The sequence below is a fragment of the Cavia porcellus genome, unplaced genomic scaffold (genome assembly GCF_034190915.1).
Source record: "Cavia porcellus strain 051 isolate PalLab524CR breed Dunkin Hartley unplaced genomic scaffold, mCavPor4.1 scaffold_15, whole genome shotgun sequence".
In the NCBI taxonomy this organism is placed as follows: domain Eukaryota; kingdom Metazoa; phylum Chordata; class Mammalia; order Rodentia; family Caviidae; genus Cavia; species Cavia porcellus.
This window is the reverse complement of record NW_026947498.1, coordinates 7,381,652-7,452,911: the sequence shown is the minus strand read 5'-3', so window position 1 is coordinate 7,452,911 and position 71,260 is coordinate 7,381,652. Positions and strand designations below refer to the sequence as shown.

The following is a 71,260-nucleotide window of genomic DNA, read 5'->3' as shown; positions in this document are numbered from 1 at the left end:
AGAAACCCCCTTTTTGGTTTGGTTTTTTTTTTTTGTTTTTTAGTATCAAAGATCAACCTCACGACCTCATGGTTTCCAGACAGGCGCTCATACCACTGAGCTCAATCCCTGGCCCTAGGAAACACTCTTTAACAGTACCTTAAGACAGTTCTTGGTCCTTCTGACAAGTACACAGTACTCCACTGCTATTCAAGTAATTCCTTTTCCATGAAAGATAACAATATTTCCCATATTTTGGTGTAATAAATAGTGTAACGAGAGTCGTGCTGTGTTAGTCCAGGCCTCGTTGTAATAGAGCCACAGACCTGGGATGGCCAGGCCCAAGGCCAATAGGAATGCAGTCCCACGAGATCTGGTCACAGGGTCCCACAAGACACTCTCCAGGGTGACAGGCTTTTGCACATGAACACTGGAGTGATTTCCATAGCGCTGACTGGGCCAACCTACGTTTTTCCTGGAACCCTTTCTCTGAGTGATGCCAGGGTCAGCCTGGCAAAGCCACGGTTCAATCACTGCTCATAGAGCAATGGGTACAGTGCCCGGGACCTGTTGGCGGGGACACACAGACTGTTGACAGAGGACTGAACAACAAGGCAACGGCTGAGTAGGGCCTCTCTGAGCCAGGGACACCCTTAGCTCCCCAAATCTAGGTCCAGTCACTCAGCTCTGCTGTGTCCCTATTCTCAGTCTGCTGGGAAATCTCAGAGAAAATCATTTCCGCCCAGACAGACCACCTTACCCGACCCACCTTGGTCCTCAGGCCCTCCCCGCACAGCTCTCGGGAGGTGGAGGTGCCCTGCACCCACAGAAGCCCAGGACCCAGCCGGCCAAAGATCACAGACCCTCTGGCTTCTCTGCGGCCTTTTCTGTCTGCTCATCCCTCCTCCACGACTTCATTTCAATTTTTCCTCCTCTGCTGATTTCTTCCCAGAAACTTAGGGCAGGGAGTGTTGGTATGGGGTACTCTGGGGATTGAACCCAGGATTTTCACACTGAGCTACATCTGCAGCCCTTATTTTTACATTTTTATTTTATTTTATTTTGGGACACAATCTCACTAAGTGGCTAAATTACCCAGACTAGGCTCCAACTTGCAGTCCTCCTGTCTCAGCCTTCTAAAGTTTTGGGATTCAGCGAGTGTCTCCTCCACACCTGGCTGCTGCTTCCATATTTCTTAATTCCGTGCAAATGGAACTTTTACAATTCCTGCTTGCACAGATTGTTACCCTCAGCTTCCTTGCTTTCAGGTTAGTCTGCCTTTAATGCAAACTACATAGAAAAGCCAGAGAAAGTTTCTTTTTATGTATTAATTTAAATTACCTAATGGCTATATATACACTACTCAGAATCTACACATATGCTTTAGAACTTTCCTGAAAAATACCTTTCTCTCTTCATTGCCCTGCCCCTTGTAACTCAATTTTCTTTCCTCGCTCTCCAGAGGTAACCTCTAGTTTTCAACTTTTTCTTGGGCATTCATGGCCCTTACTTGGACACATAATTTTTAAAATCCTGTGAAAGACCTTGTTGGGGTTCATGTTGAAATTATATTGAATATACAGATGAATTTTAGGATAAGTGACATGTACTTTAGGATAAGTGACAAGCACCAAATGACCCGCCCCTCTCACTTATTTTTATTTTGCTCTTCAACTAAGATTCTTGATTTTCTTCATAAACTTCTGGCATATTTTGCAAAATTATTTTTAAATAATATAGTTTTGTTGCTTTTGGTAAAAGAATTTCTTAAATTATAACTTTTAAAGAACTTTTTATTTTGAAATGATTATAGCCTCATGAGAAATTATAAAAATAATACAGAAATATTATTTTATTGTTTCTCCCCTACTAGGGATTGAACCCAGTGCTTTTTTACTGAGCTATGTCCCGCCATTTTAAAACTGTTTTATTTTGAGACAGGGCCTCACTAATTTGCTAAATCTCCCAGGCTGGGCTCAAACTTGAGCTGGGGTTACAGGAGTGTACCATGAGACCCATCAATGTATGATATTTTAATGGATTGCTAGTAGGTTGCTGATTTATGGATACTGGGCTTTATCCAGCCACCTTTGAGAGTGTTTTCGGTTTTTTGTTTTGTTTTTGGTCTTTTTCGGTACCAGGGATCGAACTTACGACTGCCTGCTTGCAAGGCAGGTGCTTATGCCGCTAAGCTAAATCCCCGGCCCCTAGAGAGTGTTTTTGGTTTTACTAGTGTTTCTGAAAAATGTCTCTGGAAATCCAAACCTGTGATTTGCAAATAATAAGCATCTTACTTTTTCATGTTAGTCCTTGTATCTTCCTTTGTTGTTGCTCTGTGGTGGTTCCCAGATCCCCCAATTTAATGTTGAGTGGGTACAGAGGATGCAGAGTCTTCACCTTTAAACTTCCACTGTTTAAAACAGTGTTCCTCCGTCTCAGCACTGCTAACCTTGTCAGGAGGCACCATCCCGAACACTGCATGGGAGGTTTGGTAGCATGCTGGCCTCCACCCGCTATGCAGTAGTACAACCCATGTCCAGGCTGTGACAACCAAAACTTGAAACAAAACTCCCAGCATTATCACATGTCCCCTGGCCTTTGTCCAGAAACACTGCTGTGAACATAGTGCTTCTAACATTCTGCCATTAAGTTTGATTTTTTGCTATGTAGATACCAATTAAGGTTTCTAGTTACAATCAACAGAACCTGGCTCAGGCTAAACTTGTAACACCACAACAGTAATATCCAGTTTCTGCTAGAATCAATGCGAAGTCTGCCTAAGCAAACTCAGAGACGGGGCGTGAGCCCAGGAGGGCATGACAGAAACAGGAACACATGGCACACTGCCAGAGCATCCCAGGGAGGGCACTGGCCATGCTCTGTGCATCTGCAGCCCGAGAGAGCCTGAGATCAAACTGCTGCTTTGTGATACCCACTGCCGAAGGAGGGGGAGGCAAGGCAGAGCAGCCTGTTGATGAAGCTTGGGTCATGAGGCAGCTGGGGAGTGAGTCATGGGCTTTGGGGCTTCTACTTTAAGAGATGGACTAGATCTCAAATCCCACTGAAACTCAGAAGTATAAGTTTCCAAAATCAAAAGAGGAGACTCAGATGTCAGGCTGCCTTAAAACATGCACGGCAACTGGCTCAACCCTTCTGATCCCAGTGTGGTTTTGGGAACGTGAAGGGTTTGAAGGTGAGTTCGATGTGTCAGTTTAGCTATGCTAGAGTTCCCAGCTCTACAACCAAACACTAACTTAGGTATGCTGTGGAGGATTTGCACTGATATAGTTATTATCTATTATGAGTCTACTTTGGTTAAATTAAGAAGATTATCCTCCATCATGCAGTGAGCCTCACTCCATTCACTGAAGGCCTTCAGGGCAAATCTGAGGTTTTCCAAGAAAGATGTTATCAAAATTGCAACATCCATGCCCTCCTGAGAGTTGCCATCCTATCAGCCTGTCCTGCAGACCCAGAGCTGGCAGGCTCCCACAATCGTGAGCCAACTGCTTGAAACAAAGTATGTAAAACAAATATTTTTGAGTGTATGCATGCATCCATAAACACACACATGCATATTTTAAAATATATATTGAAAAAAGTGTATAGTGGTCTGAATCACTGGAGGATTCTGATACAAAGGGTGTCTCATTTTATTGAATTGTTTTCACACTTAATGATAGAATCATGCACACCATTCTCTCCTTTGGAGTGGACATAGCTGGTTTCCTCTACCATCTGTCCTCCTTTTTTTTTTTTCATATGATAAGCAATTTCAAGACAATTATGGCACTTAGTCCGTATGTGTTCCTACATCAGAAAATCACAGGCTGGGTAATTTTTGAAGGACACAGTTTATTTCACACAGTTCCGGAGGCTGAATGTCTAAGATCAAGGCACCAGCGTCTGGCGAGAGCTCTCTCTTGCTGTGATCTCACAGGGTGGCGGTGGGAGAGCAGAAGAGAGTCCTCCCCAGACCTGAGAAACAAAAGTCTTTTCTTCTAGAGCACTCAGTCTGGTATTCCAGGATGGCCGCACGAAAAGACAGACATTGGTACAGAGAACAGCAGGGCTGGAACAAATACCCAGAAAGTCAAGAGGCTTCACCACCACACGATGGCGGGAGACTGGGAAAGTTTGGGGCTGACGCTGGAAAACCTGAGTGAGCAATGGGGTGACTCAGAAGGGGGAACCTGACTCCTCAGAGAGTTACCTAAGTGGCTGTGACCGAAAACACTGCTCTGATGAGGTCCTACAAAGCATGATCAACGATTATGGTAAGTGTTTCCATTTAGAAATTTCATTACTGTATCGGAGGCAGAGGGAGAGCGAGAGACCAGCCGGGCAGGCTCCGTGTGAGCAAGGAGCCTGTGTATTTTGCTCAGGTGCGAGCGGGCTGAGTCTGACAAGAGTCAGCACCATGGGTTTTAAGGTGGCTGCCCGGAGCTGGGCAGTGGCCAGGCACTACTCTGGGGAGCCGCTGCCTGGAGCAGTCTGGGGTAGAGGCCACAGGCTCCTCGGAAGGGCGGGCAGTGCAGATGTACCCAGATTTCCTGGAACCGAGGAGTGTGTCATTGTACCCAGAGTTCCTAGAACCAGGTCTTTCCCACCAGGAAAGACCAGCTTTGATTTGCAAACAGCTTCCCCATCATGTGACAGTTACACTAAAAGGCACATCGCCGTGAATCCCCCTGACAGTCCCCCTCCTTGCTTTGAACACTTTCCCCGTTGTCCTGGCCACCTTCTGCAGCAGCTCTGGAGTCCTCTTTCCAGGGTGTCTTTAGCTGTGCCGTCCTGAGTGCCTTGTGTTCTGTCTTTCTCCTCATCATTGTGACTTTGGGGAAGAGCTGGAAGTCCCATGGTCACCGATCCCGTGAATGAGGAGGACAAGGGCACAGTGTTGGTTTATTTCCAGGACTGGTTCGTCCAGTGATGAGGTCAATAGGATAAGTGTGTCTCGGTCACTTTCTCATGGCCAGGACAAAATATCTGGCTCAACCTGAAGGAGGAGAGGTTTATTTTGGCTTGAGTTTTCAGCCCAGGAACAGCCAGCTCCACGGCAGGAATGGCACGGGGACAGGTCCAGCACAGTTCACACTGGGGTGTCCAGGAAGCAGCGAGAGAAGGATCCAGGAGGGAGATGAACTCTTCCAGGCCCCGGCACCAGCTACCTACCCCAACCAGGCCCCACTTCCTAACAGTGCACCCAGCTCTGGGATGGAACAAAGGTGTGAACCCCAGATCCCATCACCTCCTGTAAAACCCTCTCAATGCAGGAAGCATGTGGGGAACATTTTAGGTCTAAATCATGATGGTGCATTTAAAGCAGGGTGAGAGTGGGTTAATGGCGTATTTTATTGTAATTTGTTTTTAGAATTCTGTACTCGGTATGAATTTCAATCACACCTCATAGACGGAAAGGAAGAACCAAGTATTGGAAATCAGAGGAAAGGTCTCCCTGGCTATCATGTTACAGACAACTTGACCCAATCCTGTCTGGGTCCTGGAGCATTATGAAGGCAGAATTTAAGAGCAGTGAACTAGGACATCTGGCAGAAGATATCGCTAAGCAACTAAAACTATGGCATGGCTCTGCTTAATCCCACTTCTATAGTAACATGAGAAGAGAAAAATATAAAAGCAGAATTTATAGATAGGGGAAGCAGGATGTAAAGATTTGGAAATGATTCAGCTTAGAATGTAAAGAACAAAACAACCGTGTTTAGGAAAAATTGGTCAAAGGACCAATTGCTGAGTTGAGTATATAAGTTCAGTTCTGAGTGTAGATGGATGGTGGATGGATAGATGGATGGACAGGTAGATGGAAAGATGCATGGACAGATGGAAAGAAGGATGGATGGAAGGATGAATGGGAGACTCAGGTCTATTCATCAAGGCCCAGCACACTTGGGAACTTGCCTGTTGCCGGTGGGGGACAACATGGGTCTCTGCTCCCCAAACTCCGCCAGCCCAGTGTACTCCGAGGCTGAAGTGTGACTTGTACCCCCACTTGAGGCTAATCCTACAGGCATGCAAAGTACGAGACCTGTAGAGAGGTGGCATCCTTCACCCAGATGTGGACTGATGGACCCCTGGGCAGAACCACTGCAGACAGTGCTCAGTGGAGTTGTGGGGGTGGAGGAGACGCCATAACCATGGAGCCACCAGCACACAACTTGAGTGTGAGGAGCCACAGGCACCCAAACTCCTGCCTGGGGTGGTCTCTGGGCCCTTGGGCATCAACACACCACAGTGTTGTGGAAGGCAGGACATGAAATTAAAGATTAAGTATCAGGTTCTGTCCTAGATCTCCGATCTCCCAAACAAGTGTATGGCAGATGTTAAATAAAAAGAGACAGATTGTATGATTTTTAGGGCTCCAGGAGAGTCAAAACTCTTTAATTAAGCTTGAGACTTTGAGGGTAAAGACAAAGGATTCTCTGGGTCAGTCCACCTATATTAGGACCAAGGAAAAAGGGCAGAGAGACTGAGAAAAGAGCAGGCAATGAGCAGGACCTTGGGAGTCACTTCAAGGACGTCTCCAAGTCATCAATCAAGTCAATTCAGTAGCACTGTCATATGAGGAAGATGTGGTAGAAGTGAGACTGTAGGAGTAATCTTTGCAGCTGCAGCCTACCTTGTTAACTGAGGTTGGAGCCAGAGTGTCCACAGCTGTGGCCTCATCTTGCCCTTTGAGGTCTCTCTGGCCTCACAGGCTACACTACAGGCCTCAGCCAGGACCAGTGACTCATAGAGGTTCACTTACTATGAGTCAGCTCCCATCGACAGGCAAGGGGCCGGGGCCTAGGACAGACTCACAGATAAACACAGAAAGCCAATTAGTAAAATTTAAATCCTGCCCACAGCCACTTCATAGTGGTCTCCAACAATTAAGCTTTAGATTAATCTTTGGATTAAAAATAAGCATTAAGCCTGAGAATGTAATGCTGCTTGTTCCGTTGGGTTTTAGACTGACTGGAGACCTTCCCCTCTTCCCTCCCAGGGCTCTGGTGTGGAATGGGAGTGTCTGCCCAGGCTGGGTCCATGGTCCTATTTTGGAAGGACATAACTTGTTCAGTTGCACAGACTCCTAGCTGAGGAGAATTTACCTCAAGTTGAATCAATCCCTGTATTTCACGAGATTGAGGTTTAGACACAACCGTGAATTTAGATGTTAGAGTTAGTTTTGGGGTGGACTAAGACTTCGGGGGTAAATGGGATGGACCTGTAACGGCACAGCTATAATAAAGTCAGGGCACACGTGGTAGACTGAAGACTGGTGGTCAGCTGACCACGAGCTGAACTGAATCAGCGAGGTGCTAAGTGAGGGCCTGCCTGAGGCTGCTGCCAGCACAAAGGCGACCTGGAGAGGAAGTTGTTTGGTGCTGCTGGTTTTCCTGTTGCTGTGGGTTCTCCTGGGGCAGATTGCTGAGCTTCTCTCCTGATATGAACTCGGCTGTGCTCGTCGTCAGAGGAGCTCGGGGTCTTGTCACTGAGAGTGGCTGTGGTTCACTTTGGGGAGCTCTGGTCTTTATTCTGAGCATCACTTCCTGGCTCTGAGGGGAAGATATATGTTGTTCAGTCTCCAGGAGAAGCTTGTCACACCAGCTTCCTGACATGAGCTTGGCTGTTCTCATCATCGGAGGAGCTCAGGACTTCGCTGAGGAAGGCTATGGTACTTTTGGGGGGAGCCCTGGTCCTTATTTTGAGCATTGCTTCCTGGCTCCAGTGCAGAACCCTCAGCCTGCAGGCACAGATCCTTCATCCTGCTGACACAGACTTTCTAGCTTCCACTGTTGACCTTGGGGCCTTTGCAGCACAGATCTGTGAAACCTTGTCTGAGCCGTTGTCGTGGGCTCTAGGCCTCCAGATGGACTCGGGTGGGGTACTGTGGTGGCTCTGGTTCTTCGGCTGGGCTCATGTGGGTTATTGCCACAGGACCCAGACCCTCAGCTGTGTTCTCTAGGTCTTTAGTGCATGGACAGATATTCTGTACTTCATATATTGACTCTTTGGGTGACCGTTATAGACAATACTATGAATTATGTGTCCTATATATAATCATTTTCCTTGCAATCCTTGACTACAACAACAGTTCTAGAACAGCAAACTCATAGACACGTTAGAACAAGGTGAAACCAACGGTGCTCTCTGCCTGTGCTTCTGCTGCCCAGCACCCAAGCACCCCGCTGGATTCAGTGAGCCTTGACTGTCCGAGTCCAGCCGCTTTTCTCTTGATAAGGTGCTGGGTCACTTTGACTATGTCCTGCTCATGTTTTCCATAGTTAGAAGAGTATGGATTATTCCCCGCCTGCATCAGAGGTCTTTGTGTGAGACAAAAGGTTCAGTGAAGGACACCCTCGACTGCTGGCTCCACTCTCAACCCTCACTGTCCCCACGATGTTCCTACATTGGGGTAAACAATTCCTTTTAAGTAAACCTATTTAGAATTAGCTTGCCTGACAATATGTGAGTTAATCCAATTTATCGAACCAGTCTTGTAACAACCCGCCACCAGCCTTGCACTTCCCGCTTACAAACTGTCCTTAGACTGAACCCTAAGCCCACTCATGGCTGGTGATTTAGACTCCGGTACAGGGCCTCAGCCCACCGGCATCAGCTCAGTAAAGATTCCTCAGTGCAAAGAGTCTTCCTTTCCTTTTGATACTGATTTTTCTGCAACGGAATGAGTGTATTTTGTACCTAAGAAGGAGGTGGACATTGAGGAGCCAAGGACAGAATATGATGTTTGAATGCGTCCTCTCCAAAATTCAGGTGTTGCTAATATGCGGATGTTAAAGATGGGGTCTTTAACAAATGCCTAGAACAAGAGATTCCTCTGTCACTAATGGAGTTAGAGCTCTTTTAAAAGAGCCTCCATATTTGATCCGTAGCACAAATACATAAGTAGACATATACATACACACATGCATGGATGTGTACAGTCATGCTTTCACTCAGTGTTGGACACAGCAGGTTGAAGGAGGAAGGACCAGGCCAGCTGCTGGTGCCTTGATCTTGGGCTTCCCAGCATCCAAATGAGAAATAAATTTTTGCTCTTCATGAATTACTAGTCTCAGGTATTTTGGGATAGCAGTGCAAAGGAGAATAAGATACATAGTCACTCAACACACTTTCTAAGTCCCCTTGCTGTAGGTTGTGGCCGATCAGCAAGGAGGAAGGAAGAAGTAGGTGTGGTTTCTATGCTTTGTCCCTCCTCACCGCTGGTTCCCTTCTCACCCGCTGGACACCTTACAATGGCACACACTTGGCAATTTCAAGTTATCTCCCAAGCACTGCTGAGATATTTTTACCTTCTGTTGTCACGCTTTTAAATTCCAAGAAACCCCTTTTGTTCGTTTTAATCTTCTCTATCTCTTTTAAGTCTTCTGTCCCTGAGAATGTTAATTGTAACCAATGACCATTGTCTCTCAAAGTTTTCCAGAAGTTCCTGCTAGATACATTTGGAATTTTTAAAAATGTTATCTTTCTAAAGCCCCGTATTTTTTTGTTTTGTTTTGTTTTTTGACATTTGGATGGTGTGCTGCCCCTGTGGCTGTGTCATCAGTTACTTAGCAGCTTACAACAGTCCTCTTTATCACCTCTCGGTTCTGAGGGTAAGAAGATTGGCATGGGTCCTTTGCCAGGGCCCCCACGGTGTCTGCCAGGCTAGGCTGAGCCAGGAGTTCTGCATAAAATTCGCTCCCAAGTTCAGCCAGAAGCTGAGTGTGTGAGGTCCCCGTGTCCCTGCTGGCTGCTAGCGGAGGATCCCATGTTCCCTGCTGCTCAGAACAGCTGGGAGAAGGCGAGCATGCTGGACCTTAATCCATCTGGGGATCTCTGTTTCCTCTCCTCGGCAGCCAGAGAAAGCTCTGCCCTTAAGGAGCTCACAGTCCAGACTCACCAACTCAGGAGCCCTCTGATGAACTCAGACCTAGCTGATTAGCTGTCTGAATTACAGTTGCTAAATCTCTTTCACCATGCCTATGGTGTAGTCACAGCTGCCACCTCTCCTGTACTCGGTCCTAGGAACGAGGGCAGCACACCCGGTGGGCCACTTAAAACTCTACTCACCGCATCTCATAAAGCCACTTACCACCCGGCTCCAAAGCATCCACTCTTGTCTTAGTCAGTTTGGGCTGCTGTAACAAGTAGCACAGTGGGTGCTTAAACAAAGGGCACTTTTTCTTTACAGTTCTGAAGCCTGCTGGAGGTCGTGGTGTTGGTGTTTGGTTCCTGGGAAGGGCACTCTTCCCAGTTCACACCACATACCACTTTGGCCTGTGGAAGCCCTGATCCCATCTAGAAAGGGATGGAACTTCAGGACCGAATCACCATCCAGAGGGGCTCGTTTCCTAAGAGGGCCACACAGAAGGTTAGGCTTCTGCTGTGAACGGGAGACACAGACACTCAGCCCTCAGCAGGACTCCTCTGTAGTACTGCTCAACATTCCCTTCCCAGCGCACCATGCGTCCGCCCAGTCCCTATGCTGGCCTCTCCCCTGGAAGCCATCCTGCTCCGTCCATGTGAACCTGCTTCTGGTGTGACGTTACTTCCTCTGGAAATCCTTTCCAGCACCCAGAACACAGTCGGCACTTGCTCTGCATCAGGAGCCCACAACATCCTCAAAGCCACACTTACCCACCCTTTTGTTTCTAGAAGATAAGTTCCATGAGCCCCGCGTTATGGTTCCTATCTAGCTGTGCCCCAGTGGCCTCATATGCTGACAGGTGGGGCTTTTGGGAGGTGATTGAATCATGCTTGTATGACAGGACATTAGTGCACTAATGGCTTTACAGCTGGGTGTGATGTTGGGAGGTGAAGCCTGATTAGGAGAGATAAATCAAAGTGAGTGCACCTCCTCCCTCGATGCCTCTCTGCTTGCTACCTGCCATGCCCAGCTCTTTCTCCTCTGCCTTGGACCCAGCCAACCATGGACAGAAACCTCCACAAACTGTGAGCCAAAATAAAACTCTCCTCCTTAGCTTCTGGGTATTGGGTGTTTTGCACCAGCAACATGAAACTAACTAAAACAGACAGGAACTTTGGAAGGTGTTATTTGAATGAATGCATAGCAATTTCCAACTGATGTACTACTGGCAAACAAAGTGTATAATTACACCAGACCTCCATGAAGACATATAAAGCTTTGCCTCTCATTTGAATTCCAGATATTAACTCAGCAGCACTGGAGCTAGAATTCCAGGACCAATTTTCACCTATGTGACTTGAGCAAAATAAACTTCTGACTCCCTAGAGGGACAGTTTTATGCCTCAGGTCTCTCCTTCCATACTACAGAATAAACAAACGATGCAGGAGGGTGTTGGTTTTTAACATAAGACCTTAAATGCTATGACCTAAGTTACCATTCAAAATCCAAAACACTTCAAAGTATAGAGAAATCAGTACCAAAGCTTTTTTTTTTTCTGGTGATGTCTCCAACAGACAAATGAGCTGTGACTCAGTTTCCCTGTCTGAATAACAGGAAAGCTGGACCAGCTCCTTTCCCAGGTCTTTCCCTTCATGATAACCCTGACTTTTTCTTTTTTTTACCTGAGCCGAGAAAGCACTGCCCAAAGCACTGCTGCTGAACACACTAACAGCCATGATCTAATTTGGGTACAGCTGGCTCTCATCACTGAAAGCAATCTAATTGCTGGGTTCCAGTCTACAAAGGCCATGCTCCCAGAGGCTTCAGGGTCACAACCACAGCATTTAGACAGTGAGAAAGCCTCCATGACTCTTCTGTTGGTTGTTTGCTGCTCTGCTTCCTGGGACAGAAGAGCTGCATGACCCCATGAGCACACTGAGCCGTGTCTTTGTCCACCCTCCGTTCTGTGTGACTGGAGAAAATCTCCAGGCCAACTGAAGGCAGGTGCTGGCGTCACTGGTCACTTTTCCTTCAGCTTCTTAATAATCCAATTCGGACCACTATGTCTGTTTAAGGTAGGAATAACTCTAGCCATCATTCAGATGGGAATTAAATGAAGGACTGTCCCCACTCAGTTACTAACACACAATAAATAGCTGTTTTTAGTGGGCTATTTAAGATTTTTAGGACGAATGGGCTGATGGAAAGAAAAATTAGACAGCCATGTCAGACGTATTGAAAATGTTCCAGAATCTTATCTCAGAGATGTATACATGCCACACCCATCTCATGGCCATTGGTTCTGTTATCAGAGCTCTGCCCAACAGTCTCTGTGAGCTCACACTGCTGGGTTAGAGTTACACTCTTTGTCCTCAGGAGGAAGTGTCCCTCTCTCTAATGCATGTGATCTGCTGAGACAGGATAACACATAGGCAGTCACACTCCAAAGCCACAGGGTTACAGGAGAGGCTCCTCCACCCCTCTGCAGCACTGACTGACCCTGGGTGGGGCTCTGCAACGTAGCAGGCAGGACAGCTTCCTGGGGACTGGACCACAAAAGGTGGTAAGGAAGCTCTCTCCTCCTGTGGGTTGGGCACCTGGACTCCATGGTCTCTGCTACTGGGATTCCTGGTAATAGTAAAGTGTTAGAGGGGAGCATCCTTGGGGCCCTCTCTACCAATAGCTGGGCTTTCCCTTTGGTGGGTAGGGTCACCAGGCTCCTGGCCAAGTAGATGAACCAATAAGCTGCCTCTGTGATTACAGCTAGTTGAAGTTGTTTCTTTCTCTCACCATTAAAAATATCCCAGCTATGGCATATTTTTCTCAAATTCTGATATTTATATGAGGAGTTTAGTCTGGATCCTCATTTACTGATAATATCTGAAGAAAGTTTATTATATTGAAGTAACACCCAAGTATGGGTCCATGCAACATGGTAAGAGATTTTTAAAGGCTTTGTTGGAAAAATTAAAGTCCTAGAGACCCTGTGTGAGTCCCTCCAAATTCAGAGTCTCAGCAAAATACACTGTATTCCCATGTGGTTCGTGAAATTCCTTTCCCTCCTATCTGTCCTCATTGAAGAGGGGAAGGATGATCTTCATTTGTCTTTGAAGCAGCCATGTTGCCTTGGGGTAAAGCTCAGAGAAATGAATTCAAGTTCAAACCCCAAGCCTATATCACATCAGCAGGGTATGCTGGTCCTGAGTCCCCACCCTCCCATTCATCGTACCAAGACCCTAAAGGTTACTGCCCTTCCTCCTCCTCGCCTCTCCTGGGTGGCAGCATCCAGAAACTCCCTCCATTTATTGCCAGCCATTAGAGTTCCAGGTCTACTCCCCGGCCCATAAAATCCAGCTCTGTTCTTTCAAACTACAGGCTCATAAACGTGGCCATTTCTGAGAAGCCCTGCTGTATGTACTATGGAGCTATGGACCAAAGACACAAGCAAAGCGCTGTCAGTCTCTGGGGGGAGAGGATGGGTAGGTGGAAGCACAGTGCCACATGAGAATGAACGATGCAAAGACCTGGAGGACAAGGAAGGAATGGTCAGATGGGGAAGCTGTGCAGAGGAGATGACCCTTACAACTGAGCTGTGCTCCCCGGAGTTCCTAACCACCCAGGGCCTCAGCATGTGACAGTGTTCTGAGATGGGGCTTTATGACAGTGACTGAGGTTAACCAAGGTCCCGTGAATGTGCCTCCATCCAACACCGACTCATAAGCAGAGTGAGCATGAGAGCTCATTATGTGCTGAGAGAACCTTCTAGAAGGGAGGGAGTTCCAGGGATGCTGTGGGAAGGGCAGAGGTGATGGTGGGAACAGAGTCTGTGTCCACAGGAAGGGGAGAGGGGGAAGCAGACAAACAAGACTGCCTTTTTAGAGGACCAGGGACAGCCCCCATCTTGTCATGAAGAGAAAGTGAGACCAAGATTTTCTGGTCTGCTGTACCGTAAGAACTGTGAAAAACACACATTAAAGCCCAAAATAGTACTAATAATCTGCTTCAGCCTTTTATTTCCTTTGAATGACACTTTGACAGAGCAGGGATCCAATCTGTACTTGAAAGATGACATCATTAAGACTCCAAAAGTCCAATCAGATCAACTCACGAGCCTTGGTTTCTTAATCTTAAATGATAGAAAATATACCTGAGAGAACAAAATTCCAAAGGGTGCCCATCTCATGATGTCCTTGACTTAGGGTCCCCATCAGGAGCCCTGTAAAGACCTTGCAACCGTAAAGCACCACTGCATCGCTTCTAGATCCAAGGGAAACCAGAAGTCCTCACAGCTTACAAAGATTATCACATCGAGATTGTTCAGCGTAGTTTCCTACACATATAAAACCACAGCTCAATTTAAAAAATACTTCTCCTAACACAAAATAAATATAGAAAATATCAGTGTGAAAATAAAAAAACATGATCCGGTTTCAATTGCACACAGCTGATTTTTGGGGGGACGAACCAAGACTATCACGGATATTTACAACTCAAAAGTACCCGAGTGAAGAGCATGATCCTATGTCAACATTTTCATTAAAGATAAATACTATAGCGAACAAATCATAAATAAATATGTATGCCCACTCCCAAAAGTGTACCTAAGACTCTGAAAGATTCCCTTAGCATACAAGGAAATGACATTATTTAAATATCATTCCATGACATTTCATTTCATTTTCATTTCTTATCTTTTAGGAAAAGCAAAATTTGATGACAAAGACCTCCTGTTGGTGCCAATTTCCAGTGGTGTTGGATCTTTATGATGTCACATTTGCCCAAGTAAACGAGGTCAACCCCACAAGTATTTTCATACAGCAGGATATAACCACAGGTGTGACTACTTCCTTGGTTTTTCTTCTTTGGGGACTGAAGGGTGAGCCCTCTGTGCCAGCATTCCTGGCGTTTATGTCCCCAGCTGTCTGGGCACCATGCTGGCCACCTACACTCTGCACACGTGGGAACTGATCTCTCAGACTGGTGAAGGGGACAGGAGAGAGGATGGTGCAAATGACACGACCCAGTGTGGCTTAGTGAGACAGGCTTGGGGTTCGGGCCCAGCACCAAAACGCAAAAACTGGAAAGAAACGAGCCAGGTGTGGTGGCACAGCCCTGCTGTCCCAGCGCTCTGGGAGCCTGAAGCAGGAGGATCGCAAGCTGGAGCCCATCCTATCAAGTTCTTGTCTCAAGATTCAGAAATAAAAAAGGAGGGTGGGCTGGGGTGCAGCTTAGTGTACACGCCCTGGCTCCAAGCCCCAGTATTGAAACACACAAAGCAAAACAAAACAAAAAACCCATGCTAATGAAATCAATTTCCTTAATTCTATTTGCTCAGTTAGCTTTACCCACGCCAGACAAACATTCTACCACTGAGCGGCCACCCCAGTTCTTCTCTATCTATATTTAAAAGCAATTGATTGTGTCTGACAGGCAGTGAGTTTGTTTTGTTTTGTTTTGTTTTGGAGACAGCGCCTCACTACACAGTTCAGGCTGACACTGAACTCACGGCGGTCCTTCTGTCTCAGCCTCCCAAGTGCTGGCATCACAGGTGTGTGCCACTATTCCTGGCAAGTGTCTAGTTGCTAAATGGATGAAAAATGAGCATTTTGTTCAGATGCATCCCAGGGTGACTCTTTACCCTACACCAGAGAGGATGGCTCCGCTCTTCACCTCAGGGCTGATCTGAGGGCACCTGACAGTCCCATCGTGGGCCCTGAACTCCAAACACAGAAAAATGGAGAGAAACTCATGTTTCTGAATTTCCAGCACCCACAGCCACAAAACCTTCCCGTACGTTCTCCCACAGAGGACAGAGGAGCCTCTCCCATAGCAGAGGGCTTATCCTGAAGAGTTTATTCTAAATGTACCTGGCATGGTGCCTTTTCCTGAGGGCCGCAGACAGGTCTGGGCCACAGAGAACAAAAGCAAACAACTTTCAATCAGAGGCTTCAGGAAACAACATGGAAGGGACTTAGTGTCACTGCTGGCTGGCCACTGTCACAGATGGAAGCTGCGGTGCCGGTGTGGACAGCTCCTTGGGGACATCCCCAGAGGACCCAGGAGCTGACAGCAACTCCTTCCTCTCTGGCAGGCCCCTGAAGAGACACCCTGAGCAAGGCAGAAAGCCCCGGAAAATCGCAGCCTGGAAGTGCCTAACCTGCCACTCCACTATGACAAAAGCTGAAAATTAATTCTTAAAAACAAACAAACAAAAACACTTCCGGATGGGAGACACGGGGTAAAATGCAAACTTCATCTCATCTATTTTTAGCTCGATGCAGGGCAGCTGCAGGATTAAATCGGGCTGCTGAATAATTTCCTCTATCGAAGAGCCGTGGGCTCTTAGCACGTGACCTCAGGGCTGTCACTGCAGCCTGGCTTTTCTCTCACAACTGTGTCCTCAGGCCAAATGATGGAGAGGACTGTAACACAAAGCTTTTGCTGGTGGAAAACACACACCTGCTCCATAGATGTCGGATCTGATTCGCTTTATTTCAAGCGAATATGAAGTGTCTGAGCCTCTCCTTGGCGGGTGGGGAACCATTCCTGCAGGACCACTCTTTGTCCTGTAAGTGTGCAACTGCTCGAGCAAGGGGGAGGACCGAGGAGACCCTGCAATTGCCACCCTGAAGCCCTCAAAGGGACACACTGATGGCATCTGGAGGTAACCTAGGGAGGTGAATAGGCCCAACCAAGGTCATGAAGGCAATGTCCCTGTGTGTCATGAATGGTTCTATGAGAACAGGAAGAGAAACCCAGAGTGGCATGTGCCTGTGACCCTCTGGGAGACCCAGGAAGGAAAACACGAAGCTGGAGTCCAGCCTGGGCAGTCTGAGACTTAGCAAGACTCTGCCTCAAATTATAAAAAACATAAAAGGCTGGGATTGTTTCTAGAATCATGAGCCAAATAAACTTCTGTTCTTTATAGATTATTGTATTTGGTTATAGCAACAGAAAACTGACTAAGATGGGCTTTTGCCTCAGCTTCTCCAGTGGGTGCATTGCAGCCTGGGGTCCACGTCAGCCTTTTCTGGAGGCACTGCAAGGATCACCCTGCACGGTCCCTGTGAGGGCCAGAGAAGCCGGCTGCACCTCCCAGAGAGTGAGCTGAATCCACGCTCTGATCTGTGACCACTAGGGCTGCCACATGCTGAGTGTGTGCACACACGTGTGTGTAATGCACACCCAGGATCCCTTCCACTTACTTTGCTGGCTTAAGTTTAAAGCCTGAGAAAAAAATTTAATACATTACTTTTTAAAACCAAAGCAAGCCTGCAGATAATTTTTCTACACAAAAATAACCACCTTTGGGGGAACAAAAAACTGGCATGAAAATTAATTGATTTTGTCTGAAAACCCATTTCAGCTCTGTGCCAGCCCTTTGGAATAGCTGGAGCAGTCATGGGTGCCGAGTAGGAATTGGGCATTGCTGGGCTGATGGTCCACAGACAGCATGGCCACAGCAAGCTCTGTGAGCAGAAGTCACAGCAAAGCTTATTAAATAAGGCAGGACATGAGAAACTGCTGCTCCTGGCCACAGCACCCTCCTGCAGCCTGCAGCAAGGTGGCCTCCATGCTTGCTAGTCCCAGGCCAGGAAGCAGCGCTCCAGGGACCGGCACCTGGGGTCCAGCTACTCAGCTTCCCTGGTTCTCTCGGTGTCCTGATCTGACTTCTGGTTTAAACATCTGGAGGTGAACTGGGGGACAGATCGGAAGGTGGAATGACATTGCCTAGGGTCTGGTCGAGAGGAAGTGGTTGGGTTAGGCTGATCTAAGGTGCTGACCTAGACAGAGGTGACTGGGGGGACATGGAGAAGAGAGGCCAAACCCACAGGAACTGGCCACAAGGATGACCTTGGCCTGCAGAGCTGAAGGGACAGATAGATGGATGGTGGTGACATTTCTGAGACCCAGGACCGGGGAAAGCTGGGTTCCAGGGAGGAATGTCTGGAGTTTGGCTTCAGACTGTGGCTGTGTGTGCCTCTGGGTGCCAGGAGGAGACACAGCCATCTGTGGAGCTGAGTCTCTGAGCCCAGGGTGACTGCTGGAGCTGTGGAGAAGCGATGGAGACCCGGGAAGGGGCAGCCACTGTGGGGAGTGCAGGGTGAAGGTGACTCAAGGCAGAGCCTGCAGCCTGTCCTGAGAGGCCTCCACAGAAGGCTGGCGGGGCCATGCCCTGGCAGAGGGAAGCCACAGGAGGGGGCAAACATGAAGTTCAGTGTAGGATTTGTTCATTAGGCAACATGAGGTAGCCACCAGGACAGGTGAGACTGAAGAACAAGAGGATGCTCTGGCTGGGGAGGGACCAAAGGGCATCGTAAACACAAGGAGGACATCGAGATGGGGGGCACGTCGGTATGCGGCCCTGAGGACTGAAAATGAGCAGGTGGGGTCCAGGGACACCAGGTTCAGATGGTCAGAAAAGGGCAGAAAAGGGACCAGCAAAGGCGCATTGGCCAGGACAAGGGAGGCCGAGGACACACATGGTCACAGAGCTGAGCGAGAGGGTGTTGGGGGCAGCACTGTCCTGAGGATGGGGAGTCATGCTGGGTACCAGCATTGCAGGGTCACCGCCCCCTAAGGAGCCATCTGAGTGGAGCTGGGATCCTGAATGGGACTCAGAACAGGGTGTCACTGGCAGGCAGGCTTCACTACGAGGAATCAGAAAGGCCTGGGGGAGGGGGGGGCAGGGAGGTGAGTGTTGGAGGAGTTATTTTGACATGGAAATAGCAGCTCTTTGTGTATTAAGGGGTGACCTGTGGGTGGGACACTATTGGGGGGCACGAGTGAGGACCGGTGCAAGGATTTTAACCTCAAGGCTCCCAGAGGAGCTGGGAGACAAGTCCAAAACCCCGAGGGGCTCTCTGTAGAGCCTGAGGCGGGTGTCATGGCTTGGGCACTCGGAGAAAATTCCCCCAAATGCAGCTGGAGTAGCTGGTGTCATGAGTCCCACAGGCCCGGGGACACTAGGACATGGGGAGGCCAGGGCAGGTTTGTGACAGGCACTTTTGCTACTTTTTGTTCACAGAACCTGTAGCTCCACCTTACCCTCTGCCTCAGCCTCATCCTAACACCAGGGATGTTGGTGGCAGCCTCCCCAACAGAGGCAGTGCGCAGGGAGCCCGTCAGCTCAGTGGCACAGCAGGATGGCATCTGCTTCCTACTGGATCAGTCCCAGGGCTCAGTCACAAGCTCACCTTGTGACAGTGCTTGCAAGGCTGCAGGAACTTGCACAAACACACCACACGGCCTTGGGAAACAGGCTCACAGGCATCTCCAGGAAGAGAAAAAACAACTGCAGGCCAGGGCACTAGCGGCTCCTCACCATGCTCCAAGCTCAGCACGTGACCTGGAGCCAGGCTTGGGACAGAGGCACAGGGAGCCAGCCCTGGCCCCTGGTGCTTTGCGCCCCATAAGTCCCTGAGAGCAGCTCAACCCAGACCCGTGGAAACCCAGAGAAGCCCTGGCAGCCTGTATAGATGGTGCCTGGAGCCCAGGTGCCCTTTAGTTGGAGTTCAGGAACCTGAAGTGCTCCCTCAGTGCCCATCAATGCATGACAAAGGACACCAGCTATCCAGAGACCAGCTGTGCCAGTGGCTGGGGAGGTCAGCAGTACGGTCAAGGCCAGGCTTGACAGTGGCTTCCAACCTGGCATGTGACGTTATCAGTGCATCTGGAGCCGAGGACAGGGACAGAGACTGTGGGCAGACAGGTCTTCTGAGACATGCTTCGGGAGGTACAGCCCAGAGCTGCTAAGGGGGACCCAGCACCCAGCATCCAGCTACATCATTTCAGTGTGGGGAGTGGTTGGTCCCCGGACTCAGCACTAAAAAGGCTCCGAGTAGGAGCAGGAGCAGCTGAGATGCTTCCTCAGAGTCTGTCACTAGCATCCTCTCCCAGGACACCGTGGGCTAAGCTGGGGGCTGCCAGCCGGACTCAGATAGCATGGGTTTCCAGTCCCGCCTGGGCATCTGAGGGCCATGAGTTTTGGGATGAGTAACTGTGCCTCTTCGGCTGGTTTTGCCTTATCTGAAAGAGGAATGACAGAGTCCACAGCTTCATACAGACGCGAGCCGTAAGTGAGCGAATGCACGTGTGTGTCAAACACAGACCTCACGTGGGTACTCTGGAGCCGTCTGTGCTGGGTTGCGGGTGGGAAGCCACAACGGCTGCATGGAAGTGCATTCATTTGCTGCATCTGGATGCCCAGGGTAGAGGCACCCAGGCCCCGGGGGCGATGCCAGCCAGACCTTCCACTTCCCCCAGCCATCCCCATGGGTTCCCTGAAGCTTGACCACTGTGCCCCAGCCCCTCCCCTCTCAGACGTCCCTACAGTCTTCCTCCTTGGAATCCTCCAGCGCCTGCCAGTAGACACGTAGATCCTGAGACTTGATGAAGTGGCAGGCCACCAGCTTCCTGAAGCGGCAGGCGGAGAAGCTCAGCCCCCCGGGGAAGAAGGTCTGCTGGGAGTGCAGCTCCTCCGGCTGGATCCCCAGTTTGGCCAGGCAGAGCCCCACAAACACGTCTTCCAGCTTGATGAACGGGACGCTCTCGGAGATGTTGTACACCTGACTGGCCACGTCGCTGGAGAAGACGTAGGCAGTGCCGGAGCAGAAGGGTGGGTACTTGCTCCAGGGATACTCAAACTGACTGACGTACCACTTACTGAACTTGTTCCTGATCGGAAGGTCCTTGGGCTTCAAGTAGCCCGTGAAAAACCCCACCGTTCTGTTTTTCTTCAGCAGGAGCTCGGTCAGATACTTCACGTTTATAAACATATCCGTGTCTGTTTTCATCACGAAAGCCACCTGAGGGCAGAAGCGGTGGATCCATTCCATGCCCATCATGGTCTTCAAGGTCAGGTTGAAGTAGACGTCCTTGAAGTCCTTCTGGATGATGTCCCCATGCTGCCGGTTCTCCTGGGCCACCGCCATCATCTCGTCCTCACTGGCCGTGGTCCCCAGGAGGAAGAACGTTCTTACCTGTTTTCCTCTCACCTCCTGCTCACGGCCCCATGTCTCCCGGATGGCCGTGCGAGCCATCATCTGCTGAGGGGCGGATGTCACCAGCAGAAGGAGGAAGGGGGGATTCTGCCTGCAGTTGATATTTGGGAGCTGGAGGAATTGCCCAGAGTTTTTCTTAAAAATAAAGGGCCCTCCTTTAAAAGGATCCAGGTTGAAGCACACATACAGCACCACCGTCAGCAGGCAAACATACAGGAGCCTCTTCGTTGGCAAAGCCATCTGGAAGGAACATGACAGGAGGATCAGCCCATTAACACAAGGGCGTAGGCTGGGCAGAAGCAGGCACAGTTCGGGAGGAGGGATGAGCTCTGGGGTTCCACAGCAGAGCTGGGAGACCTCGGTCTACAACAATTCACCTGTGTTTTATAAAGAGCTGGAAGAGGGGACTTAGAAGGCTCCTGATTGCAAGGGAATGAAAGATTAGGGAGACAGAAATGCTAACCTCCCCGTGAAGTCCGATGATCTTTCTGTACCTCATGAAATATATGATTAAAAAATGAAATCAGTGGCAGGGACGTAGCTCAGTGGCACAAGCACCTGCCTGGCAAGTTCAAGGCCCTGAGTTCAATCCCTGGCACAAAAAGGGGGGGGGGGGCTCAAAAAAACAAGTCATTGTTTAAAGCACGAGTGTTTGCTGTGTGTGACCAAGTGTAGAAGTCTGTACTCACTACTTACTGGAGGGAAGGGCCGTGGCTGAGCTTGGATCACATGCAGAGAGTTGGACCCACCTTGGGCCCTGGGGTCCAACAGGGAGCACTGGGGTTTGAGCCCTGGTCCTGGCTCTGTGTCCAGCAGCCCCCAACCTGTGGGATTCCAGGTAACTTGTGCACACGTGCATGGGACCAGGTCCCTCGGGAGCACCTTGGGGCTAGGATAAGGTACAGGCAGGCAACCAGGAAAACTAGAAGCTACATGGTCTGAAAACAATCATGGGCTCCAGGATCAGGCTTCCCTGATGTAGTCAACGGCTCCCCAAAGAAGGAAGTCAGTTTTCTGATTTGCACAGCCACCTTGGAATCTCACCCTACTAAAGACTATGATTTATACTTCAGGTTGCTTTGAAAGGTCTTCTAACTTATTTTGTTTTGCCTTCCACTCACCCACCTCTGCTATTTGGGGCAACGCAGAACCACCCATGGTAATGCTGTAACAGTAAGAAAGCAAGCAACTCACTTCTGTGTGGGTTAGAGACCCTCTGGTTGGTAACCTCAGTCACAGCTCAGATGCTAAGAGGTCTCCGGGGCCGAACAGCCATCAGCATTCCATATCGTCAGGTTCGGGCTTGTTTGTTGGTCAGAAATGATGATTCTGTCTCTCAGGAATCACTAAGAGAAAAAGACTTGTGTTCAAATCACTCATCTCTGACTTCCAGGTTCTCCCAGTCCTGTGTGTCTGTTGTGCTGCTTTCCTGTGTCACCTTGAGCAAGCACCTGAGCCCCACTCCCAAGGTCACCTTTCTCATCTGGAAAATGGGTACAATCAAGGCAGACTGAGACTACCACATGACTCACCTGTCCGTGGAGTAACAATACACAAGCACCTGGGAATCCCTTCAGGCCTAATGGTTAGGACGGCCCTTCCAAGCTCTCTAAGAAGATACTTATAGTCCAACTTCTCATCCTAATAATTTATTACATCTAAGCCATAGAGTGTGTGGCCTCAAGAGTACAGCACAGAGAAATCTGCCAACTCCCAATGCAATGTCAGCACTTAAAAACACCTCCTTGGGACGAGGCCAGAGGAGCCAGCAGGAAAGCAAACAGATGGAGTAAAATGATGGGCACTATTTGGGCACAAGAGTACCTCAACTCTTCATGAAGTCAAAATTCTGCTCCAAGCATGCTCAGCATGAAGGAAATGCAGTAATCACAGAGCCTTCTAGAAGCAGCTCACTGTTTACCAGTCCTCACCCTGATGGCAGACGCAGCCAAGCTCCTGTCCTGCTCAGGGCCCGGGGAGTTCCTGGCTAGCCGGAGCCCACTGCAAAGGTGCACAGTCCGTTGCCCTGGGCCCCCGAGACTGAGAACGCAACTCCTTTCTCTCTTTGGATCTGCCTACACGGCCAGCAGCTGCAGCTTCCGGGGGACATGGGGAGTCCTACACTCCCCGCCCCTTGACATTTCAGAGACAAACACAAAACACCAGTGCAAGACAAGATGGTATTTTTCTATTTTGCTTCCTTTCCTGGGTAATCTGGCTCGACTTCGACAGCTGCTGTAACAGCAAACTTCCCATTTTCCCTTCCTGCCTTCTCCACGGCCTCCTCACAGACCTGACACCCCCACCAACCACACAGAAGGGCACCTTGCCCCATAACCTCTCCTGCATGTGTAGCTTTTCTGAATCCTTGATTATGGTCAAACTTACAGGAGTAAGATAGAATCTTAGTGCTGTTTTGATTTTCATTTCTCTAGTGGCTAAGTAAGCTAACATTTTTCATGTCCTTATCAGCCATGTGTCTTTTTTTTCTCTTTAATTATCCATTTTCTAAGTGGGTCTCTTGCTTTGGGGCATCTAATTTTACGGAAAACAACACAGAGTTTCCTTAAAAAAAAAAAACCCTAAAAATAAAAATTCTACTTGACTCACTGAGTCATATGGTAATCTCAGTCTGCCTTGATTATACCCATTTTCCAGATAAGAAAAGTGACCTTGGGAGTAGGACTCAGGGGCTTGCGCACGGGCTTGACTATACTTCTCCTGCATATCTTCCCAAAAGAGCTAAAGACATCATATTACATACGGAGATCCACACAGATCCACATTTGCTGCCGCACAGCTCAGAATAGCCAGATTCATAAAGCCTGCATGACCGTCAGCAGAAGGGAGAAAGAAAATGTGGTGTTTACTCATGATGGAGTACTACTCTGCCATAAAGAAAGATAGCCATTTGCGGGACAGTGGATCTCAGGATTATAACGGTTAAGCACAATACATCAGACACAGAAGGTTAGATGTCACATGGTTTCTCTTCTATGAGAAACCCAAACTGTAAAGAATTTAAAGAGCAAAGTAAAGGAGAAGGGGAAAGAAGAAAGGGGAAGAAGAGGAAAGAGAAAGTCCTTTGCAAGGGACACAAGAGTCCTTTACTACAGGAAAGGTTGTGAGGAAGGAGGAAAGATGGCTCCCCGGGGAAACAGGATAAATAGCGAATGTAGGAAGAGTCCCTGGCGCAGGCCGAGATCCAGTGCCCTCTGATGGACAAGTGTCTGCCTGTGCCCCTGCACAGCAAGGGACACCGAAATCAACCTTGTAGAACCTGCCTGCCCTGTGCCTGCCGTCCGTGTAGCCAGGACAGCTGCCGGGGTGGTGCTGCAGGGGTGCTCCCAAGTCACTGGAGTGATTTCCGCAGGCGCTGCTGGAACACTGTGGGTGCCTGCCGGGCCAGCACCCTGACCACAAAGGAAACCCCCCCACCCACACACACCGCTCTCCAGCACCCTCTCGGAGGAGCTCCAGGGCTGCCCTGCAGAGGAAAACCATGCAAAGGGCGCAAATCCATTTTCTCAGAGTCGTCCAAAAGAGTGATTCTGGAGCTGAGCAGCAGTGGACAGACAAACAGCATGGCTGCGGTCAAGAAACTCCCAACCCGGCACAGCGGAGGCTGAGGCAGGAGGATCATTAGTTTGAGGTGGGGATGCAGCTCAGTACAAAGGCCCTGAGATCAATCCCCAGTACAGAAAGAAAGGCCAGAGGAGAAAGAGAGAAAAATGAGAAAGGAAAGAAGGGAGGAAGGGAAGAGGGAGGAAGAAAGAAGGGAAGGAAGGATGGGCAGAAGGAAAAGAAAATTTCTATCAACAGCAGGATGCATGAATGAAATGCTACAAAGCCATAGAAACATGAACAACTGACGTGCACTCTGTACAAACCCGACAGACGTGAAGCTGAGCAGCCCAGCACAGGAAGGAGAATGCACGCTTGGTTTGATTTCCATGAAGTCAGAACCAGGTGACACAGTGACAAAGGAAGTCAGGGCAGCAGTCACCTGGGAGGGGGGATTTTCACTCTGAGGGCTGAGGGACCCTTCCGCACAGCTGCAGGCACCGCACCCTGGGTCTCGAGGATGGATATGGACACTAAAATTCCTCGAGTCACACAGCTAAAACCTGTGCACTTTGATATCTATTTTTTCATTCATTTTAATTAAAGTCTAAAAAATTGATCTCTTTATAAGAACTGCACAAATTCATTCAGCTGCAAACCTGATTCGTTCACTGTGCATCTCACGGACCAGCTGTCAAGGCACAGGCTCCGCAGGCCAAGCCCCAGGTTTGTTCTTCCCGCCCACTCGAGGCCCGAGGGCTGCTCGGAGACACCCGGTGTTCCGGACGGACGGAAGGCATGATCTTTAACCGCACCGCTCGTTCTGTGTGATGCTTCTTACACGATATTTCCTCTATCGCCAGATCAGTCAGATTTGTCAAAGTGACTCCAGTTCCCACCCTAACTGGGCTTCCGAGTGGGCAGTGTGAAGAGTAGCTCGCTCTCTCCTTGGCCTCCAACACCCTGGCAAGGCTCCATGCCAGCTGGGCACTGCCACCCCGCGCCTGTGCCCTCCTCCACGGGTGACAGGAACATGTCTCCCCTGGAGCCTCTCTCCTGCTGGCAGCTCACATCCCCGGCCTCCCTGATAGCGGGATAGCACTGTGTGGGGGCCAATGATTTCCTCTTCCCTGGACCTCCCATGGCTTCTTGAGGGAAGTTCTTCCCAAAGCCAGTTAAGGGGAACCTCAAGCTTCCTAAATCATCCTTGAATTGTGGGTCTTTTTATTTTCCAGTTCTGGTGGTTGAACCCTGAGCTATAGTGGCTGGAGGCAGGGTGGCCTTTTTTAAAAACCCTGGCCTCTTAAAAAAAATTTTTTTTTTTTGCTTTGAAACAAAGTCTTACTAAGTCACTAAGCTGCCCAGGCTGGGCTCAAATTTGAAATCCTCAGCCTCAGCCTCCCAGAGTACTGAGATTACAGATGTGCACCATCATACCTGGCTCACAGGGCCTTTTAACACGTAATAGTGAAGTCTTTGAACTCCTTCCCCAAACCATGCTTTTACATGCACAGAGCAAAATACAGGATCACAAAGGAAATAGATTATTGGAATCTATTGAACACATTACTTTCAAAAGTGCAGCAAATATTCCATGCCCATCTCATCTGCATTCCTGAGCATAACAATGATTTCCAGCTCTGGGTCTAACAGAAACAGCCCACATTCAGGGACATCCACCAGCTACCATGAGGCCATGCAAAGATGCAAAGATGTGGGGGTTTCTTGCAGTGACCAAGTGACAGACTCCACTGCTTTGGGTCTGTGCCTTCTGAGTCACGGCATCTTGCTCCCCTCCAAGCCACACGCCTAGTCTAACTCCCAAGACCAGAGTGTGGTCTTACTGGGGATGGGGCCCCTGCCAAGGCACAGCAAAGCCATTGCGATAGTCCCTCACTGGATACAAGAGGGACACAGTCTTTCCCACAGACAGAGCACTCGGGAGGGAGAAGGCAGAGGCAGGGCCGTGTGTCTGCAAGCCAGGGGACCCAATAGTCACCCAAGACCCCAAGAAAGCAGGGAGGCCCGGGACCAGATGGTCCCTCCCAGACTCAGAAACGCCCTCCCTGCCCGGGCTTGGTCTTGTGGTCTCCAGAGCCACATCACAAAGCATTCTTATGGCTTCAGCTGCTCAGCCATGGGCACTTGGTTTAGTGTAGTTCCAGGGCAGTGCTCAGCCCCATAGTCATAGGCAAAGAACACGCAGAACTGTCAGATGCCTGTGAACAGAAGGACGGCACGTTTTCCCCATCCACGGAGTCAGATCGGGGCTCGAGGTCCTCTGCAGCCAGCCCGGGACAGGATGGAGGTACTGGCATTCTCTGAGCTGAGTGACAGCCACAGGTTGCTGCCCTGAAGGTCGTTACTGTGGATCTGGGAGGCAACCCCACCTCCAGCCACTGTAGGGAGACTCCATTTTTAAGGAACTTTGTCTTCTGCTTTGGTGGATCTCAAGCAAGGGGTCAGGAATTAGGGCTGAGGCAGAGTATATGAGTGTCAAACAATACACCTGTTTCTTAGTTTTATGAGAAATGGCAAGAGCGGCTGATTTAAAACATTTTCTACTTTAGTAAAATCAGTCACCACCTCTGCTTTGACCTCAAGCCCCACAGCTGCTGTGTGTCCTAGGTTCTGGGGACACTGTGGTCCCCACCGGCCGGGCACTGGCATCTGCACAGAGCTCCCAGAGGGCATCTTCGGCAGCATGGGGTGGGGGAGCCCCTTACCCAACCCTGTTCACCTGGCCCCTCCCACCAGCCGTCCCTGCCCTGCCCCTGCCCCGGGGCTCCAAAGCCCTGATGTCCATGCTGCACACAAAACACAGCCCAGTTCTGCACTGAAGTCTTTATGCCCCTGTTGTAATAGAAAATAATAATAATAATAATAATAATAATAATAATAATAATAAGAATGTGTCCCCCCCTCCCCTTTGAAATACTATCCAGATCTTTTTTTTCATAAGCAGGGCAAGAAGAGGATGGAGAATCCACCCAGGCACGGTCAGGGCGAGCTGCTCCAAGGCAAACTGGAAGGGCAGGGTGGGTTCCGGCGATGACACTGTGTACAAAGGGACGAGGACAGAGACCACGGGATGGCTCTGCATGGCCTCATGGGGTACACAAGTCCTTGGGACCGTGGCTGAGGCCATCAGGGGCCTGCAGACCTTGCTGGGGCTGCAGTGGCTGAGGAGTCTGGAGTCCGAGGTGGCTGTCCTTGCAGGCCACCAGTGCAACATGACAGCATCAGTCATACTGACAGAGGAGGAGAGAAAGGGTCAGAGAGGACTCATGGGGCTCAGGATGGAGGGTCCGGGAACGGGAGGCAGGGCATCAGCTGGGGCTGCCCTAATAAAAGACCACCGCTCTGCATCCCGGATTGGGGTGTCACCATGGGGAAGGGAGGGCCTTCTTCCTGGCCAACAGCTGGGGTCTCCTTGCTGAGCCCGCACATGGTGGTGAGGGGGGTGTTCAGGTCTCCTTTCCTCTTCCTGCAGGATGCTCATCTCATCCTGAGGCCCACAACCCTGGTGATCTCCTCTAATCCAACCTTCCCCCCAATACCATCGCATCAGGAGCTCACTGAGGTTCTCGCCCACCCAGAAACCCCAAAAGGACCCAATTCCACCCACAGCAAGGGGTATCCCCCCCGCCTTTACTGGGTACTAACAAACTCCTCCATATGTAGTCCTGGCGAGTGGTCTTGGAGGATGGAATTGTCTTCCCATTCCCAGCACAAAGCTTGCCCTTTGCCAAGCCGTCAGGGTGTGTCCTGTAGGGAAGTTACATTCGACCTTCCAGAATCTTCCTCCCTCTTGGAAGGAAGGTGACTCCCTGACCTTGGGACTCAGACTCCATGGAGAGGCACGGGCTGTGGCGGGTCTGCGTCTCTGTCCTCTGACTCCGCCGTCCACCTCCTGTGCAGCTTTCTCTGCGTTAATTTTCTAAACATCCATACCTTTGTCTAAGAACTTTCCTTCCAGGTTGTAATTCATGAGCAGCCAATGGCACGAGTCAGTATTTCTGTGAAACCTGCTCCTTGTAAACCTCTGATGTATTCTTTCCTGAATAATAGCCCACATAACACTGAGCGGTTAGTATTGAATAGTTTCATCCACGGAGTCAAAATGCACAAAACCATGGCATTCACAATGAATGCCAATGAAACACACTGGGTTTAAAATGGGCCTCTGATTACTTTAGTAAGCTATGAAGCAAAGCACCAGGGCCTTTCTTCTTACCGAAAGCAAACAAAAAACGAATCCATGACATAGCCCCACCACCACAAAAAAAGGATCAGCGGAATGCATTGGTGAAATTACTGATTATTAGAAAAACTGTTAGAAAAGCTTTCTGATTGCCTAGGTCTGGTGAAATGGTACCTTGAGCCCATAGAAAATGCCCTGAAAACAAAGGCAAGACATTTCTCCTGAAGGACATCTCCCTCATTGTTCAGGAATTGGGGGCCCTAATGGTAGAGAAATAAAATGCAGGCTGCCTGAGCAGGGTCCCCACAAAGGATCAGAAGGTGATGGGAATCTGGAGCACAAGCCCCCGCTGTGTGGGAAAGACTGGACGCAATCTTACGGTCATGCTAGAGCTACAGCCTGCCCCAATTTCAGCCTCATTAACAAGAGGCAGCGGAAACTGTCTTTGTGCTGCATGGACGCATCTCACCTCCCCTGCCATGAAACTCTGCCTCTTGACACGCGAGCCTTGCAGGGCTTCGCGTGACAGCTCTCACACTCGGTCGGCTGCACCCAATGTCCTGTTCATCTCTCCGGGCGACCATCCCTGCCTCTGCCCTCAGGCCACTTCTGTCCTTGTCAGCTCCTTAATCAGACCCTTGGCCTTGACCTTAGGTGCCAACCTTACTGTCCACTCCCCAGCAATGCTCTCCATCTGTTTGGAGATGTACTCAGGGCTCTGCCATACCATCATGTCCTGTGTGAATGTAATTACTGAGGTTGGGGCTTACCCCTTCCCTGTGCCCCACATCTTTCTCATCAGTAACCCAGAAGGCTGCAGAGAGCACCTTCGGCTTTTCACTGCTGTAAAAAGTATAGATGATAGAATTTAGCACCTGGAAGCCCAGTGCAGAGTTCCAAACAACTAAAGAGGCTCATGTCTCTAAGGGTGTTTATATTGTCTTGATTCAGCTTTGGTAACTCCTGTGTATCTAGGGATCTGTCCATTCCTTCTGCATTTTCCAACCTATTAGAACACAAGTTTTCAAAGTAAGTACAGATGATCTTCTGGATTTCTACAGGGTCTGTTGTGATTTCACCCTTTTCAGTCCTGACTGCATGGATTTGAGTATTTTCTTTCCTTTTTTTTATAAGGTTGGCCAAGGGTTTGTCAATTTTATTTAATCTTTCAAAGAACCAGCTCTTGGATTCATTGATTCTTTGTATTGTTGTTTTAGTCTCCAGTGTGTTAATTTCTGCTCTGACCCACATCATTTCCTCCCTGGTACAGGCTTTTGGTTTAACCTGATCTTCTTTCTAGAAGTTTAAGGCTCGGCATTAACTTGTGTATATGTGCTTGCTCTGCTTTCCTGACATGGGCACTTACTGCTGCAGCTTGCCTCCAGGACTGCTTTCAATGTGTCCCACAAGTCCGGTATATTGTACTGTCATTATCACTCAGCTGTAACTCTTCTTTAATTTCATCTGTGACTCACTGGTTGTTCAGGAGGGTGCTATTTAATTTCCATGTGTTTATGAAGTCTTGTGATTTCCTTTGCATGGCTTTCCAATTTCACTGCACTGTGGTCTGACAGTATGCCCGGGATAATTTCAGTCCCTTTACATTTACTTAAGCATGTTCTATGAGCCAGTATATGGTCTATTTTGGAGAATGTCCCACGTGCTGCTGAGAAGAATGTGTATCCTGATGTCGTGGGGTGGAACACTCTATAGACATCTACCACGCCTATTTGCTCAGAAGTCTGATTTGGTTCTAATATTTCATTATTGATTTTTTTTGTCCAGCTGATCTGTCTTTTTGTGACAGCAGGGTATTGAGGCCTCCCAATACAAGTGTACTAGGGCTTATTTGACTTTTCATATCTATGAGTAATTGTTTCATATAACTGGGTGCACTGGTATTTGTTGCATATATATTTATGATTGTTATCTCTTCCTCTTGGATTGTTCCCTTTACCAGGATGTAGTGACCTTCTTTATCTCTCTTAATCAGTCTTAGCTTGAAATCCACTTTATCTGCAAATAGAATAGCAATCCCTGCTTTTTCCTGGATTCCTGTCGCATGGAATATTGCTTTCCATCCTTTAACTTTCAGTCTATAAATTTCTTTTTGGATCAAACATGCTTCTTGTATACAGCATATTGCTGGTTCTTATTTCTCGATCCATTCTGCCAGTCTGTGTCTTTTGACTGGTGAATTAAGGCCATTAACATTAATGGTTAAAACTGATTTACCCTTGTCATGTTATTTTCCTATTATCGACTCCTCTTCCTTCTTTTCTTTGTCCCTTCCCTCTAGTTGTCTGCCTGTCCTGGTGGATTCCTTCTGTGGGGGTTCATGGAGCTTTGTTCTTATTACCCCTCTCTAGAACGTCCTTCAGAACATTATGGAGTGCTAGTGTGGTGGTCATAAATTTCTTCAGCTATTCTTTGTCATGAAAGTACCTTATTTCTCCCTCAATTTTGAAAGATAGTTTTGCAGGATGCATCAATCTGGGTTGAAAGTTGTTTTCCTTTAGAACTTGGAGCACTTCACTCCAAGCTGTCACTGACTTAAGAGTTTGTACTGAGAAGTCAGCTGTGATTCTGAAGGGCTTCCTTTATAAATGATTTGTTTCTTTTCCCTAACAGCTCTTAATTCTATTCTTATGCTGAATTTCTGGAATATTGGCTGTGATATGCCTGGATGTAGATTTTTTTGATCCTTGCTAATTGGAGTTCTATATGCCTCACTTAGTTATATGTCAAATTCTTTTTTCTCTACCAGGAAAGTTTTCTGTCACAATGTCTGTGAAGATGTTTTTAATGTCATTTGTGGTATCTCCTGCTTGTTCATTGACTCCAATTAATCTTAAGCAGCTGCTGGGTTTATTTTTCATGGTCCCTTGCTAGTTTTGAGAAATTTTTCTTTTCCTGCTCGCTAACTGCAAGCCTGTCTTCCATATTTGAGGTCCTGTCCTCACACCAGCCTAATGTGCTTCAAACATTTCCGCTGGAGTTTTTATCCTCCTGGATGTCTGCTTGAATCTGTTTTATGAATTCCATTTGTTTCCTATGAGGTAGTTCCATAATTTGCTTAAGGTTATCTATTTTTTGTCCGTGTCTGCTCTCACGTCGCTAAGCATGGTGTATAATTTGGTAATGTCTGTAATTCTTTGAGAGATTATTTCTGATTTCATTTTTTTCAGAGTTTCATTCAATTGCTTTGTTGCCACTTTGGGGAGCCCTGGTGGGGGCTTTCAGATTTTCCAGTCTCCTTGCACCCTGGGTTTGCCTTTGGGGAACTAGGTGTCTGACGCTGTGTCTTGTTTAAGTGTCTTTTCATATCTTTTCAAAGGAATGCAAAACAGTTATATACACTATCTAAGACTGTAATATATCAATTCTGTAATATATCAATTCTTAATCTCAAAGATTAAGGTTCAAAATAGATTAAAGAGCAAAGAGAAAAGAGGGAAAAGAGAAAGAGCTTATAATTAGGTTGAAGAACAAAGATGGATCTCACCAACTTGGGGAAACTGATGCAGAAAACTGAGGGAAAGGGAAATTGGGGAGATAAAAGGTAAAACAGAACAAAGCTGCCCCCACAAGGAGGTTAGGAAATGCACTCACACTCAAAAAAAAAAAAAAAATGAGAGAATGAGAAATAAAAAGAAAACTGAATAAAACCAACAAACAGGGAAAGAAGAAAAGAAAAATGACAACACAAAACAGTCCACTTCCAGGATCATCTCTGGATGCACCCGGAGCCAGCCTGTGTGGTCAGAATCCCGAATTATGCCCCCACATGTCCGCAAGCCAGCATTGCCTTCCGGTGGAGGACTGGACGCCTCAGCAGGCAGCCCGTGACCAGACCCACCAGGCGTCCGCAGTCCGGGCGTCTGCACCTCTCCAGGAGCTCACAGCTAGCAAAGTCCCCCACATCCACCACTCCCTTCCACCACCGAGTTTTTCTGCAGAGGCCTCCGGGGTCACCAGAGGTCACTGTCACCGTGAGCGCACATCTGCAGGTTCCAGCTGCTCCCCTCAGGCCATGAGTCCAGCTCCAAGTCCAGACGCCACCAGCTACCGCCTTTGTTGAAGTTTTTCTTTTTCTTTACTCTCTCTGTGGGCTTCCATTCAGACTCCGTACTCTTCCTGGGTCCCTGGGACCCACTCCCTTCCTCACTGTCTTCCTCACGGAGCTGTGTCCCCGCGTCTGGACGGTGGCTTTCAGAGAGGCTGCTTTCTCTCTGCTTGCTGCTCCACCATCTTCCTGAAGTCTCCCAGACTCGCGACTTTAAAGCCCCAATTATGCTTTCCAGTGACCCGGACCCATTTCTCCTCGGAAACCACACACCTGGTTTACACAGCCTCTCCTCAGGTGGAAACTGTCACACAACATTTCCAGTGTGTTCAGTAGTTTGGCTTTGCTGACATCTCGTGAGAGTCCGGTGACTTCCGATAGGAAGCAGAGCCTGGCTGACACGAGGAAGAAGCAGCTCACACGGAGCGGGCTGGTGGTGGGGACAGGCGACCTGCATGGCTGCTAGTCTCAGCACCTTCGGTCGTGCAATGTCCGCCTCCCAGTGTCCACAGCAGCGGGGCGCCACGGCACCCATCGCATCTCCCACTCACTCTCTTGAAAGCAGAATTTTAAAGAGCGCACAGAATGAACAAAGGATTTGTTTTCATAAGCAAGCACGTGGCTCCCTGGCATAAGTGGCAGGAATCCACACCTGTGTCCTCCGGTATAAAGGGTGGCATGGGATGCGCTTCTGAGCCCGAAGTTTCCCAGGAACTCATGTTTACACCGAGGTTTTGCTAAACAAAGCGAAACATACTAAAAAGGGATCCCAGGATCGGGACATTTGAGCAGAAGAATTACCTTTCTCTCCTTTTCCACTGCCTGCCCAGCACATGGTGCTTCCCAGAGGTTTCATATCTGTGCAAATCTGGCTGGGACAGTGGACTCCAACTTTATTCAGAGTCGAAGACTCCCCCGACTCACCTGGGGCCAGCAAAGACTCTGGAGGGGAACTTGTCTGCAGGTGTCACCAGTCACCACAGTCAAAGTTGGCCGTGTTAGGCACCCCGCGCAGGTGTGCTGATCACAGACAGAAACGATGAGACATCAGCTGTCAGACACACAGACACTGCTAAGGTCACCGCTCCCAGTCATGTTCATCAGGTGGAGAAACCAACCGATCCCCCATGAACTACTGTGTGCTGCTAGAATAACTGTGATTAAGAAAGTATAGGAAGAAACAAGAAAGCCATCATGGACTCCGTCCATCAAGAAAGGATTTGCTGGAGAGCTGAAGAGAGTTTATGAGAAATCTCAGGCTCAGACGCTCAGAAGTAGGGAAAAGAAAGTTGTTTTTGTAGTCAGCCCAAACTGAGTCAAAAGAGAGCAATGCACCTTTTGGCATCTTCTGCCAACGCCACCAAAGAAGGCTCCCCAGGAGGTCTGCTGGGGCTCTGACAATCCTCTTTCCCCTGCATGAAGTGCGCCAATTCTCCAGTTAGAAATGAGCCCAACCATCACTGTAGAGCAGCCAATGACAGAGACAAAGAGCAGAGGTCGCAGGCCATCAGGGGACTTAACGTCAGATGCAGCATCTTCCCATGTGACTTACAGAGTTCCACGCTGGCACCCGCATCCCTGGGCTTTAAGCTCCCTCATGACCACATTAGAGTTTGGACCAATCGTCTGTCCACACAAGTCCCCCCGGAAGCTGCAAAATGGTGACAAGAAGGGCATGGCCCAGTCAACACACATCTGTCACCTTTAGGTGGCATGAGAGGGGCGCTGTGGATCCTCAGAGGTCAGAGCTCAGATCTCCCATCTCTGCCTGATCCTGAGTTACCCCAGTGAATCATTTCTCTCTCCCAGCTTGAGCTCTCATGTGTAAGGAGCTGAGGAAAGTCTAGCTCCTCTCCATGTGTCAGCATTAGGGGACCACTGGGGTTCTCTGGGGATATATGGGATTGTTCGGAGGATGACGCAGTGCTTCTGGGTTCTCCACGTCGACCTCATAGCCAGACCTCTTTGAAATCCTCCCCCAAATCCCACACTTGCATGCCCTCCCTGGCTCAGGATATTGCCCACAGCTGCCTTCAAACCTTCCATCCAATCTAGTGTGATGGCACACATTCGTAATTCCAGCACTCAGGAGGCTGAGTTCAAGGCCAGCCTGGGCTACACAGTAAGATACTGTCTCAAAAAAATCAAAACAAAGTGATCCCCATCACCATGATCTCAGCACCTTCCCAGCATAGACCCAAATGCCACACAGGCAGTAGCTGGTTCACACATAACCATTGGGCAAAGGGTCACACAATCAAGAGTCAATCACTCCCCCCAAAAATGACCTCACAACAGACAAAATTCACAGCCCTAACCCAGACACTCATCCTGACTTCCTGACTTCCTACTGGCTTTCTCCCTACACAAAAATCCTCCATGGCCAGCAGAGGCCACATAAAAGTTCTCCCAGAGTCAGCCACCCTGCCACTGAAGCTGGCTGCCCTCTACTGCCTGGCCTCGAAAGTCTTGTAGCCCCAAACAATCTGGCTAACAAAGCAGCCCCTCCAGCCTCTCCTGAATTACTACCCTGGCCCTCCTCCTCCATGTACAAGCTCTTCCTAAACAACCCACTGGCCTAAGTCCATTTGAGGAGACCTACAGCCGACCCTTCTTCCTGAGGTCTGGCCCCCCGAGTCACCCCTCGAAGAGTTTCTGATGCAAGCCCACGCAGATGCCCTCCTCCCCCAGCTCTCCCTCACCATCCCCCTCCCCCTTTACCCCTAGGGGGCAAGTTCTCTTTCCAGTCTTCCAAAAATCCCCTTCTAGCCAACTCAGACAGACCACACTGGACCACGGGTCTCCCTGGTCACTCCCACGGCCTGTCAAACTGGCAGAACTCCCATCCTGGACCAGCGTCCATGACCTTACTCCCACCACAGAGTTCCCCCCTCCAGGTTGCCCCCTCCCAGGACCCCTGAAACCAAGCTCAGTGAGACCCTGGAGCACACTGGTGAGAACTCCCTTTAACTCAGGCCCAAAGTCGTCGTCGTCGTCGTCGTCGTCATCGTCCAGTCCTCCTCCTCTTTGGTCTGATTGTCATTATCACATACCTGCAGCTCCTCTTCCTCCTGTGCCTCCTCCCTGCTGGGATCTCCGACTTTATTACGAAGTTAATGGCACCTCCAGTCCCCAAATTCGGGGCTCCAGGCCACGATCTATGCTTCACATCCCTCACCCCAGATCTCCTCCTTCACGCTCTGTCTCCACTTCCGGTTCCTCCTCACCTGGTCTCTCACTGCCAGGGACTAGTGCTCATCAAATACCACAGGGGAAACCCCTGTGGGGTGTGTCTCCCCTTGGACACCCCATGGACACCTCCCGCCTGGCATCCCCTCCCAGATGGGCTGACACCCCAGGCTTTCTCAGGATCCCACATACTGAACTTCTAGATTCTGGGAGTCACAGCTACACTCACCTTTCCCTATGAAATGAGGAGGCCCCTCCATCCTCTACCTGATCATCAGGGAACGTGGGTCCTTAACCACCACTCACCTTTTCGGGCCCTGCCTGCATCAGGAGGTCTTTTCCCAGGGGTCTACCCTTGGGGAACCTCCCACAGAGGAAATGCAACATAATCCCTGAACATCAAAACTACAGAGGGCACCCCCATCCATGGGTCCCCATTGAGAAGGACCTCAATTCCATGACTATGGGGAGGCCACCGCAAAGGCCCCCTGATTCGCCTGCCAGACCCATCCAACCCATGCCTGTGTTGGAAGCTAAGTCTCCCAGCCTTGCACTGGGTCTTTCTGGATGGCCGTGACCCATGAGCTCACCCTGTGGGCCTGTGGGCTGCATGATCATCAGCCCCTATCTCCATCATCAGCTCCACTCAGCCGTCATCACCCCGGTCAACAGTGCCCACCTGAAATAGCCTCCTGTCCCCTGCCCAGCTACCCAGGCTCATGGGGAGTTTTCTTCATGCATGGCAGTGGCACCCGGAGTCACCATCCACCGACTGGACAGAACCATACCTGGCTTACTATACCCCACCCCTTCCCTGTCCTTTAGTCTACCGCAAAGGGTCCCAGTCCCACGCCACCCCCAATCTAGTTTGTCCCAGACATGCAGCATGGCCTGTCCCCCTGCTGGCAGTCCTTCCTACTGCCACAGATGTGGGCCCCACTGCAGCTGGGCTGGGCGTTTGCTTCTGCTCACCGATTCTCCACCCTCTGGAAGCCGGTATCTCAAAGCAAGTTTCTAGTGAGCTCGCTAACCTGCAAGTGTAAATTGACTCACTGATTGTGCTCCCAAACCACCAAAGCCTGGACTTGCTCATCACAGGAAAGGTGGGCTCTGTGCCCTTGTCCAGCAAACCTACAGCCTCTTCCCAAATGAGGCCAGACTTGTAAGACATGGCATGGAAAGGCCACACCATCAAGGTGCCACCCTGCTGGACCAGACCTCGCCCCCAAGCCTTTTGGACTGGCTGACCACTCTCTGGAGCCCCTGATCACTTTTGCTCCATCACTTTGTGTAGCTTTGTCCGAACACAGACCTCTTGGTTCACTTGCAGGTGACCAGTGCCGTTTCACATGTCACCCCTCCCAGCCCCACAACTTCACCCCCACTCAGCTCAAAGCCGCTGGATGAGGACTCATCACCCATACCCCACTCCTTCCCTGGTTCTCTTTTTCTATTCTCAGAACCCCAGAAATGACACATCAGATTCCCACCTCCCCTGACCCACCAGGTGCCCAAACTCCCACGCTGTCAAATTCCAAGCCCGATGCCTATGCTGCAGGACACTGCACACCTGTGCCCCCAGCTGCCAGGTCACGGCGCCCGCTTAGACAGCCAATACTCAGCCATTCTCACTCGTCTCGTCTCATGCCCCCCTATGCATTACCCCATCTAACATGGTCCCACCAATCCGCCAACCCTCTCCATAAAAGACCTAGCTCAACAAACCGGACTTGGGGGTCTCCTTTGGAATTACTCCGGTAAGTTCTGCTGGGAACTCGCAAATTCAGGCTGTGTCTTTGGCAGAGTTGTCATCATTTATGTAACAGGACCAACATCAAAAAGACACACAGAGGCAGCTCCTCAAGAACCTCCGGGTGCCCTCAGCCGCAGTCACTTTATAGGCATCTTGTAACCAAAGCTGCACACGGTGTCCTCTCGGTTCCCTCTTTACCATTTAAGGGACACACCCCACATCCTGTAGCAACCGCAGGATGGCCGCAGGATGCAGGGCTCACCTCTGTTTGCAACCACAGGATGGAAAAACTGATTGCCCAAAGTTGCTTTTGAGGGTGATGGGATCGAGCTCCTGGAACAGACTCCAACCTACCTTCCTTTGATGCCTCTTACGAAATCAAGCCACTAAAGGAGGACAGGGACACTTCCTCTGGAGCCCAAGGCAGTGTGACCTGCTTTGTCGGTGTGTGGCTCTCTTCCATCTACACAGCAGGAACATCCCTGGAACTTCCTCTCCCAGGTCCATGATGGCCATGGTGAGAAAGAGATGCACCTGAGCCTCCCAACAGGCAGAGCTAGTGTCTATCAGAGGACCAAGAGGACCAGTGGCCAGAGTGGCTTCAGTCAGCACACTACCCCTCACCCCAGCTCACTGCTCCTCCTAGCAGCATCCTTCCCTGGCAGCATGAGCAGCCTTGATGACAACAGACACAGGTGAGGGGCTGCAAGGTCACCCATTCCCAGTAAGGACTATCAGCGCAGCTCACCCCAGAAGCCTGGAGTGATTCACTCACTCCAGGAAGCAGCTGGCTGCAGACCACGACCCCCATTCCGCCTATGCAGGAAGCAGTCTTTGCTGTTTTGAAACATCTCCAGAGAGCAACCACTCTCCGATTGTCCCAAACCTCCCTCCCCCCCATTTTATTCTAGGAACTTCACTTTTCCTCCAGCACCTTCCAATCCTGCTAAAAGAAAAATCTCCAGCACTTGCAGGAAGTTCATGAATAGTGGTTCATTTTCTGACCTATAGTTTGTACTTTAAATGCAGGGAGTGGGGCGATCACCAGTTCCAGATTACAGGATTAGCTAAGACTCTAAGACTCAGGGGAGTGCTGCGGTCAGATTGCACACAGCAGTTTAACACCAGCACAGGTACAAGGTGTCACCTGGTCGCCAGGCTGGGGCAGTGCCTGCTGCCTGCTTCAGAGGCACAGAGCACTGGTCCTCTCCCTGTGGATTCCCTGGAATGCGCCTGGGATTGGCAAAGGCTCCCAGGGCCCACCCTGGGCTTCTCTCTTGCCCCCTGGGGCGGGAAGAGCGGGAAAGGACCCCTCCTACAGTGACTGCCAGGGGAAGGGAGGAAGCCACAGAGCACCTTGGATTTAGGAAAAAGCGTGGCTTCTTGTATCATCCTTTTAAAATGCCTGGTGCTCTGTGCTCTCAGTATAAGATGACACTTAAGGGGTGCATACAGCTGGCACCCTCCCCTGAGAGAAGGGTCCCTCCAGGAACACATGCTAGGGGGAGGATGCTTGCAGAGGACGGTCACACGCACGAGAAAGACACTGTGAAACCAGCAGGAAATGTGGCTCCAACCACAAAGGCTGTAGAGAGAAATAGGAGACTGGCCCAGCATCTACCTTTCAGGCAAGCTCGGTACTCTATGCTCTGCCAGGTCCCAGCCCCAAAAGGAGGCTGGGCTACCCTGCCCTCAGGAAGCCCCTGGAGCCTGCGGGAACTGCACCTGTGCTTTGGTCTCCCCCACCCCAATAAGGCAGAGGACGTAGCAAACAGAGGGGCCCAAAACCAGCAGGAGCTTGGCTCCCCCATATACAGCCTCCTCCAGAGGAAGACACGGGAGGGGGCAGAAGGTGGCCTCGGATGTTCTCTCAGTTCCAGGGCCCCGTGATTCTACAAAGGAGGGTCCCGATTCTGCCTGGAGAAAGGACAGTGGTAACAGTGTGGCCCTGGAGAAAATGGGCCAGTCCTTGTCTAAGGCCCAGCAGGCTGCTCTCCTGGATGACACTGTCTGAGGCTATCTTGGTGGCCACATCTTCCAGGCTTGTCCATTGGGAAGCAGCAAGAAGGAATCCAAGGATGACGGAAAGCGTTGGGGTGCACGTTCTCCACTAAGGTGCTCCAGCAGATGCTCCCCAGCAGAGCTGCAGATCCAGCTGGGTTCTGGATTCTGTGACCTCTCTTGCCTCCCTGGGCTGGGCAACCATGGTGAGGCTTCTTAACCCATCCCATCCTGGGGTGCCTCTTTCTATGACTCATTTAAGGAAGTTCGTGTATCAGCAGGGGAGCGATTCCTCCGGTGAACTTACCAGGTTCTTTCTGTGCACTTTCTCGATCGATTTCACAATGACTCTCTGGGACTTTCCCATCCCTACCTAAAAACCACGGACCCATGGGGCAGAGACACTGGACAAACCGTCTAACGGTAACCATGTCGGTGTGTCATGTCTCTGGTTTGTGATGGTCACTTGCATGGGCGGAAATTCCAGAAACACCTTTTTCATTTCTGCAGCTTAAAATGTCTCTGTGCTGGTTACTGAACAACAGAAGCTAAAACCCAGGCCTAGCAACAAGTTTAACCTTGGAGTCAAAGAGAATCAAAGCTGTGCAGAGCAGAGGGACAGAGTCTATGGGCGCAAGCGTAGCATTGGAAGTTGAAGGCAAATAAAGGCAGAGCCAACATTTGGTTGGGGATCGGTCCCAGGAGGTGAAGATGAAGGGGACAGGGGATACCTGCTTAGGAAGCGGTACCCATACTGTAACCAACCGAGGCAGTCGGGAGCGCGGCTGGCATCCCACAGCACACGCATTCCCCAGTGCAGCGGATGGACCTCCTGGCTCCCACGCCTTCGCCCTCTGTGACATGGCAGAGCATCCTAAACCTTGCTTCCCTCAGCCACGGTGAAAACCCACCCTCGGATTTCACCACACATAGCGGACCCTCAACTCCAACGGAGAAAGATCTCCAGGACCTCAGAGATTCCAGCTCCCCGTAGTTAGAATCACCAGCAGCAAGCAAGCAAACAAAAATAGTAACAATTGCTGGACCATGAGGGAAGAGGAGCCCTCTTCCACTGCTAGTGGGAATGGACAGCCCCTTGGGAAACCAGGGTGGACTAACTCAAAGGATGGAAATAGAGCGACCATGTGAACTAACTACCCCACTCTTCAGTGCACCCCTGAAGGCCCAGGATCTTCATTTGCAGATATGAGTGATCACCAGCAAAATGTGGTCACCCAAGAAAGACAAGTGGAAACCAGGTTGGGGCACTGGCAGATGGACCCTCACAGCAACAAAGGCAGGCAAGGGAAGCAGACTGAATTCGAGAAATGGGAGATGGGACGGAGCCACGTTCCCCAACCATTCCATCTGCACCCCAACTCTTCTACCCTCTGGCAGTGAGACACGAGCCCCGTGACCAGTGTGCACCTTCCCTCCACCCCAGGACACACCCTGCTTTCCAGCCTTGAACTATCACCCATGATTATATCATAAAGTCAATTTAATGAGACCAGATGCTAGAATTGATTTATATGAGACTTCAATAGTACCACACAAGGCAAGGTGGAGCCTAGGTGCACACTGAACCATGTGAAAGAAATTTATTGTAGCTCAAGGGAGTTTGTAAGACACCCAACGTTGAGACAGCCAGGCACAGTCACACACACAGAGAAGATAAAGACCAAGTGTCTAGAGCTCCACTGTTCACCCCCATCTTAACCCTCTGACTTTAATGCGGTTTCTAAAACACCTGGGCCTCCATCTCTTAGGCAGCAACAATATCAGCCTGAATCTTGGGATTTTCAGGAGGGCAAAGTAAATGGAAAGCAATCTGAAAGCACCTGGTCAGATAGGAACCACCTCGAAAATCCAGGTAGTTGTTACCTTAAATCAATGAACCTGCATGTTTGGAACCTTGATTGTAAAATCCAGGTACCCACACAGTGTTCTGTTAACTTTCTTGTACTTCTGGGTTGCGTGTCAGTGTAGAACCTGGGCAAGTCCATGCGTCATCTGTGACAGTCTCACACACTGGACTTACCATTCCCCAGCACCCAGGTGCAGCTTCACAAGGTGGAACACACAGCATCGAGATGCCTCTCCTGCCCGAGTCCCTCCTTACTGAAGGGTCGTTGTGCAGGACTGTAGTCCACAGCAAGCTCTCGCGGCCCTCGGCAGGTAGGGCCCTGTCAAAGTTCTTCCCCTCTAGTGAACCCGGCTCCTGGCTCCCAGATCCAAATAGCTTGGCCTCCTGACCCAAAAGCACAATGCTCACTCCCAGCGGATGTGTTTGGGTCACAAAAACCTGGCATGGGAAGGGTCACATCGGCCTTGCAACACAGCTCCGGAGTCCAGGAACCCTGCGACCTAGAAGGGAAGAAAGCGGTAGGAGATGTTCAAGTATTTGCTGAATGATCATCTGAACTGTCTGGCCTTGGCCCCTTCCTCTCCAGTACTGTCCCTGCAGAGGACCCTGCTTTGGTAAGCATCAATGCAATTCCCTGCACCTTGGGTCACAGTTGAGACCTCAATGGTGCCCTGATGCCACAGTGTCCCAGGGCAATACTGCATCAGCTCATGGCTGGGGACTTAGCTCAGAGGCACAAGCACCTACCTGGAAAGCACAAGGTTGTGAGTTCAATGCCTGGTACCAGGGGAAACAAAAAAAGATTGTATTGGCTGAAGACATCCTGGTTCCTGGAGAACCCAGTAGTAATAAAAAGTTTCACTGTGGTGAAAGGGCAAAGTCCATGACCTGCCGGCTCTCCCCCACTGTCCCCATCAACGTAAAGACCCTTGTCACTGCCCTATGATTCATCCCATGATGTGACCTCATCAGCATGAGACCTTCTCAGCAGAAGGCTGCTACACGCTCTACCGGGCCACCCATCCTCCCTCCAGTCACTGTATGTACCCCATAAATTGTGGCTGGCATGGGTGTCTTTGTCTTTGCCCATCCTGAAGCGCTGACCTCCCAGCCTCCTGGTCATCTACTAATAAATTTCATTGTTCCAACACCTCTGGAACGGGCAGTTGGGGATTCTGGCCAGGTCCCCAGTGGCTTCCTCCCCGACTCCCTGCTGGCCATGAACTGAGCGACTTTGTTCCACCAGATCCTTCCGCTACACCCTGGAGCCAGATAACCATGGACCAGTTCCTCAAAACCATGAGTGAAAGAGGGACTCTGCTCCTTTAGATGGGGGGTCCTGGGTTCTGCTCTCAGGACCAGAAAGCTGACTGATATGGCTCCCCATCCATAGATCCAACACTCCACAGACACCTCCAATTCCACTCCTTACTCTCCCTGACAGCCGCTCAGGGACATGAGCAGTAGGTCCACGCCACTGCCACCCTCTCGGGTGTTTCTGCCTTGGCTGCCTCCCAGGGAGGACTCCTCTCCCAGGTCACTTCGAGGCGCTCACAGCTTTGCTGCAAATCCACAGAAACCATCCTGCCCAGACCCACATGAGCACAGCCCAGCTCAGAAGGTTAAAAAACAAGAGGATGCAAACAGCACAAGGGCCAACACTGGTGCACACACGGTCAACCATCTGTCAGAGGCGAGTCAGAGGTTCACGGTGACTCTCACTGCTTCTCACTTGAAAGCAGCAACCAGGGAAGATGCCAGGAATGGATGAAGAAGCGGGGGTGAGGATTTCGAGTTCACTCACCTGGAGTCACAGACGCCCCAGCAGCTCCGAGTGCATCGCAGTGCAAGGAAGTGGTGGCCGGGGTGGCTGTGGCTGGGGCGGTCAAGGGGGTGTGGACAGGGTCACGTCAAGGGGGCGTGGACACAGGGTCACGCAGGTGTGTGGAGCGCTGTCCTGTGGCTTCTGGGTGTCCCTCACATTCACTCCGTATCTGCCTGCAGACACATCGCTCTCACCACCGACTGCTCTAGACTTTGGCAGGAAAATCACAGATTAATATGAAATGACCTACAGTAACATAAAACACTGCAAAAGCTCATCAAACGTGTTAAACATTGATAGGCTTTCTGGAGAGTCCTCCTGCCGCCTGCAGAGGCGCTGCCTCGAGTTTTACGAGTGTCATTCTGAGCGCTCCTTGGTAACCCACTGGGGAGGGTTTGGCCATAAAAATCAAAGCTAGAAACTTAAAGTAAGAATTTTATTAAGAGCTTATATTCTATTTGGATTTAAAGACCCATTGGTAAAACCAAAACTCAAGCATATATTCTGATAAGTGATTGAGAAGCATCATTTTCAAATGTGAGGGTCAGCTTGACACAGTACAGGGCAGGCAATAATTAATACTAATAAGCTGGCACAAAAGTTACTGGAGAGTCTGTCCCGGGCCTACAGGACAGTGAGACCCCCACTGGCCTAAGCGCTGGGGTTATAAGGGTCTATAAAGTTCTGGTAGGAACTCAAAGCAAGATAATAGAGCAGCTGGGGACTCTGGCTCATGCAAATTCCACGTAGCTCGATTGTAGGACAGTGAGTAGATAATGGGGTTACTACCGTGATTTCCTCCTGTGTGCTTTACAAAACTGCACCACTCTCCAATTCTCGAAGCTTGACTGCATCAGAGGCTCGCCCACTGCTTCCTGAGCCCACTAATCATGCTGTGCATCTAATAAAGGCCAAAGATCCCAGAGTTGCGTGGTCCTAGAATGTCACTGGGCTTTGATCAGGCTGGTGCCCTTCATAACTAAAGTGTATGTATTTTGTCGTGTTTTATCCTGTCTTCACACCTCTGAGCAGATCGGTGGTCCTAGGCTAGGGCTCTGATAAGTGGCCTCCACTTTGGAGCATTATAATCTGCTCAGACAAGGCTACCCGGAATGGACACCACTGGAGGACAGAGATGAAGTCAGGACCTCGTGGGATGAATAACAGGAACGCCCAAAGAGTGAGGTCAGTATTTACCAATGCCGGTGGGTTTGCAACCAGGATTAAAAATGGAGCAGGAAGGACCAGAGATTTAGCTCAGCAGTTCAAGTGCTTGAGTTCAATCCCCAGTTTAAAAACAAAATGCTGCAAGATTTATCAGTTGAGGAGCAATTTTACAACCAGTGGTTTCATGCCTTGGTAAAGCAAGCAAATATTACAGTTCCAGCCAGCAGTCTGACTACAATGCTACACGATATTGTTAAATGCAATCCTTAGTTCCCTGAATATGACAAGGTAGATTTAGAAAACTGGGATCACATAGGAGGCTGGCTACAGTGAGCCCCACAGCAAGCTGAATTCTCCCTCTAGATAACTACTTCTGGAGCCCGAGGCAACTTCTGAAGAGGAAAGGAAACTTACCCAATTGCTTTGCAAATTGGAACATCTCTTGACTGCAACGGTTACCAGTTAAGAAACCCCCAGACCGAGGAGGAGGAGGAAGAGGAGGAAGAGGAGGAGGAGGAAAAGGAGGAGGAGGAGGAGGAGAAGGTGGAGGAGGAGGAGGAGGAGAAGAAGGAGGAGGAGGAGGAGGAGGAGGAGGAGTGTGCACTGTCACCTTCTCCACCCAAGGGCGCACTGTCTCCACCCAAAGTGGCTGCTACTCATTAGCAAAGAGTTTTAGAAAACACATTGGCCTGGGAAAAAGTTCTGACTTCCCTATACTCTTCCCTGTAGGTAACACTAAGCATCCCGACAACCTTGATCAGGCTAGTAATGTACATATTCCCTTTCTTTTATTGTGTTTTTCTTTTCCCCCTTTCAATTTAAAATTTTAAAACATCTAAAACAAACTTTTGTGAGCAACGGGGTCCAAAGTCCATAGACAAGTGATCTATTAGAAAATGTATTACAGGGAGCATACATGGAGACCTTGAAAGAGTTTTTTTAAATTTATAGCAGTGTAAAAGCAATAAGCATTCAGCAAAAGCCATCTTCAATTTCTGAATTTCCCCAAGCTTGCAATAAACAGCGAGCTTCTCTGCTGGTGCCTTTTAAACTGTGTTGTTTGGTTAAGACGTATTTGTTGCCTGCTCAGGTTCCACAGTTTGAGGTTCAAATACGCTCCTTGGTTATTGAACAGACTGAGGAAAACCACGTGAGGGGCAATACTGAAATCACACTGGCTATGCTCCCGCCCAGGAAACTGCAAACGCACATGCTCAAGGCTGCTGTCCTGCAGCCCTTTACACACAGTGGGCTGAAATTCCCTGAGCCTGGGCCGCAGTCCGAGATGATGGAGCTCCAATGCAAACTTTCCCTCAAACCTCAGTTTGTGGTTCGATTGCAAGAGGCTGTAAAAAGACAAGTCTCTAGCTCCCAAACTGAAGGTGTCTAGGTTCTACCACTGGCTTATGAGCACCAAACCAACAAGCTATGGACCAGTCGGATTGGCTAATGATACTGGGATTATGGTAAAGCATGTCAGCATACTGGGTCACCGTGGTCTTACAAGCTGGCTTTGATGGCACAGGCTGTTTCCAGCCAAGTCCAAAACAATAACGTTTTCTAATTAAGAGATGTGCTTGGTGCAAAATTAAGTTAGGAAATAAAAGCTTTCATATGGCTGTGACCATTTGTTATTACTAGTCTCATGGTTATATTAAATGTACTCACGCTGCCAGGGGTACAGCTCTTCCAAAATGTAAAACTGGGATTACTTTTGGTGGTAACCTTTTTCTTTTAGATTCAGGTGTCTACACCCTTCTCTTGTGCTCCAGCTAAGTAACAGAAAGAGTTAAATCTGTTAAATCAATATGAGACTGCCAGTCAAATAATAGCCTTTAAAAAAAAGTATATGATAAAAATTGTATGTGTCAGTCTGTCCTGTACTAAGATGGACATTTGAGTGTGCTACAAAAATCCTAAATTATGATCAATGGCTTTTGATCTCAAGTTTTCTCTATAAACTATACCACGGTTATAGCAAAACAATCACAAGTGGTAAGAAATAACAGTCTTCTAGCTACACTTTATATTTCAAAGTACTTGATATCCAGATAAAATTATAACAGTTACTCCCCTTACTCCCACTACAATGCTGTTTCTCAGGTTACAGAGGACAAAAAGGACCCTCACAGACAGCACAGTTCACTGGTCTTCGCCTGTGACCATAAACACAGATACGGGACCTGCTTATCTTCACAGATCCACTTAATGATTCTTTAAGCTTTGGGGAATTAAGCCTGTATCTGGAATTCCCTGTCATCCCCAGGGACAAAGGATTATGAAAAGATCTCATTTAACCTTAGAATCACAATTAATAAAACAAAAAGGAGGAAACTAGACAATCCCGATGTGGCCAGATAGGCAGTTAGATTTAACCATTTACATTTCAAATTTCTCGGATCCAGCGCCCCATTCTCAATGCCCCCCACCGTGTTTCATTAACCACATTCTTCTTTTCAGCTGAGGGCAGTGGGCCCCAAGTCCAGTGGCTCAGCTTCAGCCAGATCAATGGACCCTTGCAGAGCCCAGGAGGAGGGTGTGGCTGTGTGTCCCTAGTAATGGAGAAAGCACGCCCCACTATGACACCATGGGCCACCAATGCGCCTATCCTATACTGGCAGAAAGACCTGGAGACATGCACAGTCTACGTCAGGCACCAGAGGGACTACGCCCCGCCCAGAGGGTCAGCTGGAGAGCCCTGGAGGAGCCGTTGATGAGACACATGACTGAACCTCCGCCAGGGCTTGGCCTCTACCAGGAAACTCGCCGGGTTGCCCTGCTTGCCGTCCTGGCCGCTGCGGTTCATATTCCCTCTGCAGGGGCAACGGAATCCTGCACCTGCCCCCTCCCTCTCCTCCTCCTCCTCCTCTCTTAGGCAGGTTACCTGCATGGATCAGTCCTCAGACGCTTTTCATTCCCTCGATAGGACCCTTCCAGAAAGGACGAGTTTGCCCTGACCTCAAAGTATTACCCTTATGGAGGATGGCCCTTGCTTCCCATTTTGTTCATCTGTGTCTCTGTGCTAGCTGAGATCCCTCAGACTTGCCTTACAGTGAGGGCTCAGGCTCGTGCAGGCCAAGGGGAGATAAGACAGTAGTTCTTGCTCTGGACTCCATATCCTTTTACAGAGATTTTAAGTTTAAACCCGACCTGCCTGCGTGCAGATACAGTGCATTCTTTCCTCCTTTTTATGAAGCACTTACGGGCCAAGGGAAAACTTGCAGAAAGGCTGCTGAAGCAATCAGATAGTAAGTTCAGATTTTCCTCTGTAGAGCGCTCCACATGGGGCGTTCCTGAGAGGACGGGAAGACTGTTCTTCATTGGGCCCCAGGTCATACAGTCCGGCCCCTCCCCATGAAAAACATCACCTGGCTGGGGCAGGGACAAGTCCCCCTGTCCCCTGTCAGTCACGAGTAACAACGCAATGCTGGCTGTATTTAGTATTCTCTTTGGAAATTATCAGTACTCTTTCAACAAAGGCATACACAGGTGGGAATAAGGGGCATCACCAATGGTGGAAAGTTGGATGGACCCTAAGTGGATTTAAACTTTCCAGTACTGATTTAGTGTCTGTTATCCGCATGCATTCCTCTGTGGGCGTGTGATCTGGAGTACGACTTCCTGTTCGTGTTTTAACCGCTGTCTCACCCACTGCACCCATTCTGGGTCAACCATCAGTTTCTCATTCAGTTATCAGGGTGGGATGCACGCCTGAATGCCTCTCTCCTCTCTGATTATACTCTTAATGTGCCACGGCAGAACTGCAACCGACTGGCCTCTAGTCCTGGACTTATCCGGATGCAGCTGCTTCCACATCTGAAGGAAAAAGGGGGACTGCTGAGGGCCAGCTTGACATGGTACAGAGTGGGGAATAATTAATATCAATAAATGGGCCAAAGATAAACTGAGTCTGTCCAAGGCCTACAGGACTCGTGGTGAGACCCTTGCTGGCTTAAGGACAGATTAATTTTTAAGCCAATGGCCAGAGATGAAACTAACAAACAGCCTGTGAAATTCTGGCACCCGAAAGCAAGGTAATATGGCCACTGAGGACTCTGACTCATGTTAATGCCATGAAGCCCGGTGGTCACAGTCAGAAGCCGGTCAGGTCACTAGGTCACCACAACCCTTTCCTGGGGGCCTTTCTGAAAAGGTACTGTTCCTCAACTCCTGAAGGTGGACAGTGTCAGCAGTTTATCTCCCACTTCCTGGAGCCCAGCAGCTCAGCCCCCATCGTGCTGGGCACCTTATAAAGGCCAAGGGACTGGCACCTTGTGTCCCAGCTCATTGTCGGGCTTTGACCATCCTGGTGCCTCTTGCAACTGAAGCGTACATGTGTGGTCTGTGTTCTGTTTTGTCATTGTGCCTCTGAGTAGGAGCCCAGTGGCCCTTGGCCAGAGCCCTGACATTATTGTCTTTTGTTTTAACTAGGAGTTGCCATCGCTGTAACTATACACAGTACTGCACAGCAATAAAACTATAAAATTTAGAAGGAAATAGGCCATTGTCCTGGTCACAAAACAATACAACTAGGAAATGGCACTACGTTAAACAAACATCACAAATTTCCAACCACCTAGCAAGAAGAAATTAACTGCGAGGTCAGAGAAGTTAAAGGTACAATAGTGGCAGCGGGTGGGCCAGAGAGAGAAACAGTCAGCGTCTCCCAGATCCAACCATGCTGGAACTCGGGGGACTATCAAGAAAGCAATGAGCCCTCATTCCTGGTCAGCGGTGGCAGCACCAGAGGGCAGCGGGTGCACCAGGGGGAGAACAAGTCAGCGTCTCCCGTGAGCTACCAGCAGGCGGGCTGAGAGTCAAATGTCCCATGCTCTGCCCGGCCCCCCACCCCCACCCTATTAGCAACTGGATGGCATGAAAGACAGAGGACAGAGGAGTTGATAGCAACCAAGGCACACACAGCAACTAAGTGCTTGTGTTGCTGGGTTGGTTATGCTGACCTGGGGCCAAGGTCTGAGCATCTCAGGAGGACGGCCGTATGCAATTCAGCAAATGCAGGGATTTCCTTCTACCTTGTCTTTGAAGTCAAATATTGTTCTCACTGTTTTGCTTTGTTCTGCTTAATTGTTTTGCTCTATTCAATATTGTTTTGATTGGTTTTATTGTGTTCTGGTTTTGGTTTGATTTTGCTATACCTGATTGACTGGACAACCACTGTGAAGATAATGAGATATACCATGGTTCCTCTTACTGCTATCTGAGCATCCTGCCCTGAAGTTCTGAAGTAAGATGCAATTTCACTGCACTGTCTCAATTAGCTTTGTTCCATCTTGTTTTATTGTATTTATTGACTTATTTATTTTACTATCTTCAAAATAAAAATAAATGTACAATAGCAGATTGTTTATAAAATAAAACAAGAATACTAAGAGCCGCAGGTTTAGCTCAGCAGTGTAAATGCCTGCTTGGCAAACGTGAGGTTGTGAGTTCAATCCCTGGTACCAAAAAAATACTAAATAGAATCTCTTAGATATATTCATAATTGCTTTTAGAGATAAATGGATAGCCTTAAAAACTTCCGTTATTAAAGAAAGGCAGTGATAAAGTTCTCAAATAATTTAGAAAAGACATTATGTATCAGGAGTAATAAATCTAGAAACAAGATTGAATTAATTCGATATTCACATAAAACTTTGCACACAAATCTGTCCTCGAAATCTCTAAGATTCCGTGCCTCGTGGTACCTGCTATGGCTTCATGTTGGTTTGAATGGCCCCAAACGCTCCAGCTTGAAGCTGAGTTCAACAACTGGGAAGCACAGAAACTCCAGAGATGGGCCACGCAGGGAGGTCCTTAGGCCACTGGCAGGCTGCCCTCGAAAGGAACTCTGGGCCCCAGGTGCCCTCTGTCACTCCTCTCACAATGTGCATCTCTGCTCCTCACACTCACCTTGCTGGGCACCCTTAACCCAGCGCCAAGCCTGTGAGGCTGCACAGCCTTGGTCTCGCAGGGTGACAGCTACGATTTCCTCTGCAAAATAATACAACCCATGGAAGCTGGTGACAGGTCTAATTCTTCCATGTCCGCAGGGGTACCACCAGCACTGACGCGGAGCGATCTGGCGATGTGAAGACTGCTCCAGGTGAATCTTCTTAGAGCACAGCTTGCTGCTGTGAGAAGCCTCCCACTAACACTCCAGGGGGCCTGATTAGAGGCACCTGGATAGAGAGGGGCGACACCTAGGTCCCAAACAATGGAGAGCAGAGAACAGACTTTGAAAAACAAGAGGACAAGAGAAAGATGGAGGTGAAAGGGGGTCCACTGGACACACAAAAGGAAAACCAGATCAGCGTCTCAACGGCAGCTGATTCTTACCGACATGTCCTGTGTCTAGTCACTGTTCTAAGTGCTGTTCACACAATTCCCTTTAGCCCTCCCTGCATATCATGAAGTGCGTGCCAATGTCCACTGATTCCAGGGAGAAACTTACAGAGGGCAGTTTCCAGCCTGGCGCTGAGGGAGAGTTCACAGGCAAAGGCAGAGCCTGCAGCCAGAGGAAGCAGGCAGGACCCCGCTCTCCTAACTGCTCCGTTCAGGGGCCCAAGGGGCCTCCGAGAGAGGAGTCATCAGCACAGATCCTACAGAAAAACCAGGACCAAGAAGCTCCCAGAATTCCAATATGCACTGTTAGCAAAGTCACAGTGACTGAGAGCAGAGAGCAGGTGACAGCCCTTTAGGAAGGAAAAAAGGGGTGACAGGGATGGTGGGTCCAAATAAATTTCCCCTGCATGGAACCAACAGCTAGAGCACCCAAGACTTGGCACATGGAAAAGGCAAGGAGGAAGCTGTGCTGTGCAGCCTGAGAAGAAGGCACCCGAACTGTTCCCCCAATGGCCCCTGAGCCGACGGCGCAGCTGGGTTTTCAGGAAGTGACTGCATCGTGGGGCCCCAACTCCATCTAGCGGATGTATCCACTCGTGTGGTCCAGCTCAGTGGGCTCATTAGGGGAGAAGGCCTCACTGGGTGATCAGTGCAGGAGCAGGTGTCAGGGACGTAGCCCACCCCCGGCCACTGTCCTCCGCTCGGTCCCTCGCTCTCTGCTTCCCGGCCACCACCAGGCCAGCAGCCTTGCTCTGCTGTGCTTTCCTAAGACATTTCTGCCTCACCACAGCCCTCAGCCACGGAAGCAGCCGACCACAGACTGAAACCTAGGCAGCCCTGAGCTTCCTAGGGGAAACAGACGTTGTTTTCCTCAAGTATTCTGTCACAGCAACACCAACACAGTAACCGTGGTCAGTGGAGAATTCTGATGGGGGAAGACAGCAGAGGAGAAACGAACGCCAACTGGGTGGAGAAAGAATGAAGGTGCCTGGCAAGAGTGAGGTCCTGAGTTCGATTCCTGGGAAGAGGAAAAGATACGAAAGAGAACTTCCAGAGCCGCTTCAGAAAGTGGCAGGAGCAATGGGATGAATGTATTCAGAGTAAGGGAGAGTGCACGGAGGGGGATTTTAGCGATTATAACAAAGCACAGTTGAAGCACTCACTGCATTTTCCGATCGCACCAACGTTGCTGTGAGAGCTACAGTGGCCAGCGTTCTTCGCTGTGGCTGTTTTCAAGGGTTGACCAAAGTATAGGGTGAATGTTTAAATTTAAAGAAAACCTTATTACAGAAAAGACATACTGTAAATTTACAAAACTTACAAAAGAGAAATTTTAAAGTTTTAAATTCCTAAGTACAAGAAAAGTATAAACAATACCTCTTTTGAATACAAAATGAGCTGCCTAAATTATAGCTCAAGAATTTGATAATATCTCACTGTATTAAAGGAGAAAAAGTATTATCTCAAGAGATCAAGAGAAAAGATTATCTCAAGAGATCAACCAAAAAATAAATCAAGTGCTAGTTCAGGTTTCAAAAGGAAACTTCCTTAATTTGACACAGGATCCATCAGCAGCTAAAATAAACATCATACTTGACAGACTTAAAAACAATTGTTGTCAAGAGCAAGATCAAGCCAAGGATGCTCTTACCAGTGTTTATTAAACCCTGCACACAAAGTCATTTCGAAGGCTGTAAGGCCAGGAAGTGCTATCAGAAATGTACAACCAGAAGAGAAGCAGCTAAGCTCTTCCCGCTGGCAAACAAAATGATCATCGTCTCAGAGCAACAGCAAGGCTGTTCCCTAAGCATCTGTCTCAGCTACTTTTCCCACTACTGAGACAAAATACCTGGCGCCCAGAGTTAAAGGAGAAAGGTTCCTTTAGCTCACAGTGTGTAGAGTTTCAGTCCATAGTCAGCTGGCTCCAGGGCAGGGTTGCTTGGCAGAGGGGCATCGCAGAGGAGAAGCAGGCTGCTGCAGGAGGGCAAAGCAGCCGGGAGGGACAGACAGCCTCTTTCTGTCCCTTGCAGTGTATGCAGCTTGTTTCTGTACACACACAGTCCACTGCTGGGCCAGGCCATCACCCGCGCCCTTTACGGGTGGTGCCACTGTAGCTCTCACAGCAACGTTGGTGCGATCGGAAAATGCAGTGAATGCTTCAACTGTGCTTTGTTATAATCGCTAAAATCCCCCTCCGCGCACTCTCCCTTACTCTGAATACATTCATCCCATTGCTCCTGCCACTTTCTGAAGCGGCTCTGGAAGTTCTTTCGTATCTTTCCCTCTTCCCAGGAATCGAACTCAGGACCTCACTCTTGCCAGGCAGGCACTGCGCCCCTGAGCTGTATCCCCAGCCTCTTTCAGTCTTTAAGTTGCACTGTGTAGGCTGTCTCAGTGTCCTGAACTGATTGAAAATGTTTACTTTTCAGGATTATTTTGACTTTGAGGAAGAGCCGGAAGTCAGGGAAATTGTGCTGTTTTTATTTGACAGAAACTGCTGTAAATGTTGATCAACAGATACAGAATGCTTGAATTCTTAAAAGATATTGCAGTAAAAGACACATTTCCATCAATGCCCTTCGACATACCTCCCCTTCCTTTGAGCATTTATTCACTGATTTGACAGTATGTCTTTTCTGTAATAAGGTTTTCTTTAAATTTAAACATGCACCCTATACTTTGGTCAACCCTTGAAAACAGCCACAGCGAAGAACGCTGGGAAATGAATCAGGTGCAGTGAAATCTCTCTCATACATAGTTCAGTGGCCATATCATTGGCCAAGACCTCGCTCAGGGCCAAGCCAACTTCAAGCTAAGTCCTCTTCGGTATTAGGAAGACAAAAATAATCAAATGTCCAATATAATTATCTACCAAAGACATGCAAGACAGTGTGCAAGTTAAGCATTGGAATAAAAAAGAAAATACATTACATGTATTAATAAACTTCTGGGGTATATATGACCAAAAAACCATTAACTGCAATATAAAGACAAACCTTTAGTAAGCCCCAAATGAGGAATATTCTACAGAATAACTGTTCTGAACTCTTCCGAAAAGTCTGGTTCATGAAGCACAAAGAAAGTGGGGGATACCGTTTCAGGCTGAATCTAAGAAGGTGAGATAACCAACAAACGCAGTGTGGAATTCTGGCTGAGTTTCTGAACCGGAGAAAGGACAGTCACAGAAAACTGGCCAAATTCACAGACGGTCTGGTGATAGTAAGAATATCAGGAAACTGTATCGGTGCTAATTTCTCAGTTTCAATAATTCAATTAGGATTAGGAAAATGTAAAACTCAGATCAAACGTAGTGACAGGGACAGAGGAATGACCCACACAATGCTTACAACTTTTCTGTAAGTCCAGAATTGCTTCAGAATAAAAAGATTAATTTTATATATAACACAATTCATGAGAATCTCATTTACAAAAACCTCAACAACCACAAGGAAGGTACAGAGAACAGAATCCAAGATGGGCCTAATTGCTATATTTAAAGATGTCATTTGGAAGACACTCAACAAACAATGTAACAAATATAAAATAAATAACAAGTGTAACAAGTAAGAAATACATGAAATATGTATAGATACCAAGTTCATGGACAAAAAGACTCCGTATCACAAAGCTGTCATTTCTCCACATACCAAAAAGACTTCCAAAAATGGCTAAAAAAAAATAAATGAGCTAATAATTACTTCACAGTAGTGAGACATCTCATAAAGGTGTGATCTTTAAAACAAAGGTATCTTTGGCCAGAAATCAACAAAACATAGCGTGACAACAGAGATCTAGGGATTGACCTAGAAATGCTGGGACTTGCTCACTGAGCCCGAAATTCATATGTAGGACAAAAGATCAAAATCGGTAAATACATCATAAAACATAGCCAGGAAGCTGATCTGTCTATCAGGACTCCTGATCAGCAGCTCCTTCCCTGGAGCTACTCCTGATGCTACGTCTTGACACACACTCATTCAGTCAACAGATATTTGTGAGATGCAGACAAACAGACCAGGCTGTGGACTAAACTGCATTCCTCCCAAGTCTGTCTGTTTATGGTGTAGCCCCAGGGGGACCACATTTGGAGGTCTAAACAGCTTTGACAGCCCTAGGGTTTAATGAGGTCGTAGAGTGGGGTCTTAATTCGCCTGAACTTCAAAGAGAGAAAGAAATCACTGTCTTCGAAAGACAACTATGACGAAGTAAATTTCCACGTTCAAGCTTCCTGGTCTGTGGTGTTCATCTTGGTAGCCCAGGCAAACCAAAATGTCAATAAAATAGCACAAACAGATCTATACATAGAGGACAGAAAAGATACTACCCATCACCAGGGATAGGATTGATTACCTAATTATTGATCTGAGACTCCAGACTATTCATATAGAAAAATTAGATTTGAATCCCTAACTTACAAATATGAAAAATGACCCAAGGAGAGTTAAAAACTTAAATGGGGAAGTAAAACTTTAAGGTTTTTTGAAGAGAACATACAAAAAGACCTGTAAAATGTTATGGTGGAGAAGAATTTCTTAAGATGAAAAGAAAAAGCACAAATGACCAAGTGTGGTAGGGCATGCTTGTAATCGCAGCATTTAAGAGGCTGAGGCTGGAGGATCTCCATGAGTTCAAGGCCAGCCGGGACTATATAGTGAGTTTGAGGCCGGTCTGAACTACATGGTAAGACGGTCTCAACAAATAAATAAATATAAAAGAAAAAGCACAAACTAGGAAAAAAGACTTAGTAAATTTGACTGTTGCAGCTTGTGTCTAGATGTCCCCTCCAAAGCTTGAGGTCTGAGGCAGGGCTTTTCAGAGGTGGCTGGATCCAGGGTGCATGAGTACAGATCACGGGTGTGTCTGCTGCCTGCCCTTCCATGGACTGTTTCTCCTCTGCCTTGGAGCCAGCTGACTGTGGACTGAAACCTCTAAAAACTGAGCTAAATACACCCTCCCTCTAACTTGAGCAAAATACAGCTTCCTTCCTCTATCAGATAGTTTATCTCAGCAAAAAGAAATGTCTCTAAGACCCTACCAAATTAAAAATAAAACTATCATTCAATAAAATGTAAAAGCACGAGCCATGAACGAGAAGAGCTTTGCAGTGTGTCTTACTGAAATGACTCAAAAACTCCTAAGTAAACCAGCACAAACCAGAAAGAAAAAGACGAATTAAAAGATATGAACAGGCTGCTCGCTGAAAAGGGAACCCAGGAAGAATTTTATGTACCTACAAAAACATTATTAGATTTTCAGGAATCAGACAAATACATCATAAAACAATAAGATTCTAGCTCACACTCAACAAAAATTTAAGGTCTAATAATTCTAAGCATTAGCAGAACTGTGGAGAACCAGGCACTGAGTTACTAAATTATACTTGGGTGGGGATGCAAATTAACACCACACCTTCCCCCATAAAAAAGACCCTCCAGCGCCTACAACAGATGGAAACACGTTTTTCACCCATTCTGTCTTTTACAAGACGTGACTGAACTATTCTGTGAATGTTTAAATTAAAATTTTTATTATATTAAAGGATACACTGCCATTAATTCCCCTCACAATATTCCCAGTAGTATCAAAACAATCCATGAAAGTGTATCTATATTCAAATATACATGTTCTTGCCACCTTCTAAAACTGTTACAAATGAGGCTTGTTTGAAGGCTGATTCTGAGCACCATCCCACAGAAAGGCAAGCTTATACAAACACCACAGTGGCTCATCTGTCTTATTCCCTGCATCCAGAACTGTGGGGGGACTTCTGGTTCTCCCCCAAAGTCAAAGGGACTGGGAAAGGGAAACATTTGAATTGATTCAGAACTTTGGGGGAGCAGCCAAGAGAGCCCAGCTAAAGACATTTAAAACGGAGGGCACCAGAGCTGCTTCAGAAAAGGAGGCAGATGATGGGGTAAGTGGGTTCGAAGCAAGGGGAGGATTTCGAGGGAGACCAGCAGCAATGTGTCTTTTACTGCAAAAATTAATTTTAACATTCGTCGTATTTTTCTATCCCCTTCCTCATATATATTTACCTAAAGGAAGCTCACACATGTGCAAAAGAGACAGTTACAAGTTTATTATGGCAATTTACATCAAAAATGAAAACCACCTGTTATGGTTGACACACTGTGTCAACTTGAAAAGTTTAGAAGTTTAACTGAGAGACTCAGCAGGGAGCCAGGGTCCTTACTTTGTAAATATCCTCATCCCAGGAAAGTGGAGGGGAGGGGGATTTTGTGAGTGCTACACCTGCCCTGGAGGGGCAGTAGTCTGTGGAAAACAGACTGCCCCTACCTCCTGCTCTTGCTGTTCTTGCTGGCTGTTACCTTGAAGTGTTGCCCCTGTGCCCACCACCATGCCTTACAGTCAGCCAATTATGGCCTGAAACATCCACAAACAGTGAGCTAAATAAACTGTTTCTTCCTCAATTTTGGTGCGGGATATTTTGTCCCAGCGAGAGAAAAGTAACCAAGACATCACCTAAACATAATGTAATATCATCTAACTATACAATATTATATAGCAGTGAAAACGAAGGAACCAGCACTACATCTCAACATGCATAAATCCAAAGCCACAAAAAATCAAAAAGAGCAGCCATATAACGTGATGGCATGAACCCGTTTGAGAAAGCTTGGAAACGGGAAAATAGCAGCAAAGTTAATCACAGATTTGCATGCAGTGACATGGAAGCATGCAGGGAAAGGACAGGAGCACCCAGGAGAGTGAGAGGTGACAGGAAGGGATGACGGTGAGGCAGGGTACTGAGGGCATCGAAGTGCTGTGACAGGTCTCCGCTCTGAAATCAGAGTCAAACACAGCGTAGTTAGGAACCGCTGGAGCTGGTCTATGCCCACATGTGGCTTATCTGCTCTCCTCTGACTTTCCCATAGATTGCAATGTTTTATAATCTGAAAAAAAATTAATTCCTTTTAAAGCTACACCCTGAACTTGGAAGCAATCTAAAACCTGAGTGCACCTTGAAAGCAACTTTTAATAAAATTACGGGAAAAACGAAACAGACTAAACCCTCTAATCATCGCTACCCACAGTGCCTGCCGCACCTCCCCCTCCTGCATCCCCCACCCCCGGGCAACAGGAAAGCAGATTAATCCTGAAATCCAGTGCACCACTTCGCTCAGGGGAGAGAAACACCAATCAAACTCACAAAGGAGAAGCAAGCAAGCACAATTTGCATGAGTTTATATCTGAAGGTCCAGCTGCCTTTGTCAGACAAGAAATGACAATGCACGCACCTCAGTATCACAGGAAAGGGGGACAAGAAGGCTTGAGCAAAACACAGACGCTAGTCTGGGAGAAAACGGTGCCCAAAAGCGCATTAAAAGCATTCACAGTAAACAATTCATGCCACAGGAATTAGGACAAAATCAGCAGAACAAGAAGGCACGCGTGGAGTGACACAGAGATGGAATGAGAACCTAACACCTCTCCTCCTCGATGAATAAGTAAAACAGGCAGAACAGGCCAGGTGCTGAGTTTAAATAGTAACACTGCAGAATGACGGCTCGGATAATTACAGAGACTGGAGGTGATGGGAAAACAAACCCAAACCGAGACAGAGACAACATGTTGATCATCTTGTTCCAAAGGTGCTGTGGAATATGAGATCCCAGGAGTGCAGAGTCATCTGGAGCGTCAACATGACAGCCAGGCCACACTGAGCCAGGCCACAGCACTGCCTGGTAACGGAGGCTGCATCACAGCGTGGCGGGCAGCAGCTGGGCAAGTGGGGTTATCTGCACACTGTGTTTAACTTTTCTGGACAAGTAGATGAGAACCCTCAGTGGTTTAGGATTCAGGCTGGCGATTTAGGATTCAGGCTAGGATTCACAGCTTTCTGGTGATGACTTTTAAAACCCAGTTTTTACTCTGCTCTGGAGAACGTTAGGCGAACTAAATCAGACACACCAGCTTAAATACTGTACCGCTTCTCTTATAGGAGAAACCCAATGTGTGAATAAAGTACAAAATAAAAGACAACACCGAGAAGGGAAGGGCATTGAGAGACGGAGGGGGGGGGCACGACACATAAAAAGAAAGGAGATGCATTACACACACAGAGAGACTCCCCGCCATGGACGTGATCACCCTTAACTGCAAACCTGGACTAATCAATATTAATCTTTTTTAAAGTTACTTTTTGAAGTTCAATAAAGCTAACTTTCCCCCTTATTTCCGTGCCTCATTCTTTGATCTAAAACAATACTGTCCAACATAGTACAGCAAGTAATAATAACAGCAAAGCAACCGTCTCTTAGGAAGCCTTGACATCTCTCCCCGCACTTCACATCCAGGGGACCAGTTCAGCCTTCTCCCCGCCTGTGAAACAAACACAGTTTTTACCTCTGCTTTCAGTGGAGGGAGCAGAGGCATAGAGAAGTGAAGCAACTTGAGGTCACAAAACAAGAGTTTGGCAGAACTGTAACCTGCCCCTAGCTCTTTATCGCTCTGTGAATATTTAGGAACTGGGGAAATTAATGACCAGCTACTTCACTCACCCAACTCGGTCCCAGCTCAGGCCAGGAGAGAGGGTCCTGGGAGGGTTTCAGGGGCTCCAGCTCCTCCTGCCTGGTCAAGGAGCTCTCTATCTTCCATTGAGGATGTGAGATGATCTTCAAAATCAGATATAAAAATTCTGGTTAAGCCAGGCATGGTGGCACACACTTGTAATCCTGGCATTCTGGAGGCTGGGGCAGGAGGATCCCAGGTGTACAGCCTGGGCAATTTAATGACACTGTGAGACCCAGTCTCAAACTGAAAAATGTAAAAGGGGCTGGGTGTAGCTCAATGCAAAGGTTCTGGGTTCGATTCCACATACTGCCACACACAAAAAATTGATCCATCTACCCATGAGTCTCACTGCATGATACCCTTGTCTCGTCTTAGTTTTCAAATAATTGCCAGATGATTTTTCAAAATCTCTCTTAGCCTCCCTTCACTCAGTGTCTTCAGATGTGGGCTCAGCCAACTCCTTTCCTCCACAGAAAGAAAAGCATTGTCCAAACCGCAGGAGACCACCCCAAAGCCTAGGGGAACACCATCCTTAGCCCCGGGCACTCAAGGAGACAAGGGCCAGAAGGAGGCGCACGCCTAGTAGAAATCTGACCAGAAGCCCTGTTAAAAGGACCAGCACTCATTCACAGGAGGCACGGGGAGCTGCCCAGGGTGCCAGCACCCGAGGCCAACTCCTTGACCAGGCAGGAGGAGCTGGAGCCCCTGAAACCCTCCCAGGACCCTCTGCGCTGGCCTGAGCTGGAACTGTCCAGTGCCTCTGGTCACGGAGAGGGACTCAGTGAGGAGCCCTGTGCTCAGAGTCCCAATGCATGAGGACCATTGAAATAGCTTGGCATATCTTGTACCCTGTATTTGACCCAGAAGAGTGAAAAATTACTTAAGAGTACAAGTCCCATGAGCAAAGCAGAATGAGCTGTGCCCACAGAGAAAAATTAACCTGCTCAACGCAGAAGCAGGATACAGGCGTCAACCAAAATTAATGTAAGATTCTAGCTAAATCGTTTCCAACAGGATGTCTTTTTGTGGTTTTCTGTTTTAAAATCTCTGTCACTTTCCAGTTCAGCCCCACTTCTTTGGACTCTGAAACAGAGGTCTATGGGGGGGGGGGGTGTCTCTGAGCTCAGCTGATAAAATTCAAAATTTATCAATTTGGCTGCTTCGATTCCTACATTGTTTAGGAACCCACTTCAGCCATATCCCACACGGGGACTCGGGCATGCAGTGATGCAGAACCCACAGCACCCAGCAGCCAAGGGGGTCCTCACATGCTCAAGAGCACCTACCCAGAAACCCAGCCAAACAACGGGTGCCGCATCCAGAACCCTCACTGCAACGCCACTGCCTGTGTCAGGTGTTTGAGTAGAGAGCATGGGGCGGGGAGCACGGACATACTGAGACCCTCCAGGAGTGAACCTTAAGGGCCTCGCTTTGGGCTCCTCCCTGAACATCAAATGGTGCTGATCTTTTTCATTCACCTTATGGAGAAAACTTTGTTTGATGAATTGACAGGAAAAGAATTGACAGAAAACAGGACTGAGTCCACACGCAAGTCAGTCCTTAAAAGAAAGATGCCAAATCCTCTTTTTCTTTGAAATGGAGTTTGCATCCTGCAGGCATCTGCTTTAAAGAAGAAATGCTCCTGTCCAACCCGGAGGCAGGATATCAAATCCAGGTCCTCACACATGCTAGGCAAATGATACACCACTGGGCAAACTGCCCCCCAGCCCAAGACTACATAATTTAACTGAAATACTCTGTTACCTAAAGCAGTGATGGCAAACCTTTTAGAGCTTTCAATGATACAAACAGCCCGCTGCAGCATGAGTGCCATAGATTCCTCACCACTGCGTATACCGATGGAGCCAACCAGCCTGCATGTTCCACAGCAGTGAAACACACCAAACACACAGGGGAGAGAGATGCCACCACTCAGGCCCTGTCCTTAAATTCTCTGCCTGCATCTCTCCCGCCCAGGACAAGAAAGGGGAGGGGAAGTTTAACATGAATATGGTTTAAAGGTTGCTGCATGCAAAGATATCTTTAAAGCTTGGCACCCTAGTCTGAAGGAAGGGTAAAAAAATAGTTTTACTCAGTTTTCTATTATTTGGAAGCCAAATGTACGCACTGAAAGTTAGAAATCTAAGCAAAAAGTGACACAAACACAGGACAGGAGAAAGTCATCGGAATACAAACGCTTTCTGCACATAGTATGTATATGAGACCAAAGCGTGTGTGTGTGTGTGTGTGTGTGTGTTTGTACACTGATACTGTAAAAATTAATTAGTTAATTAGTTAATAATAATGCTGATGGCCAGGTTAAGACACCTTGCCTAGGAGCCTCCTTTCTGGTGCTGGTCCCACACAGGCTGCTGCCCCTGGTCAGTGGGGGTCGGGTTGCCCCCTCGCAGCCCATCCCCTACACTCCCCAGGAGTGGCCCGCCCGCGGGGTCTCCAAGTGGCATTTCTTTTTAAGATCTGGTTATTCCTCTGAACCGAATCACGTCCCCACCAGATGTCTATTCCTGACGCTCGCACTGCCCACCCAAGAACACTCTTCCTCCCCTGTACGCGAGGGGAGCGAGACTTTATCCACGGACGCGCGGCTGCACCCAGTTCGATGACCCCGTGACCATCTTCTCCACTGACCCAAGAAGAAAGGGCGCGGGGCAGCGAGCCTGCAGGGCAGGGGGGAGGGTCCCGACGGGCCGCCGTCACCTGCTGCGCTCCGGCCGCCGCCGCAGCGCCCGCACTGGGCCCCGCACCCTCCCCGCTGCCCTCGCCCCCGCGGGCCCTTACCGCGTGCGCATCCTGCGGGCCGCCGCGTGCCGGGGCTCAGAGCCGCATCCCGGCCGCCGGCCGCAGCGGAGGGCGCGCCCCGAGCTCTCCGGTTGGTCCAGGCCCCGCCGGCTGGGTCCCGGGTCCGCGCTGCGCCGCTCGGGGTGGGCGGAGCGCGGCGATGCGCACGGGGAAGCTGATAGGTGAGGAGCGGGGCGGGGGCGGCGGGGGCGCGGCGGGGGCGGGGGCCGCAATCCCGGGAGGCCCGGCGCTTCCGGAGGTGCCGAGAGCCGCAGCCCGCACCGCCCGGGGAACGGTCTATCCCGGCCAGCGGCTGGAGCGCATCCTTCCTGGGCACTCACCGGGCACGCTGGGCGGGGGAGCCTGCGCAGATGCCCTGGGCCGGGCCGGGCCGGGCCGGGGAGCCGCTGCCCTGCAGGGGACAGAAGTTAACTTTGAAACCACCCGCGCCGCGCACGGAAGGGAGGGGACCGGAGGCCTTCTCCAAAGGCGCTGCGGCCCCCTGGCCTCTTTGCAGGGGGTCAAGGTCAGTTAGGCCTCTGGCACCCCCCCTGGCCGAACGCGGAATGAAGTGGGCACGGTTCTCTCCTTTTACAAAGGGGGAAACTGAGGGCCAGAGCAATTCTCCTGAACACAGCCTCAGGGTGAGGGCGGATCGAATAAAACAAGCCCACAGGCGTGGACAGTGGCAGGCGTGCCCACAGGACCCCACCTTTCTCTGGCAGGAAAAAATCATATAGGCGCATACCTTCGTGTGCCTGCATTTGCGTGCGTGCTTTTTAAGAGCTGGAGATTAATTATCCAATCCTTGGGAGGCCAATCCAGGTCGCACAGTGAAAAACCTTGGAGAGCTCTGAAAATCCCCGGTGCTCTGGCCGCTGCCCCAAGCACGGGGCCCCTGACTCACATTCTAGAAGCCTTCGTTTTCCACAGCCTCAGAATAGTGCTGGCCCTCCCCTCCCCGCCGGAACTGTGGTCTTTTCTGCAGAGATGAAGCGAACTGGGGGAGGGGGAGAGTCCAGAGACGCTGCAGGACCAGTTTGGGGAAAGGAGGGGCCCCCGGAAAGCGAAAGCGGGAGCTGTGGATTGGGGGCAGAGGGAGCTGCGGAGCGTCTGCCAAGAGGAACACGGCGTGATCACAGCGGGATTATTAAAACTCCCACTCAGTCTCCTGGGGGAACCGAGCAGGCCTGGCGCACTCGAGGCACGCAGAGGCAGTTAGGATGCAGGGTGAAGGAGATGCAGCTGCTGCCTGGCACAGCCCCTGTGCCGCTTTGAATCCCAGGCCTCCCTGGCCTTCTCCCACAAACCCATGCCAGCCACTGTCACCTCACCGCAGCAGGTGACCCAGCCTCAGACAGCTGAGGGACTGTGACTCAGGTGGATGGAGGAGCAGGACCGCTGAAAGGCTCGGGAGGCCGAGTCTGCAGACAGCAGGGCCTCAGGGGGACGCAGGTCTGGAGAGATAAGGGCCTTGCACAGGGACAGGGTTGGAGCTGAGCTGGTCAGGAAGAGGGGAGGAGAAAGCATGCAGACCAAGCTAGGCGCAGAGGGGAGGGCGGGCAGGTCCATGCAAGCACACAGACTGCTGTGGCCTCATAGCAAGTGAAGCATCCTGACCCAGGGCTCATGTACCAAGATTCTGAAATTGATCTTGGCCAGACAGTAAGGGAGGCTGCTCCGTCCTTGCAGTTCAGGCCCGTTCCATGTGTCACTGGCCCTGTGCAGAGCCCTGTGCAGGCCAAGCCACGCTGCACCCCAGGGTTTCGGACTCCCTGCACCAGCTGTCCCCTGATCCGGACCACCTGCCACAGTGGGCGGGGAACCCCGTCCTGCACCTGGTAGAGAGTGAGCAGCAGCCCATCCCTGCACACTCAACGCCAGGCACACACAGCCTGTGACAAAACTGTGCTCAGATTTGTTGGGTGTCCTGAGGGGCGGGGAATCATTCCCGAAGACAGCTCCTGTGGCAGTAGAAAGGATGGGGCCCAGGGCTCCCACAGATAGCACAGGAAACCCCATTCACGTTTGCTGTGGGAACAGGGCCGTCCCACAGGACAAGCCCCAGTCACAACCTTTACTCTCACCCCCAGGTCACACTGACTCCTGCACTGCTGGCCCTGGACCCACTCACCCCTATCTCGGAGCCCCAGCGCTCACCTTCGAAGTGCAGGGATTTGTGGCTCTGCCTCTGTCTCCCCCTAGATCTCCCACAGATGCACCGCCACTTTCCAGACACATGACTGTCACACACTCCCACACCTCGTCACTCTCCTCCCTCTGCTGTGGTTGGGATGTGAGCTGAGTGCCTCCCAAGGGCTCCTGGGTGCCCAGTATAATGGTCTTCAGAGGAGATGGGACCTTAAGTGGAGGTGCTCAGTGCAAGGGGATTAGGTCAGGGGTGATGTGGTTTCCATGGAGCGCAGGTTCTTCTGAGCCTGCTGTTATAAAAGCAAAATGGCCCTGCTCCTCTGCACTCTGGATTCCTGGATTCCATGAGATCTGTCACCCATGCATTGCCACCATGACACCATACACCACTAGGTGTGACGCAGCTGGGGAGGGACCCTCAGCCAAGATGAAACTGATGATATCACCCTATCTGGGGCTTTAGTTCCAAACCTAGGAGCTATATAAACCTCTCTTCGTTATAAAGCACCCAGCCTCAGGTGTTTTGTTAAAGCAATGGAAAACAGTTGAATACATCCTTTATCCTACTTGTTCAGTACTGCTGCTTAACTTAGGGTTGGACCCTATTTCTCTGTGCTGTCTTCTGTCTCAGATGAGACTCGGGGTGCTCATCCCAGAACAGGCCTTAGCCTGGTACTTTGTTAGGATTTATATCTGGATGTCCCTGAAGCCTCCTATGTTCATGGAGAGGGGCTTTGGGGGAGGTGACTGATTTATGGGGTAAATGGCTGACTTGCCACTTGGAGGTAGGGGTCTGGTTGGAAGGGGTAGGTCATTGGGAGTATCCTGGTTACTTTTTTCATTGCTAAGACAAAATACCCAATGCCCAAAATGAAGAAAGAAAGGGTTTATTTAGCTCACAGTTTGTGGAGGTTTCAGTCCATAATAAGCTGGCTCCATTGCACAGTGGTGCGGCAAGTGAGACAGTAGTTCAGGGCGGCAGGAGATATAAAAGCCACAAGAGCAAAATGGGGAGAGCAAGGCTCTTTTCCTCCCTTACACTGCACGCAGGCTCCCCTTCCTAGGGCGGTGCAGTACTCACACCCCCAAGCCCAGCGCTAGACAGTGAACCAATCACCAACTCTAGACTTGGCAGCCTGTGAAAATCCCACCCATGAGGCACTGGGGGGACATCCAGACACAAACCATGACAGACGTGTGGCCTGGAAAGGTTCTCACTCCCTCCCCTCCCCGCATTTCCTCCCTTGACTGTCCCTGCTTCCTGCTCCCCATGCCATGCAGCTTTTCCTCTGCTGTGCTGTCCTGCCTTAGAGCCAGCTGACTGTGGCCTGAAATGTGAGCCAAGGTAAAACCTCTCCTCCCTTAAGTTGTGGGTGTCAGGTGTTTTGTTCCAGCAATAAGAAAAGTGAACGAGACTCACATGAGCACAGAGCAATACCCATGGGGTCAGTGGATGAGGGAAAGGCCATCTGGTGTCCACTCCATGTGGGGCTACTGCAGGAACTGAGGAAGCAGGGCTCTATGCATAGCATGGGAAGCACCAGCCTGTCTGATTCCAGAACCTGGCTGGAGCCGGCTTCTTGGCTAGGACACTCCCAGGGACACTTGTACAAATTTAGAGAAGGATCTGAGGTTCTGTGAAGCTGGAAAATGGTTTTGCTGGGAAGCCACTACCCTGCAGGCGGCCACTGCACCGTTTCTGCTTCTGGTCCTGTGAAGGACCTAATAAATCCTTGCATATTCCTATACATACTGTATATTGGTTCTGTTCATCCAGAGAACCCTAAACAGGAGGAAGGTTGATCGCTGTAAAGATGGCTTAGTTGGTGGCAGTTTGGTAAAGAGAACTTTAGGTGCCCTCTCTTCCTGCATACAAATAAGAACACTTTCCTTGGGCCCTTTCTTTTTTTCCAGAGAAGAAAATACAACCTCCAGTTCTTGGAAAGACAGCGTGGCTGTCCCTCTGTCTGTTGCTAGTGGAACTGAAGTGAGGCATGCTGCATGCAGCTAGCAAGCCCTGAGGAGACTAAACTTGAGTCTGGTTATCATCCTGGTCCCACAGGGGCTGTACCAACTCCCAACACTGGCTGGGGCGGGAGTAGAATGTGCAATTTGAAGATACCGGATCAGTTGTGGTGGGTATTTTTTTAAAAAGAAATCCAGCAGCACTTACACATCAGTCATACTTCCTTGTCATGTTGAGAAAAAGCATCCTCATCTCGCCACTGCCTTCAGATCATTGGTAAACTCTTTTTCTAGAGTTCCCAGCACTCTTGCCAGAGAAGCTGCTTACCTGGCACTGAAGGGTCTTTTGCAGCACTGACATCAGATTCACAATCATCTACAGTGCAGATTCCCAGGTATCCGGAGCTCTGCAAGCTGCTGGGGAACAGAGCCCTGACAAAGGGCTGAGTTTTGAAGCTGTCTGCGTAGAGCGTGCACAGAGAGGTCTTCTCCCGCAGTGGTGCACAGCAGCCCAAGAGACCTGCTGGGTGCAGGACCAGAATGAAACTGGCAGCAGAAGTTTACGTAGCAGGATGGGACGCCGGCGAGGGCAGCTGATTCTAACTGAGGGCGCAACATGACCCACTCTTTTCTCTCTTCTTGAAAGTTAGAAGCTTCTGTTGTCGAACACATCATGGATGGACCTCCAATACCTGGAAACAAACTAGGTCCATGCAGTTCTGTGGAAGTTCTCTTCCCACCCAGCTGCAGAGAAAGCGTCTTGCAGCCCAGTCCTCGGTCCGCGTCTCTGGATCAGAGGAGGGGAGGTTCCCTGCCTTTCTAACCATCCATGCTGCAAAACAGGGGCCCCACACAAAACACAAAGAGGAAATGAAGAAAGCCAAAGCATAGCCACTTCCAAGGCTCGGTCCTGAGCGGTGCGTCTCCTACAGTCACCACCAGCTGACCGCGTGGAGATGGGATGGATGTGCAGAGAGTGGAGATGTGTACGTAACATATCTTACTGCTTTTCCTGGGTCCCCTCCCATTCCCAAAGGACCCGCCTCCCTGTTTCCTATTGTCTGTCTTTTATTTTGCTCTTTTATTTGTATTTTGGGTCTGTCACATAAAAGAAACCGTGTGGTACTTCAGCATGGGCGTCTGATTGATGCCACTTAGCATTACAGTCTACAGGTGTAGCCATTTGCCTACAGATGGCTCCAGTTTGTATCCCTATGGCAGAGTGGCACTCCGTGGTGTATAAACACTGCATTTTCTTTGTCCTTTCATCTGTCGAGGTCATATAGGCTTCTACCAAGACTCAGCTATCACGAGTTGTCTGATCACTTAGCACATCCTCGTCTTCAGCCTTCTGATAACCCCAGCAGACGAAGTGAGCTGGAGATGTGATTATTTTAGAGAGGAAATTGAGCCCCACAGGTACTAGAATTTCTGTGTTCTCTTGTCACTTCTGTGGCCCAATGGAGGGAACGAGAGAGGTGTGTGGTCCACAGCCCACACAGTCCCCCTGCACGTGGCAGTGCTGGCCACTTGGGTGGCCCAGGAGCAGTACCACAGGGGTGGGGGCGAGGCAAGACCCCAGCCTCCAGACTCCCCTACATTTTTGATCCCCCAAAATTAATACAAATTATAGCAACGTTGGATGAGCACCTGAGTAACATCTTGATGTGAACTTTCTACTTTTGTATTATTGATTTAACTGAGCGAAGCCTGGGCAGAGAGAATTAATGAGAGCAGCTTAGGAAATGCATTTTTTAGAAGCATAAATTTGTTTTCATTATGGTGATGACGATGCTGAAAGCGCTATGCCAGCCTTTTTTTTCAATACCGAAGACTGAAACACAGGGCCCTTACACAGAGCCACACTCCCACCCCTTTCTATTCTTTATTTGGGGACAGGATCTCACTAAGTCACCACATTGCCCAGGTTGGGCTTGAACTTCCAGTCTTCCTGCAGCTCGTTATTCTAAGCGGGCGGTGTTCATTGCCACATTCTTTTCATTATGGTTTGTGAGGTGGGCCCTCTTTATACCCCACAGAAAAGGGAGTCTCGGGGAGGTCAAATAATTGGCCCCATGAAATAATATCTTGAGGAAAAGGAAAAACAAAGATACAGTGAGTGTGCTACTTTGTTCACCCCGCTAAGTCCTCCCTGGCTTTTTATGTAAATGTTACAAACCTAAAACCCACAGGGAAGGAAGGGAGCGGGGTGTGGAATATCCTTTGCTGTATCCAGCAGGGAACCGAGGTGCTGATGCTTAGCTTAGATTTATTTCAGAGAAGGAAACCCCTACGGTCATAATTAGCTACTGAGCTGGAAGCCTGGCAAGATGCCTTTTTTTAAAAGAGAGAGGTAAAGAACTAATCACCGGGCTTTCATTTAAGACAAGGCATCAAGAAATAGGGTGAAAAGCAGTAAGAAAAATTAACCAGACACCAAGTAAAAATGGAAGAAGGAAGATCAGTGCACAAAAAAATGTCAGGTCTTTTCTGCAAGGCTGGGAAAACCCTCAATTCCCTTTCTTACACCTCTGAAACTCTCTTCCTCTTTTAGGGACTCACAATATGGCTTTTAAAGGTTTGCGTGGCTTGTTTAAACAGGGGCAGCACTTACAAAAGTCTGTCCCCTGGATTTTAGAAATGTGTTTCACAAAAGACACAAATCAGCATCCAGGGTCTCGTGCGCTGATGCTGGCAAGACCCCGCCTGGACAGCTTGTTAGCTCAGGCCTTCGCAGAGCCTTCAGGACAAACGTGAGGGGAGCTTCCCAAACTCGCCTGACACTGAGACCCATTCCTCAAAGAACACACTGTGCGAGTAAGGTTGTGAGAACCCCACTTTGGGTCACAGTGCTCTAAAATAAAACACAGAGCAGGGGCCACTCTGGCTGGGGAGAAGCAGGGAGGAGGAAACGCCCCAAGCCATCGGCTGATTTGGAGGAACACTGGGCTACAATGACAACAACTGAAGTGAAGAACCGACCTCAGGCTTGCACTGTTCGGTGGACCTTGCAAGCCTACAGCGGGTGTCTGAGCAACCATTGAGAGGACAACAGTGATCACTTTGACAACAATGATCAATGACTATGATGGAGGTCCCCTGTTTTACTTTTGAAATCCAATATCAGGTTCTCACTGTTTTGTTTTGTTTTATTACTCTGTTCTATTCCCCATATAAAATAAAATAAAATACTGTGGTATTTCAGTTCGCAGACTTATACCCCCCCCCCCCGTACACCTCTGGTCCCAGCTGGATCCAGCAATCCATGCCATTCAGGTGAAGGACAAAACAATAGTGTTAGACTAGAGCTCTGTGTGCTCTAGAAGGAGAACTTGCACTCTTGTGTTTAGACAGCTGTCACTCTGCAGTCCAGGCTGGCTTAGCCTTACTGTGTAAACTGGGCTGGCTTTGAATTTATGGCAATCCTCCTGCCTCAGCCTCCTGAGTGCTGGGATGACAGGCATGCGTCACCATGCCTGGCTCTTCATTCTGACTCTGGTGATGATCCCCACTGGGGAGCTGGCCTTTTTGTTCATCCGACTACTTGGATCAGGCTGTGGTCACAGAGGAGGGCTCTGGGAATGATTTGGTCCTCTGAATTATTAGTTCCTGTTTATCTGCCGAGAATCAGCAGGATTGTACAATGAATATCACAACAGGGCCTCCTTTTGGGGACTTCATATGAACAACTCGTAACTCCTTCGAGGATCCACATTCCACTCCAGAACCAGCACCAGGATATCTCCACTGCCCTACTGATGGCACTGGTGCTGGTCAGTGGAGGACTTCCTCAGGTGAGGAAGTCCTGGGTCCTGCAGGTGAAGAAGAGCTCTAGGAATGAGCTGAACCCCTGGACGTCAATCAGTGAAGTCAGAAAACCTGGGGAACTGGGGACGGCAGAAGCTTGTGGGGCACACTCTCATGGACAGAGGGGGAAAGCACTGCCCCTAGATCTCAGGGTAGGCACAGTCACCAGCACTGTGCACACCCGAGGCTTTCGTCTGGGGAGAACGACCATGAAAGGACACATCACTGATCTCACAGCACAAGAGAACAGTGCATGTACTGAAGGCCTGCATTTTCACACCTTCCAATGATGCTATGAGGCTGTAAATTTCATGACATCTGTATCTTTAGGGATAATGATTACTGTTCCAAGGTGCCCAGCTTTCCCCTGATAAAGAAGTTGGATGATTTGCTTTGTCAGGTGCTCTGCAGGACAAGCAAGGAGCAAGGTCCAAGGACAGGGCTTTCATGGTCACTGTCTTCCCACTTAACCCAGAAACATTAGGATCAAGGAGCTTATTGTGCTTTCAATCTCAAGTTGTCCCCAAAGCCCCCCTGTGTTTGGAAGGACACAGGATTCTGGGGGCTGATAGCTGACTTGCTGTCTGATTGGAAGAGAGAGTCACTAGGGGTGTGGCCTGAAAGGATTCCTCTGCCTCCCCACCTCCTCTCTTCTCTTTCTGCTTCCTGCCCACCATGAGGAGAGCAGCTGTCCTCCGCCAGACCCATCCATCACGCTGTCAGCTATGTGCGGACTGAAACTTCTAAAACAGGCCAAAATAAAGCCTTCCTCTTCTAAATTGCAGATGTGGGATCTTCTGTGCCAGTGATGAAGAAGGTGACAAAGACAATGCATTTATTGAGCATCCTCTACGATCCCCCAGAGCTCCCATCCCCGTTCCCACTGAGCCAAGCTGAGGGTTACATCCCTGCCACAGATGCTGCCTGGCTTCTCCGCCCCAGCCATTCCCTCCACCAAACTACTTGTGGCGGACAGGACTCAGGATGCTGAAGTGGCAGACACAAACCACGCCTCTCTGCTGATTCCTTTGTTGAACGCATACCTGCAAAGAGCTTCTGTGAGCCGGGCACCATGCTGGAGTCCAGGGTAAAAGGCATCCTCACCTGCAGGGCACAAGGGTGGGAGGTGGTGAGGGCAGGAAGGGCAGAGTGAGGGGTCCTCTCCCACCCC

The 71,260-nt window shown here is 49.3% G+C and overlaps 1 protein-coding gene and 1 long non-coding RNA gene across 5 annotated transcripts; one reads left to right on the top strand and one right to left on the bottom strand.

The window, feature by feature from the left end:
- Positions 1-13,835: 13,835 nt before the first annotated feature.
- Positions 13,836-63,288, bottom strand: B3galt5 (beta-1,3-galactosyltransferase 5). Of its 4 annotated transcripts, XM_063224532.1 has the most exons (6): positions 62,915-63,288; positions 62,508-62,578; positions 43,303-43,533; positions 41,673-41,998; positions 22,049-22,200; positions 13,836-21,094 (listed from the first exon to the last, which is right to left on the bottom strand). In XM_063224532.1, exon 6 carries the CDS (start codon positions 21,092-21,094, stop codon positions 20,171-20,173), a length of 924 nt encoding a protein of 307 aa, XP_063080602.1. In that variant the 5' UTR covers positions 22,049-22,200; positions 41,673-41,998; positions 43,303-43,533; positions 62,508-62,578; positions 62,915-63,288; the 3' UTR covers positions 13,836-20,170. The 4 variants fall into 4 exon arrangements, with proteins under 4 accessions (XP_063080602.1, XP_003463973.1, XP_013001556.1 ...); XM_003463925.5 differs by lacking the exon at positions 62,508-62,578; XM_013146102.3 differs by lacking the exons at positions 62,508-62,578; positions 62,915-63,288 and adding an exon at positions 62,167-62,471.
- Positions 62,173-69,486, top strand: LOC134470434 (uncharacterized). The gene is made up of 2 exons (XR_010039314.1): positions 62,173-62,348; positions 66,232-69,486. It is a non-coding gene; the product is annotated as an uncharacterized LOC134470434 (long non-coding RNA).
- Positions 69,487-71,260: the final 1,774 nt, after the last annotated feature.

Bases quoted from the DNA above. Each gene is read 5' to 3' on its own strand.
- B3galt5 (XM_063224532.1), bottom strand. From the start codon at position 21,094: ATGGCTTTGCCAACGAAGAGGCTCCTGTATGTTTGCCTGCTGACGGTG.